Below are 72,089 nucleotides of genomic sequence, written 5' to 3' on the forward strand. Positions count from 1 at the left end.
CATTGTGAAGCAATCGTCTGAGAATATTATGCATTAGAAAATTGGACCATTTGTTGGTTAATGGTAGTTGTAAACTCTGTGAGGAGAAGTGTTTCCTAGTAAATAGCAAATTACAGAAATAGGCCAAGAGTCACAAAGCCAGTTTCAACAACAATCTTTTATTTGACTGTGAATAGTTCATATGCAACCTCCTGAGCAAATGTCTATCACTTTTAATACAGAACTATGCTTGTTTAACAAAATATTTTTATGTAATAAGTTGCACATTTTGAAAAATAAACTTCTTTAAAATTTTTCAGGAAAAGCTTGATAATTTCATAAAGCGAAAGGAAATATACAGATATCAGCAATAAACTTAAGATATTCTAAATACTATCATTTAAAAGGCACAAATGTACTCTGTAAGGTTTTTTTTTTACATCTTTATTGAAGTAGAATTGCTTTACAATGGTGCGTTAGTTTCTGCTTTATAACAAAGTGAATCAGTTATACATATACATATGTTCCCATACCTCTTCCTTCTTGCATCTGTATGATTTCTTGAAACTGTAATTTCCTTTTTCACGCCGCCATGTATTGTGACTGTTTTCCATGCCAATTATAAATATTGATTATGCTGTTTGCTACCCAGTATAGCATTCAGGTTATCCTCCACCCAGGTCCAACTATACAGCATTGGAGAGAGGTCTTATCTGAGTTTTGCTATTCAGATTCCCTGACTAAATTTTCTACATGTTCTTACATTTCCCTTTCATTAATTTTTAACGTAGAATGGATGTACCTAAGAATGTGCATGTCTTTAATGGATTAGGATTCAAATTTCAGTGAATCGGCCCTTCTTTGCTGGTTCCCTAATGAGGCTCTCAACAGTTTGTGACACTTTTGGAACAGATAAAAAGCCTCCCAGAGTTGAGATGTCCTAGTCTTGTAATCGCCAGCTTTGACAGCCCAATTCCAATAGCACTGGCACTGATAAGAATCTAATCATGATTATCCAGGGTTCTTTTTGCTTTTAACATTCCAGGATTATTATACATTGTTTTAATATAATCTTTTCTTGTTATAAACTTTTTATAGCAACACAGCTTTTACTGCATAAGAATACCTGCTAAAGACCATTTTGAACATGATGCACTGTCAGTTAATATTACTTAAAAATAAACTCACAGTTGACCTGAAAATAAATTTTGTATTTCCTATTCATTTTAATATCGAAAACAACCTATTTCATACTAGATGCCAGAGATTAAAGATTTTCCACAATTTTGTTTTTTATATGTTCCTGAAACCATAACTAAAATATATAGACATCATGTTTCTATGATTTCAGATAGTATATTGCAGCAGGTAACTTTCCAAATATATTTCAAGCCTACCATCTTCATATTAAGAATTATGAAATGAAAAGATCTCAAAGATTAAGTAGTCTATTCTGAGTTACATACTTCTCATGTATAACATGAAATAAATACCAATCCCTGAATTTATATACAAGTTCAAACAGAATGGCTCTTTGTGTAGCATAATCCTTGATTTTAACTTTGAAGTTAAGTTCATATAGGAAAATTACACATACTAAGTTAGTTAAATATTATTAATATAACATTCTGATTTTAAAATTAGAAAAAAGAGGGAAAAGTTTCAGAATGTCTCATCCTGAGGAAACTCCTCTTATTTGCTGGTGCTTTTCCATGAGGAATGTTAAGTGCCTGGGTGCAGCTATAGCTTGTAATTCAGTGGGACACACATGGTGCCCCCTGATGAAATCTTTCTCCCTTTGGGAACTAGAACCTACAACCCTGCAAAGACTAGGCTTTCAGGAACGGAAGCCACAAGTTCCCCAAAGTAGGTCCCTGGAAGTGACTTTAAGCAGAGCCATTCCTATTTCCACCCGTTGTTTCCCAGACCCATGTACCCTAATTCCTGGGGACTCAGCACCATACAATGGTCATGATTTTAGGTGGAACTCCTAAAGATAGCACACCATAAGTGTCAACCGGTGCAATCTTTCCAGCAGTATCACTATGCTCCACCGTACCAAAGGAGACATCTTCCATTACCGTGGTGTCATCTCAGATACAGAGTCTCTGTTGTGCCTTTGAGAGGCTGGCAACAAGCTTCAGTGTGAAGGGACAAGGGAAAGAAACCAGGGATGCTATTGCCAGGTGCCTCTTGCCTTGCTGTAAAGTGGACCCCTTGGTCTTCTCTTAGAAGGCTCTGCCTTTCCCCAGTTATTGGTCTGCTGCCCAGAAGCAGACACTGGGCTAGATCCTGATGGGGACACATTTTGTCTGGTAGACCAATGTCTCCACATTCACTTCAAGAAAAGGAGAGCACTAGCCTCTAACAGGAGGAGTAGGGCTCTGCTGGGGTCCTGTGGGTTCAGGGGAGTCTGGAATGCAACTTTTCATGTGTATCAGTGCATGTGGTCCCACCTCATCAGCCTGAGACCTACTTTTTCCCAGTCTGACCTGGAAGGTCTGCTTGGGTGAAGAGTTTGACCTATTTTGGATCTGTGCCTCTCCTTGGACTTAGTTCTTTGCCAGGTGACACATGCTTGTGCCATCTGAGTGCAGGAGGTGACAGTCATGTCTATGAAATGCACCTCTGACTTTTACAACTAGCCTTCAATTGCTGATTACAGGTTCTCATCTTTCATTATGTTTTTCCAAGTAATAATTTTCCCTACAATCCAATTAATTCCATTGTCCTTATAATAGCTGTCTGTCCTATGTTTCTCAAGCATCTGATGTATTCAATCTTTTAGTCCATTTCCTTCTACTGGTATGTTAACCCAGTTCATCCTCATGAAAATTCTAACAATTGTACTTCAACTTGTGCTTGGGACTATATGTGTCCCACATATTGCCTGTAGAGGGTTCCTCATTGCTGACCCTCCAACTGGTAGTTCAACTCCAGAATCCAATTTTAGTGTCTGCTTTCTTGGACCACGGTTGGTGTAACAGTTGAATGATGGTGTATTAGCTTGTCTTCACATGACATTTGCCTTCTTATAAGGTCACCAGTTATATTGCAGTAGGGCTCAACATAATGACCTCATCTTAATTGAATTACATCTGCTAAGGCCCTATTTGCAAATAAGGTCACATTTACAGCTACCTGGGGTTAGGACTTCAACATATCCTTTGGGAAAACACAATATTACCCATAACATGTGTCCTCCAGGAGGTAGATTCTAAGATAAGACTTTTTTAGGAGGGTCAGTGGGATTAACACATGGTCTAGGAAGGGGAGAATTCAGGGCTGCAGAGGAAGATTTTAAGTGGTGAGAAAGTCACAATAAAAACCTCAGCCAACTTGAGAGAAAACTCTAAATCTGGAATGAACTCATAGAGTTTTTCCATATTAGGACAAAAGGGCTGGAAAATTGTATCACCTACATGGACCAGTCACTGGATTCAGGCTACCCCAGAAAGTGACCTTAACCTTTGAATAAGTGGAACACTTAGCTGAGGGCTGTCAGCTGGCAGAATCTCCAATCCTCAGTCCTGAAGTGTCGAGGTGGGGAGAAGGCGTGTCGGCTTTCAATGACACCTGCAGCCTTTCACAAGGTGTCCACATTCTTCACATTTATCTCCCTTTTGAGGTGCTGAATTACCTCTAAATACACTAAAGACAAGTTAGAATAGTGATTGCCAGGCAATGACCAGAAGTCATGAGAGCACATACTTCAGTTGTTAACAAAATTTTATTTCATGCAGATTGCTGAATCATTGGTCTTTGGAAAAAAAAAAAAAAACAGATACACCAATTAACTAAGTAAATATTACACATAAACTATTTCAAAGACAAAGTGTGTGAAGGGAAAGTAAAAGGTTTTTTGTGGTAGTAAGAACTTTGCAGACCACTGCTCTAGGTGTCTTTAAACATACCCACTCACGTTTCTTCCTTCCCCTGATGGAAGACCAGCCTCTGCACAAGGGCCGAGGATACCATGCCCCTGTTTCTTTGTCAGCCCCTCCAGTTTCTGCATTTTTGCCTCTCTCCCTCTCACCTGGCTCATCCTCATGAGCACACATGTCTGTGCATGAGCATCTCCCTCTCACCTGTCTCATCCTCATGAGCACACATGTCTGTGCACAAGCATCTCCCTCTCACCTGGCTCATCCTCACGGGCACACATGTCTATGTACGAGCATTTCCCCAGCAAATGTCACTTGACCTGCCACCACCACCCACTACAACTCAAGTCCTCTGTTGCCCCTTCTTCCAAATTTTGCCCTTCCTATTTCTTCATTCTTAGCCTCTTTGTTGCTGCACTTCTCAGAGAGGTTTTCTACTCAATTCTTTCTATTTTCTTATTCCCTCTGTCTGTCAGTTCCACCCAGACTATTAACTGAAATGGCTTTTACTAAAGCCAATAGATATTCACATGTTGTCAAATTCAATAAATGTCAGTCTGCACTATTACATTTCTTCTTATTTACCCAATCTCAGGAATGTTGGACACAGTTTACCATCCTTCTTTCTTTAATCACTCTTCAAGGGTTTCATGATTTCACTTACTCCTACTTTTGCTTCCTATTGCTTCTCTCTGCCCTGGTTTATTTTTTTTCTTACTATTTTCCTGGTGACTTTTGAAACCAGTAGAATGTAGGAACCTCTTCCTTCTCACCCTCAGTCCTGACTTTATTTCTCTTTTTACATGGTATCTGATGGCTCTAACCACCACCCAGGCACTGACAATTCCAAAATGTACATCTCATACCCAGACAAAATTCAACTCTGTTTTTCATGTCTAGCTCTTCAGTAAACGTCTAAGACACAGCTTTGATTTTTAAAATTGGCATGTCTAAATTGAATTCTAATATTTACTCTCCTAAACACATCCATGTCATTAGCTCGTAAAAAAATCCTTTGCCCTCAGCATCTCTTGTCTCTGCCAATAGCACCAATCTCGAATCATTTGCTATAAACTTACTTCAATATTTGGAGTAATTTCTGAACAACCGCTTTTCTTCCCTTCAAAGAGTCCTGTGAATCATATATTCACAAGCCTCAAATCCATCAATTTCTCTCCAGTTTCACAGCCACCAACCTACCTCGAATTTTTTTCAAAAAATTGTTTCCAGTGCGTTTCCACACAGAAACTTCTTACATGCCCAAGGACGCACCGTGTGAGCTGGACCCAGAATCACTTACTTACCATTCTGTTTCCTCAGAAATGAGACTCCCTCTCTGCCTCGGGACCTGCACACGGGCTGCACCTTCAGTCTGGATGACCCCCTCTTTGCTCTTCTCCTGGTGGCTTCTTTGATACCTTCACGTCTCATCATAAACATCTCCGTAACAATGATGTCTTTTTACCACTCACCACCTGAATCCTACCCTGCTTTCTTCCCCAGAGTCCTGATTATGCATATTTGTTGTTTTCCTTTCTATTATAAATGTCCACAGCTAAACTTTTCTCAGAAAGCAGGAATTATATCTCCTCTGAATTCTTATACATTGAACAAGGGACTGGCAAATGGCAATTACTTGACATGTATTTGTTCAGTGAATACATAAAAGGATTCCTCTTCTCATTTCCACTTTCCGGAGTCACTTGGGATATTCTGGGTCACATCTTGACCCTTTTGTCATTTCACTTGACATGGAAGAAGCTGGAAAGCCCAGTCACAAGGTCTATTCACTGTTCACCATCCATAATCTCACCTGCATGTGTCACTGCATCCCATGAGGGACCAGGTTTGAGCAGGCAGATGAAGAGTTATGAGTCACAAAGAGAACAAAAGATTTCAGCTGTCCAATGCAGTTCAGGTGCTGGGGTCCTCAAAGAACAGGTGGCCTGGCCCAGGCTTTTGGGGGAGCCTCCGAGGCCATGATTAGTGAATGGCTCACATAATGTGTTAATCCTTTACATCTGAATGTCTTCAGTTTTTGTACATATATTATTGCTCTTAATCAGCCTTAGCTTGAAGTATAAGTAAGGTTGGTATTATATACATTTTATAAATAAAAGAAATACCTAAGAGTCAAAAAGATTCTTGCTTACCGTACCCCATGCCCTCGGTTTCTCATTTAATCCTCTTGCGCATCAAACACATTGGAGAGGGTTGATGTCTATTGAGAGTTCTGCAAACACTCCATTCACACTGACCCTTGGAGAACTTGTGCTGTTTAATATCAAGAATTGGACTGAGATTAAGGATGCTTCCTTTGTCCTTAGTTCTTCCTTTAATATACTGTGAGGCCAGAGATTGGGCCTCTAAAATATCCTTCATAAAAATAACGTAATGCACTGAGACCTGCCCTCTGAAGAGACTGCCTCTGCTCCACTCCATTACATCCTTGACAAACTGCTCAAGGTGATGAGAGGCACGTGATCTCAAAGGCAGACTGATGCGAGCACTCGGTCAGCCATAGATTCAGTGCCCACGTGTTCAAAGCATCACAGAGACAGTCAGTCTTTGCCAGAAATCTGAAAAAAAAAAAAAAGTTGCATGAACAGTATCATTCATGCACTCCTAAATGGAGGTAGGCATATAGAAAATCAGAAAAAAAGAAGAAATGAGAAAATGCTGCAACAGTACATCAGTGTAAGAAAAAAAAAGCGTGCATTTATCCCAATTGTCTTAATTATTGCAAATTATTCAACTAAAGGAAAGGAGCTTGTCAGATCCTTTCTAATTAAATTCATACATTTGTTCCTCTTCAAAAATGGCCACACACTCCATCTGCTAGTGCAGAATGCTTGGGTTTTGCAGCCAAGATTCTCATGTTAAGCTGTTCTACTGAGTCAAGGGGCACAGGGTCCCTGGACTCTTAAAGCAGCTCCCTGAAAAGTATTAAAAAAATTTCTGTGTGCACTTGAGTTATTTACCTACACTTTTATGGTAAGAAAATGGAACACTGCAGGAAAGGTAAATCATCAGAGGGTTCAAGTTGCAGGCACAGCAGTGACAGGCTGACGAGCATTTTTAGTGGTATGATAATTTGGTTGAAATGCAATGATTCTTTTCAACAGCTCATATTAAATCAGAGGGGTCATTAACTAGAGCCACCCCGAAAGTCTGAGACATTTCCAGTGCATTTTCCCTGGCACGCACGTTTAATCCACACTCTGGATTCCTGTGTTCCATGCTGCTGCACAAACCCGCAATGATCGCTTCTACTCCCTGAAGGATGGGAAGCTCAGCTTCTGTTATGTCACTTCATTATGACCCACTCCAACGGCCCGTGTAAGCCCTCATGCAGCCTTATTCCAGCTTCAGCTCAAGTGAAACCTCCTCTGTGAATCGCACAACAACCCCCCCCACAAGAATCATGTCATTCACTTCCCCTTTCGTGCTCATCGCTCTTGGACTCATTCAGTTTGCAAATATTGGGTTGATTTTTGTTCTCTCAAGGCAATCCTTTTGCAAGAGCTTAACTCTCTTATTCCTCTGGATTCCAGATACTTACTGCATTCATCATCCTTGCTTCCTTTAACAATGTACATTTCATGTGACTTTATTATTTGTTTCCATATAAAATTTGTATTGAGGTCTGATTTTTAAAATAAATATATACTATACAATATTCCATTAGGTAAACTTTAACCATTTGTTTATTATTATTATATTGTAAATAATAAAGTCCATAGTAAGTGCTCAATAATTTGGCTGGAAGATTATTTTTGCTCTTAGAAGATACCATTGGACAGTTTCAGGCAATTTTTCTCCATGAGTTATGTGTCATACTAGTCAATTCCACATATTAACAGGCAACACAACATCTCCTTGGTGTGCCTAAGTGGCACAGCCCACCTGAGTGAATTACACTGTCCTTCCCCACCCCCCTTAAAAGTTCAGTATCACATACAAATTTAGAAAAGAAAAGCTTCTTCCCTTGCATAAGTGCATTGCAATTTTATTTCATAATGTTTGGAGGAAGTGAAAAGTTGTCTCTGATTTATACCAGAAAGGTAATGGAGAACTATATGACAGCAACCAAACCTTCACCTGAAGCATGAGACACCTGAAGAGGAGGCTCTGGTCCTCCCCACATTCCTTTCTCTGTCTGAGCCCTGAGCAGACTCCCATGGGCAGGCATTTCCGGGCTCTTTTCTTATTATTTGACACCAACCTTGTCTGTAACTCAGTGTCAAAGAAAGAAGACTTCTCCGGAAGCCGTCTTTCTGGGTTCCACTTGCTGTCCCCTCTTCTGCCACCAAACGGTGTCTTTCTTAGGGTGGCCCCTCAGCTCTGCCCAGAACCCCCTAGAGACACTCCTCACACCTGGGGAGTAGTGAGTACAGGGATGAACCCGGTTTACCCGACTTAGAAGTACAGGCTCTCCTCACAAACAGGTTCTGAGCTGTTTCTTTGAGGTCACATGTTCTCTTTCTCAGCCAGAAGCCCTCTCAACATGCATTCTGTTAAATGAGGATGAAAAACACAACTTCAGGTCTAAGTGGAAAATGTTGTCTCTAGGAGGGTTCTCAGGCCAGCTACGTATTGTACATTGATTCACACTCATTTACGCCGTTGCTCTGCAGATCAGAATTCTCATCGCATTTCCCAGAAGAAGGCACTCGTGAAGCACGGTTGCCTCCTGTAGACATCTGACATCCCACCCACTCTGAGGAATTTCAAAGGACCTTACTCTCTTTTCTCCATTCAGCCCACTGCGTGGCAGAACCCAGAAACCTGAAGATTAGTGATGCACACAGACACGAGGCTCCTGGGGCCGCATTACCCTAATCCAGATGGAGACTGTTTCCTTCTGATCGGCCATTACCTGTTGGGGCCAACCAAACGCTAGGAGCTTGTTTTCCTCTGGTCTTGGGAGCCTGGAATGGGTAGTGAGCTGTTTACCCAAACTATGTAAAGAAACAAAGGAACAAAGCTTTGTGGTATCTAAGTCCATGTTTTATTTTTCAAAAGAAGGGAGATGTAAAAACAGCAACACATTTTACTCTGAGTGGAAATAGAGCCAAAAATGTCAAGGCCACCTGTCGTATACAAACTCACTGCTAATCAAGCAGCTGTGAGAGTGGCTTAGGATGGAATTTGCTAGAAAGACTTAAATTTTTGGTCAAAATCCTTTGCGGGTTGAAGCAAGCCTTTAGTTCTCAGTTGCAAAATCATTGTGCCTGTGTTGGTACCTAACCAAACATCCTCTTGAAGTCACACTTTCTGTTAAAAATTTTAGTGCATAATTACTATGAGAGAACTCTTGATAAGGTTTCTGGTCACTCATTTGGAGGAACAGGATAGAGAGAGAAACTAATAACTGTTGAATATCTATCATAGTCTAAGTAATCTGCTGGGTATTTATTTTATTGGATAAATTTAACATGTAACATTGTGTAAGTTTGAGGTGCATGGCATGATACATTTGTGTATTGTAATATGATTGATGCAGCAATGTTTATCATATTATGTATTTATAGTGCAATATTATTGTCTCTATTCATATAGACATATATTCACTGTGCATTTGATCTCTATGGGTTATTTGCTACTTGTTACAATATGTAATCTTGGAGGAATATCCTCCTTTCTCATGGCTGAATAATATTCATTGTATACTATGTACCACATCTTTTTTATCCATTCACCCAATGATGAGAATTTAGGTTGTTCCCATATTTTTGCTATTGTGAATAATGCTAGGTATTTATATACATCTATTATTGTAATGTTCAAAGTGACCCCAATGCTTCAGTATTATTCTCATTTGAAGGAGAATCTGAAGCTGAGAAATTTTAGTAACTCGCCGTGTTCACACAGTTGAACAGACACACCAGGATTCAACCTCGAGTCTGTCTGACTATAATATCATTTCTCCCAAACCACACACCATTCCAGAAGAAAACTGCATGCCATTTCTTTAAGCAGCAGACCTTCTCTTCTAAAATTTCAACTTGTTGCTTTGTAAATTTTCGAGACGTATTTTCCTATTATCACTGAGCCCCTTTTTATGGTTTGTCTTCCATAAAACAATAACTATTCTGTTTCCAAAAATGTAGCATGTTTATTTATCCCCTTAGCTGCTACTCAGTCCCCTATCCCAATTTCCTGAAATGCATCAGTTGGGCCAGTTTAGATGGCGCTGCAGTAACACATGCCCCTGCCTCCTCAGCCGCCCAAATTGCAACAGTCTAGCACAGAAATTTACTTCTCCTCCACATGCGTGGCTCCTGTTATCTGGGAGGGTGTCTGCCCCTCCCAGTCACCCAGAAACCCAGTCTGAAAGAGGAACCACTAGCTTGTAGCTGTGGGTGAGACTGTGGCCTCCTTCCTTGCTTCTGTGGCAAATAAGTGCTGCGGCCCTAGCTGCACACATCATTTCCCCTCTCAGCCTAGCGGCCGGAACCAGTCAAGGACTCCACCTCAGTGCAAGAAGGCAGTGCAGTGTACTCCTCCCATGTGCCTGGAAAGAGTGGAGAACAGATACTTGGGCATCCTAGGAATCTCCACCACAGTGCCCCTTACTAGCCTTCCCATTACTGGCCCTCTCCATGCATTCTTTAATCCCAATAGTAGCCTATTCTTAGAGTGTCAGGATCTCTGCGCTGGCAGTATGAGCAGCCTGTTCTCCATCTGATGTCCACAGTACTCTGTAAAACATTCCCCCTTGACAGTGCACATTCTCAGACCATAAGAAACATATACCACCCCTACCTCCTAAAGATGACATATTTTTTTTTTACCCAATATACCTGATACAGTGAAAAGGAATTCAAATCTTTTAAATACAACTTTTAATATTAGGGTGAACACGGAAAAATTTAAGAAAGAGTGGAGGCAGCAATTTTCCAGGTCCTGCGTGTGGTAATACCTACCACCTAAGGGGAGGTTGCCATGTTCCATGAGGGATGTCATTTTTGCTAATCCTTACAAAATCCTTGTGGGGTAGATGGTATTATTTCCTGTTTTTAATTGGGGAAACTAAGACCCAAGGAGGTAAGTTATGTGTTCAGTTAGTAATGAGTCAGTATTAGGGCTGAGTTCTACCTGATTCCAAAATACCTGATCCTATCATTATACCATTCGGCCTGTCTGGGGAAAAAGCAGGGATTTCACTAACAAAAATTGGGGTCATTTTATTAATAAATAGAGTACAGACAAGGATACTAAGCAGTTATTTACCTTGCCTTTGCCATAAAGGCATCTGGATGTCAGTGGTTTAAACATAGTGACATCTTAGGTAATGCAATGTCACTGAAATAGTGTCCAGTGATCTAAAGACTCAGCTTTCCTGAGAGATCTGGACAGTGGTTGAAAAGCCCTCCTCAGACCCTGGGCTTGGTGTCAGCAATGGCATCAGCATGGTCAGCATATTGTCAAGATAGAAACTTCTAAAAAAATTTATATCAGAATATAGTTGCTTTACAATGTTGTGTTAGTGTCAGGTGTACAGCAAAGTGAGTCAGTTATACAAATACATACATCCACTCTTTTTTAGATTCTTTCCCCACATAGGCCATTACAGAGTATTGAGAAGCATTCCCTGTGCTACACAGCAGGTCCTTATGAGTTATCTGTTGTATAAAGATATAAACGTCTGAGGACATTTCTTTACCTGGAAAGTCAACCTTTCAGGCTACACTAAACATACAAGAGAGCTCCCTTGATGACATATTCCACGTGAGAAAAGAGGTGAAGGCAGAGCACCAAGTCAAGCCCGAGCTGAGTCTATTGTACTTGAGCCCTAAGTGGTTTGAGCATCACCTGGCAAAGCCCCTGGTTTTTGACCAGTTTGCTGCCTTTACGGTTTTTGTGACGGAAGATGTGTCAGTGTAGAATTCCCTAAGGAAGCAGAGATATCACCAAGAGGGATCTTCTACTGCAAGCAAGGCTCAGGGTTACTTGGTTTTCTCGAGAGGTGTGAAAAAGTTCTAAAGCAATACTAAAACAACAATAAAACATTATTTCTAGTAGGTAAAACAAAATACATGTTTCCTTTCTGTCTGTCTGACCCACATTATGTCCTGTGTCCTTGTGTATCTCTCTTCTGTTCTGGTTAAAGTAGATAAACTTAGTATATTATGAGATGCCATGGAGATTAAGAGAAATAGATACTTGTGTCACTTTAATGGGAGGAAATGTGTTTCGCAAAATCATTACCAGCTTCACACATATGTGTAGTACTATTTTTTGCATTAATTTCTGGATTAAATGAAGACAGGTGGATTAATTGAAGGCAGGTAGATTCTCCTGTCAGCTTCCCCATTAAATGTGTTTGTATATGCTGTTTTGTTTTAAACATATATAGAAAATCTAGCCCCACACAAATATGTAGAGGAAAAAAGAAGAGTATTTTAATAGCCTTTTCAGATAATTGAGGATAACCTTCTTTAATATTATTTCAAAACTCAACAAGTGATAATTTAGTAAGGTTGATTACAAGGCAGAATCTGAAATCATACCAATGAGCTCTTTTACACAATCCGTTGGCCTCTCCTGCATTTTGAATGTGTCTTTACATTATTTTGGATTATTATGGCTACAAATTATCCAAATATCTAATGTTTTAAAGACAGCTCCAAGTTCATCATAGGCAACACATACTCTCAGTTCTTTTCCTTGAAGTGGCAGCCTTACTTTATTCATTTTCAAGATCCCTTTGTCCAACATTCACTCTCCATAATTACCATTTGTCTCTCAGTCATTCTTTCCAATTAAAATTGTGTTCCATGAAAAAAAAATGACCAGATCAACTTGAAGCTCAGTCACAGGAATGATTTTCCTTAAGGCAGCCATTGTATTTCAGCAAGTAAGAAAAGCTCAATGCATACTTCCTGTTTCATCAGATAGACTATTGAAAAGACATACCCTCAATGTTGAGATTTAATAAAGTAATAATAATGGTACATCAAGGGGATTCGTAAGTGAAACTGGCTTTATTATTTTTCTGTCCGGTGTGTGGAGGTGAAGAATAGAATGACCAGGAGTCCAGTTTGGTGCCACTGCCTTGATTCTAGTTAAGGCACCTGCAGTTTTACCCATTACTGTTTTTACAACATTAGGGCAAATGCCAACACAATTAAAAAGGCAAACTACATCTTAGTATTTTTGTGAAAATATCAATAATTTCTGCCTCTCAGGGCCCCTGAAAGTTTCTCAGGGGCCTGCCCTCCCCTGGGGGTTCGGGTACAGACACCATTTTGGGAATCCCTGCTATAAACACAATTTTTATTTTAGGTATAGTCAAGGAAATTAGATTATTCTTTAAATGATGTCATCTTTTTTCCCCCTAGGTTAAATTAGTAAGGTTTATTGCCATGGTAAGAGACAAAGTTGGCGAATTCTGAAAAATTAATTTCCCCAACATTTCTTTCTCAGCCTCAACTGGGTCTGCTGTTGATAATTATAAAATCACTTAAAATAGTTTGGGGTCAGAGAAGAGTGATGTAAAATCATAGGGCCTATTTTTTTTTCCTCGTGGAGGTGTTATTGTAAAAAGATGAACTTTTTAACTAAAAAAAATCCTGTAAATTAAACCATTATACAATGTTCTAATTCCTTTGACATAGCTCATTAAAACTGATAAAGAGGAACACTGACTAAAAAGGAGCACTTTCAAAAGCTGTAAAAATGGAAATGTAGGAGAAAAAGTGACTTATCAGTATATATTTGTTCTGGTAAATTATTATTTTTCAGATAAACAAGGGCAGCAATGTGTCCATTTAAACACAAACACACACAAAGTTTCTTGTACGTTTCTATCATGTACAAGTTGTGTGAAGATAGACAACTGAGTCTCAAATACTTTTATGTCAAGTGCCAAAAAGTACAGATGCAAATAAAGAAGTTGGGAAGATCAAGTTCAATAATATATGAAAAAAACATTTTAATACTGTTATACTGACATCACGTATTACTGCAGTCACCATAGATATGCCTGTGACTCAAGGGCTATTAAGTTAATAATTGCACAACGTGTGTCTTAAGTGGTTTTCCCAATCTCATTGGTAGTTCCCCCGATCCCGCCATGCCCTTGCCAAATTTTATTATAAGTAATGACTCACATTGTGAAGATCACTGGTAGGGACCATGGAGCAGATCAAAACCAAGGCCTTGGCAATCTTTGTACCAAAGTGACCTAACAAGACAGCAAGTGAGTAATATTCCTCCAAATTCAAACAGCAATGGTGCATTAATCGGGGGATGGTGGCAATTAAAATGTTGATATAAATTATTGAATATTTAAAAGAACATTTAATAATGGATTAATGTTCTACCAAATTCTAAGCATCCATCTCTTTCCATCTGTAGCATGTTAGAAATATTAGAGCATCAGAAAAAACTTCAGTTGACAGATCCTGCTTGAAGAAATTGTATTAACTTCAGCAGTTTCTAAAATGGTCTTGTTTTTCATAAACTGCTTCTTGTGTCTATGGGAGACAGGCAGAACTGCTATTATCTAACTTAGCACAAACACAGACAGAGGTAGGTATTGGAATGTCACCAGTCTTTCTAGGAACAACGCAAATAAAGGACATTCTAAATAGAGAAGAGTTTGTATCTGTCAAATTGGTCACTGAGCCAAAGTAGTTTGGAAAGGAACATGCAATGTATTTTATTATAGAATTACAAAACATTTACATATTTGCTGGATCTCCATCAGCAAGACTGGTGTGATATTTCAAGAATTTTTCCTTGCCCGATGTTTTAACAAGTGTGATCAGAATCACCTGGGTCTCACCTGCAGCACCTCTGACTCAGTAGGGTTGGGATGTAACTCAGAAAGAAAAAAGCATGTCTGCTGATTCTGATGCCACATATACATACACTCAGTACACAGCGCCTCCGTGCTTCTTTGGAAGATGATTCTTTGAGAGTTCCTTGGTGACCAGAGCTAAATGATTTGCCTTTAAGTGGAGAGAGGGTACATAAAATCCCAATTCATTATGACTGTCATATCACAAATTATTTGTGTACTGTCCATTAAATGTTTGTTGTAAAGCACATACCTTTGTGTTACCTCTAGGATGCTGGTAAATCTAGTGAAGTTCTAACTCGAAGGTTAACCTCATCTACTAGGGACGGAGTATTGCACAGTGGTTAGATTCACAGGTTCCAGAATCAAAATCTTGGATTAAAGTCTTACCTTCCCTCCTTTCTAGGTGGGAAAATTACTAAACTTTGTTGAGTTTTGGTTTTCTACTTCCGTAAATTGTGGATAGTAATATCACCTTCCTCGGTGGGTTGTGACGGGCATTCAATGAGATATTTACATACTGTGCCTGGCACTTAGGAAGTGGTCCACACATTTAAACCATTATTATTACTGTTTATATCTATAAAATTTTGTGAATCTTCACCCTAGAATTCATTCAAAACATTTTTTACTTTGCCTTTAGCAAATGCCAGACACTCTGGCTTCTGGGGATACAGCAGCTAATAGGAAATAAATGTACTTTCAGTGAGTTACACGTGTACAAGTGGGGAAAATAGGTAACAGAAAATAAGCAAATACATATACACTAAGATGTTAGAAGTAATAAATGCAATGAAGTGAACCAAAGCATAGTGAGGCAGGTAAAGAGAGGCCAGGGTTTCTATTTAAGAAAGTTGTTCAGGGCAATCGTCCCTGGGGAAGAAATACTTGAGCAGCAGATGAACTGACTATATTGGAATTCTTAAACTTTAGATGACTCCTTGGAAATGCCATGTGCCCAAGTGTTAGATTGCACCTCAGTCTCATTCACCAAATCAGCACATTCTAGGCAGCAAGATATCTCTTACACATGTGAGTAAGTGGTAATGAGCACCTATGCACAAGATTTGTCTCAGCAAGTTAAAAATATCTATACGCCCCACATTATTAAAATCCACATTAAACGGAAAGTTTTCTTGATGTGGAAGAATCCGTACAGTATGGGAGAGTACACATACAACAGACATAACCCTGTAGAAAACTGCATATCAAAAGGCACTCTGTGTGGATTTATTTAAATGCTCATAAGGCTTGTTAGCAAAAAATTGAAAATGAGATTTTGAAAATTCAGTTGGACAATAGTAAATGCAACATTTTAATTATTTTATTTATTTTCCTGAGACAATATGCACATCTTATTCTTTGAATCTTTCCAAATCTTTGGCAGCAAATACCCTGCAACATCGAAAGCAGATGGCCCACTGAAGTCCCATGTTAACCAAAAATATTGGAATATGGTAAAAGTTGAATTAATAAAATGATATGCAAATCTCCAACAAAAACTAGTACTTATGCCAAATTCAATAAATACTCAGTTGGAACTCTCCACTGGTAGATCCTGCCCAAGCCACAGTAAATCTAGTCTTTAAGGCTTCCGCAGGCCTCAGCAGGGAAGCCAGATGGAAGTTTTTATTTCATCTGTCCCTATTAAGTGTAGCATATTTCTATCCCTGCTATCATGTGACCACACTCTAAGCTTGAACTCTAGTGGGGACAGGTCTACAGTATTAATCCTATGTACTAATTTACCTGTGATGTGGTACGTAGAGCACTGTTTTGAACTGGCTTATTCTTTATTGCAGGGAGCTGTCCTGTACATTATGGGAGTTTAGTAGCATCCTTGGGTTCTACCCATGAGATACCAGTATCACCCCCTCTACCTCTAGTGGAGGCAATCAAAAATGTCTCCAGATATGGCCTGATATCTCTTGGGAGGTAAATGTTTCTGACTGAGAACAGCTGTAATAGAGCTCGTTTGCAGGAGCCTGAAGATTACAACATCCGTGGGGACTGGACCCATCAGACGCTGTGTTTACCATATGCCAATACCTTTAAAGGTCATTTAACTCAAATTAGGAAGGAACATTTACTAAAACATCTATGTGGCCTCCATTAACTACTTTATATATGGAAATTGAAATCAGAATTCCTATAAATGTTTGAAAGAAAAACTGATGAATCCCAATATTTCCCCCATTTATTTCTACATTAAGGTTGATATATATATATATATGTATATATATTTATATGTTTATTTATATATGTGGTATAAATAAATAATTAAAGGACTGAACCAAAAGAATAAATGTTCTGCTTTTTCTCTGCCTAGTACTCCTTGAGTCGAGCTTGTGTTCAACATCTTGCAAGTTGTATCTGGTCTCGTTGGCCCTAGAAGAAATGGACACGTTCCAGTTAGGTGAATAGTGAGGTGAATTTGCTGTTCACACAGCAAACTGATCCCTAAACCCATGAATGTACAAGAAGGAAGATACAATCCTGTCCCTGACGCCGGTGATGGAACTCTTTAATCAGTCATACCACACAAATCTCCTAGAAATAACTTTTTAATATATACCCAGCTAGAAGACTCAACTCTATTAGTAGAAATAAATTATTGCTGCAGGTTCTATATTTTCAAATGAGAAATATGCTCACATATTTAAATGTCTTTTAAAGGATTATGTTAATTAATATCAAAACCAGGTTGAAAACACAATGCTCATCAGTTAGAAAAAATTAAACTCTTAGGAGAGAGAGAGAGCTTCATCTATCTCGTAAACACAATTGCACTAAAAAGAAAAGACCTCGTGAACGTATGTGGCTTTTCTGCATAATCCTTTAGCTACACTGTCATTCCCAACAACTCGCAAATGCCAGGAGCACTTTACAGAATTAGTGTATTGATAATTGGTGGTGATTCAACCCCTATGTCAGTTGGTCTCTAGTGCTCTCAAAAATAAAGTTAGTGCGCTAGGGAAAATTAAAGTGTGCAATGGTGTGTTCTAAAGCTGGAAGCCTTGAGCATCACGATGCTAAGCTTTAGAATCGATGGGTGAGCATCATTAAAGATTTCTCCATGTTTATCCCCTTTCACCAAACTCTGACTTCAATTCAAACGTCCCAGGAATTTTTGTGTCGCATATGAATTGTTTTCTAAGTTATTTCATACCAAAAAGTCAAATTCATGACCCAGACTAAGACCCAAGTCTATACGTAGTAGCAGAAAGGAACTATGGATTCTCCTTTCCAACCCCTGCTCTATAAAACTTACATGAAGGCACCTGACAAGTGTAACAGGAATGGGATTTAGCGTGAGACAAGCTAGACTTGAGTTCTGTCTGTCAGGAGATTTGGGTATGAATTATTTGACTTTTATGACCTGGAAATGAATGTTTGCAATATTAAATATGACTTTATTAATACCAACATTAATAACAGTAATATATTTAATATCATTAATGAGAAGTGACCTACCAGAGCAAAAAATAATAATTCAGCAACTCTATGTCCTTCATAAGCAAGTGGTGTAGGCATTAAAAGAATAGGGGTAGGTATGAAATGTTCTGAAGCTTCCTTTGGATACTGTCTGGTAAAAACCACTGGTAATCCTGAGTTGGTTTTGTGTGTGCAAACTGATGACTGTTCTGATATGTCCTTGAAATGTGAATTTTATTTGAATTCAACTGTGGTAGCATCAAAGATTATGTCATATGAACAGACACATGCATCACCCATGCCCCAAATCTCAATTGCCACAGGGACACTGACCGGGCCTAGTCTCTATTCATAAGTAGACCTCTGTCGCGTGCTGCTGATTCGTATGTGCTATTACCTGAACACCCAACAGGAAACTCTGACTCCACGTGTGCAAAAGTGGATTAATCTTCCCTCCCTCACCATCTTTCTTTTCCATCTCAGATGTGGGTACCAGCAATGGGCCAAGTTGGAAACCTGAGTGTCCTACAGATGTCTTTCTCTACCACTCTCCACATTCCACCTGGCAATACTGCCCATGACATATCTCTAATTTATTCTACATACTATGACCTAGATGGTTTCTTCACCATCTCCCATGACTGCCTAATTGTTTTCCCAGACACAGTTTCACCAACCCTAGTCATTCTGTACACCGAATGCCCAGGTCCTCTTCCTCAAACACAAATCTGATCACACCAGTCTCTTCTGCAAACCCCTCTATTGGTTTCTTAATGTCTCCACAAGAATTTTCATCCCCCTCGGTGTGACAAACACGACCCTCACCATCTGATCTCTCCTAATGTTTCAGCTCCCCTTCTGCCACCCTACCATACGTGGAAGGCAGAGAGCTGTACAGTCTTGCCCTTCCATGACGATGCCATTCTCTCTCCTCATCCCAGGGCTTTGCAGTCTGTAACCTCTATTTAAGTGCTCTTACCTTCCGCCATGCTCTCTACCTGTTATGATTATAACTAGTATTAACTCTGCTACACATTATCATGCCATGCGTCTGCCATCTTCATTACCACACATTCAAATCATTTACTGCATGTACCCACTGGATAGGGGTGTCATCATCTACATTGAGCAGCTATGAATGGAAGGTTGAGAGAGGTTTTCTTCCCAAGTGTCCCATGATTTAAACACAAGTTTCTGACTACACAATCCTGGCTATTTCTGTCACACCAAGCTGCTTCTCTAAAAATCCAAAGAAATATAATTTCATCCAGGAAGTCTATCATGATGACTGTTATGGACTGAATGTCTGTGTTCCCCCTGATGCATGTATTGAAATCCTAGCCCCCAAGGTGATGGTATCAGGAGGCAGGGCCTTTGGGGGGTGATTAGATCCATGAGGGCAAAGCCTTCATGAATGGAGTTAGTGTCCTTATAAAAGACCCCAGAGAGATCCCTCGCCCTTTCCCCCATGTGGGGACCCAGCAGAAGTTGCCGTCTTTGAACCAGGGGGAGGACACTCAACAGACACTGAATGTGCTGACGCCCTGATCTTGGACTTCCAGCCTTAGAACTGTGAGAAATCAATGTGTGCTGTTTAAGCCCCTCAGTGTATGAAACTCTGCTGTAGCTGCCCAAACCAATTAAGACAACGACCTCCCTCTTCTATGGTCACAGAGGACTCCAGCACATGTTGTGCGACAACTTGCTTTGATCATTTGCCTATGTGTCCACTTATCCTACTATGAGATCCATGAGGGAAGGGTCTGTGCTGTAGTCATACGCCCACCCTCATCACGAGGAAGGAATGCTAATACTAGGAATTTGAAAATACTGAATGGTTTTGAATGAGTAAACACGGAGATAGAACAGAAAAGAAAGCTGGAACAGAGAATGAGTGATGGCCTACAATTTGAACATTTTGATAGCAAAATAGTGCCCTTTCCTGACCTAAAGACATGCATATGCCTGCATACTCGCACCATAATCAGAACATGTTTTTTTGGTAAGGCAATGAACTCTTGGTATTACAAAAAGAAGATGTACTGATTATATAATTTAATGATATATTAGGGAGACATTTGGGAGGATACAGTTGTTGAAAAGTCAGACAGCGTCTGTATTAGCTCTCTGATTTCTAAAGTAGCTTTAATTAAATCCTGTACATGCTGCTCCTGTTCTTAATAAAAGTTGCTCTGATTCTCCTCTTTCTGTGTTTAGAATTTTGTCCCAGACTGTGGAAATATACCCCTAAATGAAACATGTAGCCTAGGTAGATTAATCAGTGAGTCAGACCAGGGCTTATTTTGTTGTTCATATGATTCCTCTTGCCAAACTTGCATCCTTCCAATGTGATTTCTTTCTTCATCATTACCATGCTTACACACTTACCCACAGACGGACATCTTTCTCCCAGTGCCTCACTGAATTATACAATCCATCACACCGCTTTAAACATCGTCAACTGTACACACCTCTTCAAACTTTTCTTCTTGGTGACCAGAAACGTCAATTAAAGAGCTTCAGGAGTGCTTGTCTCAGGATTTATCTCCAGTAATTGTCCTTCTAAAATCAGAATTTGAAACGTTGAGTGTCAGATTTGCAAATGTCTCTGCCACCATGAGTTAGCTTATTACAATTAATACTTCAAATCAGAAAAGTTAACACACCACGTATCATACAAGGGCATCATTTACTCTGTAAGCCATCGCCTGTTTTAATAAAACGTCAGTGTGAAGTAAGGAATGCTGCATCTGGGAGCTTTAGGTTCATATTTAAATGCCATTTGTATCCACCTGTTATAACACTGATTTATATACTGAAGAAAACAAGGATGAATCTCTTCTGAAATGTTTTGAAGTTATATAACCTTTATATAAGTTATAAAGATCTTTAATAATGTGGATTTTTCCACTCTTGTTGCCATAATGCTTTTTAACAAGTATCTTGTTATTTGTAGAATTTCAGAATTATCCTTTGGAAGAAAAGGAGCTTCCTGTGCTTCTCCCTGTGACCTGTAGGTAATGATGTGTCATTGGGGCATCATGTTATAGCCAGAGTCAAAACTACTTTTCTTAAGGGAACCATCCTACACTGTTGGTGGGAATGTAAGTTGGTGCAGCCACTGTGGAAAACAGTATGGAGGTTTCTCAGAAAACCAAAAATAGAGTTGCCATATGATCCCGCAATCCCACTCCTGGGCATGTATCTGAACAAAAAGATAGATGCACCCCTATGTTCATAGCAGCACTATTCACAATAGCCAAGACATGGAATAAACCTAAATGTCCATTGACAGATGAATGGATAAAGAAGTTGTGGTACATATATATAATGGAATACTACTCAGCCATAAGAAAGAATGCAACCATGCCACTTACAGCAACATGGATGGACCTAAAGGCTGTCATGCTGAGTGAAGTAAGTCAGAAAGAGAAAGACAAATACCATGTGATATCACTTATGTGTGGAATCTAAAATATGACACAAATTAACCTGTCTATGAAACAGAAACAGAATCACAGACATAGAGAACAGACTGGTGGTTGCCAAGGGGGAGGGGTTTGGGGGAGGAATGGATTTGGAGTTTGGGATTAGCAGATGTAAACTTTTATATATAGAATGGATAAACAACAAGGTCCTACTGTATAGCACAGAGAACTATATTCAATATCCTATGATAAAACTATAAAGTAAAAGAATATAAAAAGAGAATGTGTACATATACATATAACTTTGCTGTGCATCAATAATTAACACAACATTGTAAATCAAATATACTTCTATAAAATTTTTTTTAAAAAAACTACTTTTCTTTAAGTGGCCTACATCCCTCCCAAGGACTATCTTCCAGCTCCTTACTATATTAATATTAAAGCTAATCCAAATACCACTCCCATCTCCATTTCTTTAGAAAGTCTAGGCACCCCCAGCCAGGAATCTTTGTTGCTAATGCTAATCTTAGCCACTGTGCCTTTCTGAATGTAAAGGTGCCCCTCAGAAGGCAAGGTTGGCAGCTCAATGTAGACAGGACTAGAAGAACAGAAGACCAGCAAATTTACATACGTGTGGGAATTATAAGGACCTCAGAAGTCCAATGAAAATAGGTGGAGGGCCCAGGCAGGCCTGTGAATGCTGCTTGAATGCTCACACTGTGATGAGCAATTTCTCCTAAGCATTAGCTGGAATGACTCTGGTTGACCCATGGGTCCTGTGATTCACCTTGGTGACTTCAGATCCAGGTGTTGGTGGAGGGAACGTAGCACAGGTACAAAGGAAGGAGGGACGGGTTGCCATTTGTGTTTAACTACATGAGGAACCCAGACATGTCTTTGGATCTTCTATTTTTCTTCCTGGCTGTTTTTAAGGGTTTGTCTATATTGAATAATATTCCCCAACTTATCCATGCTCTTTTGAAAAAGAGCCTTGGAGGAGGGGGAGTTCTTCCATGACAGTAACGATATCTTAACAGTATCTTTGAAGTTAAGGTAATGTCAGACTACCCAGGGCCTTGGGCAAATCTCTGTTCCTCTCTGGGCTTTCATTTTCTCATCTGGAAGACAGTAGTTGAAATTGAACTGTGTAATATCTAAGGTTCTTTACAACTTTAATTTTCTTTGGGGTAAATTTTCATAATCTGGTTTCATAGTCCTAGGTTTATAGCACCTGTTTTGGGAATACATAAGTGAGTGAAGGTGGAGACAGATAGTTTAATATATGTAAACATTTACATGTCAAGGTTATTCTAATTAACTGTATGAACACTTTTATGTAAAAAGATGTTCTGACTGGTCGCCATCAGCAAAGCGCATGTGAGGATAACGTAGGAACACCTCCCTCAAAGACCATGGAACCCAGTGGAGAATGAAATACAGTCATGTCAGTCACTGTGTTGCGAAGCAGCACCTGATACAAGGCATTTGAGTAGCCCATAGAATCAGGCAGGAGTGGCTGGGAAGGAAGGTTTTCTGTTTGAAAGTGCCAGTGAATTTTTCAGGCTGGAGGAAGCATGTGTGCTGGACCTTGAAAATGAGCAGGGGATACTTGTGGGAAATAGAATTACAACTTCACATGCTGAGTCATTTGTCTACGCCAAGTCAGGGAGGTAAAACAGAGGGGAAATGTGTGGGAGAAGACAGAGATATGTGTAGGAGCGGAGCATAGGTGTGGGAACAGGGGCAGTGGGAAAGCAGGGAGGGTCCGACTGAGAAAGTCTCAGCTCCAGGATCTGATGGGAGGAGGGTAGTTAGAGGGTTGTTATTGAAAATACGACTGATTTTTACAAATAGACAATCAGTTATTAGTATAATTTGATTAAATCAGAAGTAGAACGGGGGGCAAAAAAGTAGTTGAAAAGAGGCCTCCATGCTTCAGTCAGAAGGTTTTGTTCTTGTTTAAGTTATTCTGGCAATTATTTAGCAACCACGAGTTCACCCCCTTGTTTAAAACACCTCAACCACTAACGACCCCTCTTTTTTCTCTAAGAGTAAATATCTGAAGTTTATCTGGCTTTTAATCTGATTACACAAAATCTCAGGATTCTGATTTTTAAAAATGTGATAGTTAAAAGTAAACGTCTATTTTACTTGGGAAAAAAATAAAAGCATAGAAGAATGAATATTCATCAGATCATTAAAGACCCTGCTGTTTGGGCCCTGATGTTCCTATGTCAGTTCTGCCCTTCATCCAGCAAGAAGCCAAGAAGCAGCATTCTTTAGTATGTGTACACCCAACCATGCGCAATTTGATTTTTATGAGTGTGCAAGAGCTGAATTATGTGAATTATACTAATTGCATTAATCTTGCTTCTTCAACATTATTATTGATTAATAAACCACTCCGTTGCACTTCTAACTAATCTCTCTGTGCAGTCAAAAAATCACCATTATGCTTTTTTTTCTTTTAGGACTTAGGGACTAGTGATTGGTACTATAAAGACTTTGATCGAGTATTAGTTTTATAAATTTAAATCAAACGTAAAACTATCCTCATTTTTAAAATCCTGCAAGCCATTTTAAGGTCATCAATATATCAAATTTAAGATCATCAGTAATACCATTTGCAGCAACATGGATGGACCTGGAGATGATCATGCTAAGTGAATGAAGTAAGGCAGACAGAGAAAGACAAATACCATATGATGTCACTTATTTGTGGAATCTTACCAAAGGATACAAATGAACTTATTTACAAAACAGAAACAATATCACAGACTTTGAAAACAAACTTATGGTTACCAAAGAGGAAATGTGGTGGGGAGAGATAAATTGGGAGTTTGGGATTAACAAAAACACACTACTATATATAAAATAGATAACTAATAAGGACCTACTGTATAGCACAGGGAACTCTACTCAATATTCTGTAATAACCTATACGGGAAAAGAATCTGAAAAAGAATGTATATATGTATATGTATAACTGAATCACTTTGCCATACACCTGAAGCAAACACAACACTGTAAAAATCCACTACACTCCAATATAAAATAAGAATTAAATTAAAAAAATTTAATCGGAAAAATATATCAAATCCTAATTAAACATTAGGTACACAAATATATTGACAAAGCATTACACAAGTAAAACTAATACGTTGGATTTTATGTTTACACCCCTGGATACAAATATGGGTCTTAAAATGTGTTGGTAAATCCACAAAGTGCCTGTTTCCATGAATGCAGAATTCTTCACATCATCATGAGAGGAAGTTGCTTCGCCTCGTGTCCCCTTACATTTGTGAGGACTCTGACTGGACAGGAAGCAATGAGGGGCCCTTTGTGTCTAAAAACTCCCACGGTTTTCACCCCATGTCCCCTCAGATTGTGCGGTGACAGTGGTCACTGAGAATTGCTAAGTCGGGCCAGAGAAATAAAGGACGTGTGTGATTATAAAGAGAGAAAGAAGGGAGGATGAGAGGATCAAAGGATGCTCTTGGAGGCCATAAGTGATCCATTCATAGGGAGTTTCTCTGAACTGATTCAAGCCATGAGCTCCTATCACTCTCCTTTCTCAATCATTCCTCAGTAACCGCTGTGACAGTTTACACAGGAATCTAATTATAAAAGAAGCTCACTAGTTTAATGATAACTGTACATTAAAGACTGAATGTTGAAAATAAAAATATCGAAAGTCCTGCCCAAATCCTGCTTTTGGTTTAGCAAAATATTGACTATATTCAATCATTGTAAACAAAACCAACCATCCATGCCCTACATTGCTAAATGTTTCCCAAGCTTTCAAACTGTATTTTAACAGGATTTTTGTGTAATAATAGAGAGATAGTCGCTGCACAACTCTCACCTTCTCTTTTATTATTAAATTCCAGCTGCTTTTAAAATGACATGTATTGTCATTCAATCACCAAAAACATACATATATTAGTAATAATTATCCTAACCATTTTAATCACTTGATGCCATGAACAGTTTTAATATGTAAACACAATAATATAGATGTCACTTGACAACTCAACACAATAGGCAATATGCTTTTTATTGCAAACAACTCCTTTGAGATAGTGAGAAACCATATTTTTTCAGACAAGAGTAACATTTAAACAAAGCTTGCTTCAAACAAAGAAAAATTCCTAAAAATGTTCTAAAAAGTTAAGAAATAAAGGAGCTGGTCTTAAGTTGATATTGTATGGCAGATTTTCTGGCTGGGGGATTACTTAAGGCAATGAAAACAGTCAGAATGTTAGAAAATAATGTTGTTTTATATTCTCAATAGAGATATTTTTTTCTCATGTCCCTAAATTAGACAGCGTTTTTCTGCTTAAAAAATGGGGTTTCCAGAAGTAAAGGCATCAACCCTTCTCTTCAGAGTTGGACAGGGCTAGAACAGCATGGTTTCAGGAGAGGTGTCCCTGGGAAGTGGCAGAGCCCAGTAGGAGGCGGTGAACTAGACAGTGGACCAGTGGCACCGCGACAAAGAGGTCTACTCCTAGGTTTGGAGCAGATGTTGACTGAACAGACAAAGTAAATGCCTTGCACAATTTGGTGTGACAAATGGAGTGCTTAGAACCTCTGAGAGAAAAAAGAAAGTGTGCAAGGGAGGAAACACAGACAAGTAAAGAAGCGAAGGAGACCATCCTGAAAGCAAATTTGCAGATTTGCAGCAAGAGAAGCAGAACTCTAGTACTAACCAGAGATTGTCAATACAAAGACAATCTGTGAGTTTCTGGCAAATGCCTTTTGTGTTTATTCTCCAGTAATATTCAAACCTTCATGGTTTCCTAACTAATAAGTCTATTTCACGTGTCCTGGCCATTGCACATTTTCTTCCTGTTGTGTGTGCATCCCTCCAGCCTCTGTGCACGGCCAGAGCAACCACTGGAAATTCTAGGTGGGAATTCTCAAATCCCAGAGGCTTATCTAAATGACTGGATCCTGAAAATCTGTGTTGGATTCAAAATTTGAAATGAAAAGCAGTAAAATTATAATCAACCAATATTATGTCTGCAACACATACATTATGCCAGCTTTATTGTTTACTATAATTCCTAATTTCTAGAAAAAAATATTATATGTATACGAGTTCAGATGTTATATTTTCTTATTTCCATACTGGCTTGGCTAAATTATCTATAATTGCCAAGAAAGCAGAGCCAACAATAATGAATATCTTCAAAACAAAGTTATAAAATACCTCTAAAAATTAAAACAAATCATTCTTTTCGTGGATATGGATTCGTGGAGTGTTTTTTTTTTGTTGTTGTTGTTGTTGTTGTTGTTTTTGTACGCGGGCGTTGTGGCCTCTCCCATTGCAGAGCACAGGCTCCGGATGCGCAGGCTCAGCGGCCACAGCTCACGGGCCTAGCCACTCCGCGGCATGTGGGATCTTCCCGGACCGGGGCATGAACCCGTGTTCCCTGCATCGGCAGGCGGACTCTCAACCACTGCGCCACCTGGGAAGCCCCGTGGAGTGTATTTTATGAAATCAGTGTGCTGGGTGTGGGAAAGTGATCCACACAGAGACCCTGGGGATTTGGAAACACCACTCACCCCCTTGGGAACTGGTTCACAACTCACTCTTCAACAGACTGTTGAGGTGTCAACTCTTCTGAAAAGCTTTCCCTAATCCCCTCAATCACTCACTATTTCACTCCTTTCCTCTCCTATCTGCCACATTCTGCTCTAATTATTGTTTACAAGTATGTCTCCTCTCCCAGATTAAGATCTACATTTTATTCCTCTCTTTATCCCAAGAACGCTTTGGGATTAGAGTCTACATTTTATTCTTTTCATCCCAAGAACCTTTCAAAGTTTTGGAAATTTGATACAACTTAATAAATATTTGTCAAATGGAACTAAATCTATAGACAAAACCACCAAAACGAAAGCGTACCAAAGACAAAAGAAAAAACAAGCATTATAGAAAGAAGACGTAGCATTTCAAGACCTAAAAAAATGTAGCAACAAAACCAAAGCATAGATCTGATGTTTGATCTCCTGGCTAGAGAACGTTTGTCCTCACCACCAGTAACACTCCATTAAGGAAGAATCGGGGAGCTCTTTTTACCCAAAATTTGTGTATTGAGCACTTATTCTGTATTATGGACCGTATTGTTTGATGAGGACAGAGAAGCAAGTGTATATATTTTGCAGGTTCATAGCTAGCAGTAAAAATATAAATGAAAACATAACCCTTAGTATGTGACAAGTAGTACAGTAATGAAACATACACAGTAGTTTGGGAGAATCAAGAAATTATTTTTCTTAGAGAAGGTTCACGGAAACTTCACAGGGAAAGTAGGTTTAGTGCTATGTATGAAGAGTACATAGGACTCCACTAGCTTAGAACAGAGCCCTGGTCTCTGATGGGCAAGGTGGACAAAATATAAGCAAAGTTTAGGTGGGGTGGGAGATCTCAAATATTCCGGCATGGCTGAAATTAAGGAAAATTAGCAAACACAGGAGGTAAAAGTGGACATGTGGGTGGTCCCAGTAGGTCAGGTCTTAAATGCTAAGCTTGTACTTAATCCTATAGCAAACCATTAAATGTTCCATTTTTCATATGGCTGTGTGTGTGTGTGTGTGTGTGTGTGTGTGTGCACGCGCACGTGTATGTGAATTTATACATATGTCTCTCGTACAGGTACACAAATAGAACTACAGGATAACATACATGATGCACATATAAAACTGGAAATTAGAGTTTGTATGAAAAGGGCTTTTTTCTGAAACAAGATCGTTTTAATTCAGATCCTGGCTCTGTCCCTTAATGATTGGATTATCTTAGATGTGCTCCTTAAACATTTTATGCCTTTACTCATCTGAAATGGAGGGAATGGTAGTAAAGACCTCCTCAATTATGGGTCCTGATGAGACAGCTGGGCAGGAGTGGGCGGTCAGCTCGGTCTGGGGTCTTTCCAAAGACAGTGTGAGCCCTGTGGGCAGAAATGCTTTCTTATATTCACCTTTATGTCTTTCAAAGACCAAGGCGATCACAGGAATTCATCTGTGATCACAGTTAACATCTGTTCATTAAGTAGGTGTTAGATGTAAGAAAATACTAAGAATGTTTAGATTAATTTCAACCTTTCTGTCTGATCTGCCTTCTTCCACCTCCTTTATCACCTGGTCAAGCTGTTTGGCATTTCCTAGGATCATGTATTCTCTCGTGCCTCTGAATTTGGTCACTTTCTCTTCCCTGTTTGTGATGCTTGAGGTGATGTGCTATTTCTCTGAGGTCTCTTCTGCTAATTTCCGCCCCTCACCACAGTGTGCTGCCTTCATCCATGAGCATCTTCCCTCCCCATCCTTTGACTATAAGAATTGAGGGTGAAGAATATGTTCTCTGTGCAGGCTCCCCAAAACCTAGCACAGGACCTTGCACCAGTGTGTGTGTAATTGTTTGTCCTGACAGGGCAGTACTGAGATGCTATACGTCATCCAATTTCACCACTGCTGCACTTTGCTCTGTTCTTTCTAAGTTGATGACTATCGTGCTCCATGCTTAAAGTATTTAGTGTTTCTTGGCTGGCTCAGCATCTTGTGGAGAGTGGGCTCCTGCTGCCGTCACTTCCCTTTCTTGGACAGTCCCCACCTCAGGGCAACTTGTTTTTGATGTTTTTGATCTTTCCTCCCTGCCCATCCCTACTCACGTCCTTGACTCTCTCATGATTTTCTCTCTCAAACCAAAGGAACTCATAAGAGTTCTATTTCACAAGAACCAGTTTGCAGCATTTCAGGGAAAACCCTAGAAGGAACTGTACAACCAGAGAAGCTATTTTTGTCATGAAGGAAGACAAAATGAGTCAGAGCAGACCTAAATTAGTTTTTCTCTCTAGTACATCAAAAGGCAGGTGACTAGGTGTTCATGAATTTTTGTCTTAGAGCAAATCAAAAGAACAGATGACACTGTTTGAAAGACTTAAAAGACTTAGAACCATATCAGTATCTGCAGAAATTATTTTAATAAGAGGCATTTCCAAAGCAAACTCTGTTTTGTATTTTTTTTTTGAGGAAATTATCTTGAAGAACAACTCTGAGGAGTTTAGATAAATATTTTTATAGAGAATTCCCCAATGAACCATAAAAGTCTCTCACTGCTTTTTTTTTTTTTAAATCAAATTTGCTTGTTTTGACCTTCTTCAGAGAGATAGTTAGTGTTTAGAGGCAAATCCTTCCAGGTTCAGCCACTGTGTGGGTGACTCAGGTTGAGCTTAATTTGATGACCGGCATTTTTTTTCTTTTGATATTTCTAAATCTGTTTATTAAATTAGTTATGGGATTCCCCTTACGACTGCGGAAACAAGTACTGTGAAATAATGCCTAAGCAGTAAGAAAAATAAAAATAATTTCTGAATAGTAACTTGGAAGTTTGGGGGTATAATTATTTATTTTTTTTAGTTAGCCTTTTAAAATTTCAACCTGTTTTCTACCACTTTAAAGTTAGTCAAGGAATTACGGGGAAAAACATTAAGGAAAAAAGCCACAGCAACAACAATTACTGTGTAGCACCATCTAAACACCTGTAACTAGAGGTGTTGTGTTCTTTGGAAGACGTTTAAGGCATTGATGGTGAGCATTTTCTGTTAGTATCAGACAAGAAAATGGGCATTAAACAAACACCTATTAGGAGTTAAAAATATGTGGGGAGTCATTTATGCCCAAGAGATTTACATGTAACAACACATTGGGTTGAGATGGTCCTCGGGAGGAAGGGTGGGACAGACAGCCTGCACTTGAGAACATGTCAGTCAAGAGAAACTTCTACTTTTACCTCTGAAAGTCAGATGACCTCCCAGCTAGAGCTGTGCCTTACAATAAAATGACTGCAAAGAACATGGGCTTTGAGGTCAGACATAGTTATGACTTTAGTGTTATCACTTACTGAGAAGTTGTCATTTTCAGCAAATGACCGTCCATGCCTCTGTTACTTCAACAGCAAAATAAGAATACTGACTTTTCATTCTTGAGCCTCACACCATATCAGATACAAGGCAGTTTCCATTACTGGACTCTCGCATTACTATTACTAAATTTCCAATTACTTATCACTTCATTTAGGTGCTGAGATATCCTAGTTTTCTTCTTCTCTCTCTCTTTTTTCCAAGACAACAGGTACTTGAGAGCAAAGACCCAGTCTACCTGCCCTTGCATTTCCTGCAGCCCTTAGCAGAAAGAGTTGATGCATAATTAAGCATATGGATTTGTTTTACAGAACCAAGTACTATAAAGATAATCCAGAGAAAATCATAGAATCTACTCAGTTTCAGGAGATTTAGAACCACCTACTTTGGCAGTAAATCTGCTTCACAGCTTCCAGATTCCAGACAGTTCTGCATTGGTTACTCCCATTTAGATATCCCATGTGACAGTAGGATGCTTGGGGTCATTGGTATCTCCCCAAAGATTCTTTCAAATCACACAAAATTGCTGGTCCAAATATGGGTTCTCTTCTCCCTCAAACTTCAGTTTGACCCAGAGTTTCCTGTGCTGAGCAACAAGCACATATCATCCATTAATTTAAAATGGGATACACTCACTGCTGTATTTCTCTCTTTGGTTCCTTGTCTCTGAGCTCCTGGTTGTTCCTTTAATAAGACACTTATTTTTAATAACCTAGGTTAAACTGAAAAGCAAATGGGATCAGGTTTTATCTGTCCCTTTTGACAGATCTGGTTCAATATTATTCTTGATATTATGCCTCAAGTGTAAAAAAACAATTTGAATAATTTTACAAGCTTGGAGTTAAAGTTGTTTTCATGGTGGATTGATGACTTAGATCATGTACTTAGTCATAATCCAGTGGTTCTGCTGTTGCCACTGAAGCTTGCTCATCCCAGCTGGAGCAGACTAGGAGCCACGGTCCTGCTCTGGGACCCTGCATGCTTCCTTCCAAGAAAACCTCTGACGTGGGCCCAAACCCCTTTGGATCATCAGTAGCCAAACCCTGCAGCTGTACCAGACCTGAATCCGTGCAGGCCACCCGCACTGTGTTCTGAAATCCTCTACAGAAAGAAACAATCATGGAGGATTTACCTTGGTGAGAATATGAGAAAAGAAAAGAACAGGAGATGCAGTGTCCAAGGTCCAGGTCTGATTTCTGGCTCTGTCATCAGTTAGCTTGGTAATCCAAGGCAATTTGGCTAACTTTGACGAGTCTGTTTTTTACCCTGAAAATTAAGAGTACAGTTTGTTTCCTGACTAGCTTATTATGGAAAAAATAAACAAAAATGTCCAGAACGTTGCTTTTCATATGACAGTTACTAAATAATTTTTTCTTCTGCTGCTAAAAGCAAACTCAGTACCATTTTTTCATCTCTGGACAACTTAGATTTTTAAATAGCTATGTTTTAAACTGAAGTGAAAATTTTCCTAAGAGTTTCTTTTGGTCTTGGTTTAATCCTTCAGGCCAGATAGTATATAAGTCTTATTCTTTTTTTTACTTGAGCGTCCTTGACATATGAAATTATTTTTATGTTCTCCTCAGCCTGTTTTCCATCAAGCTAAGGGGTTGGAATTTCTTTAACTAATTCTTAAAATATATGGTTTAAAACCTCTCAATCTTGCAGTCACTCACATCTGCACAGCTTCTAGTTTTCTGAGATCCCTCTTACATGTGTGGAACTGGATTCATGAAGACATTTTGGCTAGAGGAAAAAGGCACTAATGCATGGGACACAGCCTTCCCACACCCCATGCAAAGTTTTTGGTACTCTGTGGGCTGATGAATGATGGATAAGCCACCAGAAAGGAGAAAAACAATGAATATACTGTGGCAAGTGTCATCAGTGTATTGCTATCATCAGTTAGATGAGTTCAAATCATCAGAATGCCTCTATTTATTCAGACCAGGGGTTACCAGAGGGAAAATCGGAAGTTTGAAAGAGACACAGGAGGTGTTGTCAACTGGATCTGCCCATTTCAAATTCTAGTGAGTTTTGAGCAAAATGAAAACTGTCCATGGAATGTCGGATATATTTAAAAACTGTGATAGTTAAATATCTGAATATTTTAAAGTAATAAACACATGCCTGTTGGTACAGTGTAACAGTTTTTAGGTTAGGCTGTACACATGCAATGGATGAAGCACTGTGTGTGTGAATAGATGTGAGCCTTGCTGTAGGCTCCGTGAGCACATAGGGCCCTACCTAAATCTGTGGGTACACCTTGGGAGCCAGCCTTAGGGAGGTGATCTGCCCTTCAGTGTTTCTCTAACTTGGTCTTCTTTCTTTTCACAAATGATAACATTTTATTATAGAAAAAGCATCCCAAATATAGGACTTCGTAAACACTGATAGGTGAGCAAGTGCAACTTTAAAAGTGGGAGAATGAAAGACAGCTCCTTGAAATAAGCACAGCCTTGGATTTATATTCAGCTTGTTTCCAATCGTATGTGTAACTTTGACAAGTTTCTAAAATATGTGAGCTTCATTTTGCATGTATGTGAAATGGGGATGATAACACTTGTCTCAAGAATCTTCAGGCATGTGTACATAACACCTCTTCCATGTAGCCTCTTCAGTTCTTGTGAACAAATCTAGGTGACGTCACCCATAGCCAGTCTTTAAGTGACAAGAGAACATATCATGTGAAGGCAGCAGACACTAAAAATGTGTCTTATTTTTGCTGCTCAAGAAAAATGTCAGGTTTGTACATTCTTTGGAAACAAACAAAAAACAAATCAGTGTATTTTAGTTTACAGTAATCCTTCCAAGCACTACTATGCAAGGCTCTGTTCTTAGTGTGGAGAATCCCAGAACAAAGAAGACAAAAACAGAGCTTACCTTCTCATCAGTGCAAACTGATCATACACAAGTAAACACACAAGGAGGGTGGTTTGATGTTGACAAATTTCATGCATAAATGCAACCTGGAGGTGGTATTTTAGATGAGGAGGCCAGAAGAGAGAAGATGACACTTGAGATGAGATCTATGGGGCAATGAACCTCTAGTCATGGTAAATACTGGAGATAGAATCATGATGATGATGGGACTCCCAGTTTATTGGACAAAACATCCAGGTTAAAAAAATGATAAAAATAATTGTAATATAGCGTCACTGGGAATGACTTTGACCCTTGCTTATGGCGGGCCCAACGGATCATTCATATCAAAGAGTAAGTATTCATGGTGGGCAGCAAGGATCAGCCACAACTAAATTAGAATATTTTAATGCTGTGAGTATAATGAGGAACTACAGCTGACTGTACCTGGGACAAAAGACCACGTCATGGTAGCTGAGAGCACAGACAGTGAGCCGGTGAAAAGGAATGAAGGCTGATTCACTGCGTGACTGCTGTGGACATGTTAGTTTTCTGCATGACTGTCTTTTCTCATTTTTAACATAGAGGTGTCATTTGGTTGCAAAGATTTACTAAGACTATATTCATAAAATACTTCACAACTTAAAATTTGTACATCATGATATGTATACATGTACACATATACATACATTCATATATTTACATCTATAGACACACTTTATGTAAAATATCATATATTTTTCATTAAGATGATGTAAACATCAAGTGAAATAAACACATATTCACATAGCAGGCCTGTGAATGGGATGGTTTTCACTAAAAGCAAAGGTGAGAAGCCCAATTGCCTAAATCCAATTGGAACACTTCATCTTAGGCATTTTGCTGGTTTACCTACTACTCCAAAGAAGATAATCCTTTGCTGCCTCAAGACTTGTGGTGATGAAGTTTTGCTCTTATATGACGTTGATAAAAAGCACAAGATTCTTTCTGATACTATGTGATGATCATATTTTTACGATAATCAAGGGCTATCATCATACATGTCCTTTTTCTTTTTTTTAAATAGTGAAGATCTCTGAAGTTAAAGAAAAAAATGGAATGTCTATGAAAAGTGATCATGCTTCCAAATTATATAAAAATTTCAAAAGCCTTTTATATTTCCCAGATGATTTTAGCCAAGCAAATTCAACATCAAGTCCACACGACGATAAATTTGTGTTTTGATTGCAAGCGTACATATGTTAAGGATAACCCCACATTTGGAGGCAAGTATAAAAGAAAAGAGCACAAGAGTAAATTTTAGGTCAGGCCCCTAAAATGTTTAGAAGATGGCAATTCCTAGGTAACAAACCATGCTCATGTGTTCTTGAAACTGCACAGTGAGATTTTAGTGTGTATATTTGGTTTCAGGTTGGCTTCAGATCAGTACTGGGTAAATATTGTGCATGAAGTTGAGGTTTTCTTAGACCTTAATCTTGAACCCTTCAGATCATTCTAACCTGAAAATAAGCCTCTTTAAACTAAAGGATCCTACAAAAGGATTTCAGACCAAAGCCGGTGGCATGATAACATGATTATAAATCACTGATCTAGCTGAATGACTGCAGACCATTAAGAAAGAAACTGCTATTGAATGGAATCAGCAAAACCCTTTAATTACTGATTAAAGATATAAGCAAGTGACAGGGGCTACAGTTTTAGTCTTGGGCCTCATCATTGCGTTTTCTTGTAATTGGTCGAGTTCTACCACAGATCTATATTTCAAATGGATTTTTAGTGAAAAAAATAAAAAGAAGAAAGAAAAGCTTTTCAATTATATAACCATGCTATACATACACACACATTGTTATATCTATTTATCTATCTATTGACAGAGAAAAAATGAGCATGTTTATAAAATACATAAATCCGAGAGAGCTTTGAATGGACTATAATAAAATAAAAACAGCCATTTTCTTTAGAAAGTGAAATTATAAGTGATTTTTTCATCTTTGTATGTTTTATGTTTTTCCTTTCATCATAAAGATATGTTGCTTTTATTATTTGAAGAAAAGTAAATCCTATTACCACTTTTTGCTACTAACTGCTTCAGACTTTTCTTATGTGCAGAAATTCTTCTGTGCCAAACATTTTAAAAACAATGTAACTGATACAACCCTTTTCTCACTATTGACAAGTGTCATATCATATTTGAGGTTAAACATGTATCATTGCATGTAATTCAGTGTCGATACGTGTTACTTTCTAAGAATTAATAATTTTGTAATTTTCCTGACTTTCTAATAAATGTCCAGTACTGCCCCAACCCTCCCTGACACCTCAGTTTATTTAAACAAAAGAAGAGTGTTGGAATCTAATAGGTAGGGAGTACTTGCACCGTGAGTTGTGTGAAGAGGATAAAGATAAAACTTTTTTTCTTTTACTTTTGGGGCTTCTGAAGTATCTTTAGAAGTAAGCAACTGCCTCTTACGTATAGGGAAATTGGTCTGGGTGGTATAAGTCTAGAACTAGGGACACCAGTTAGTAAACATTGGATTTTGTTCTACTCAGTGGCACACCTGTTTCTCTCTCGAGCTGGCATTTAACCCTTATGCCACTAGCTATTTTTCTTTTTGTGACCTGTGTCCCTGAGTCTGTGACAAGCTTCTTGAGAGAAAGGAGTATGTTTCCTGCTCCTGGGTCTTCTGCCCCCAGCGCAGAGCACAGTGATTCTCTCTGTCTCCTAGGAGAAGCCCAGAAGGTGTTCCTATAGGCACTGTTCAGTCTAGTATAATCCATTTTACACCCCCAAACATTGATTGTATGTATTTTCCCCTCCTTTAATCAGATAATACAGCAGAGACTATTTACAAATTTCCTAATTGTAAATCACAATTGTAGTCCTGGGTAAACCTAGGGTTTGGGGGTATATATCGCACTATTTGGATTGCTATGCTTTCTTTAAGATTTAACATGTAATTGAGATTCATTATGAGTTTGGCCAGTCACTACCTCCTTTTTACTACTATCGTATTACTCCCCAAGTTTGGTTTCGGTAAGAAGGTTACGCCATTGTCATAAATCACAGGAAGGCATGCTATCTCATTCTCTGTTCTCTGGAGCAGTTTCCATAAGATGGAATTATCTGTTTATTGTGAGATTTTTTTTTTCAATGAAATCTCCTCTATGGAAATCTAGCTTCTTGTTCTCTCTGTAGGTAAGTATTTAAGTTATGAACTCAATTTCTTTAATGTTGTATAATTATTCCTCTATTTCATCTCATCCATTTTAAGTTAACTCTTTTCTAGGAATTTGCCCATTTCCTCTAAACATTCAAAATGATTGACATGAAGTTTTTGACGGCATTTTCTTACCGTTTTAAAGACAGCTGGATATGTAGCTGAGTTCCCTTATTCATTATCAATATTATTTGTGTCTTATCTCTTTATTTCTTGGATGAATCATTCCAGAGGTTTGCTGATTATCTAAACAAACTTTTAAAAAATATTTGAGTAGTTTAAATACTTATAGATTTGTAGAAAAGTTGCAAATATAGTACAGAGAATTCCCATATCCCAGGTTCCTATATTTGTCACAAGTAAAAATCTAACATGGATACAGTATTATTAACTCAATTCCATACAGTATTCAGATTTTACTTTTATTTGTTAATAGTGCCCTGGTTATGTCCCAGGATTCTATCCAAGACACCACACTGTATTTAATCAACATCTCTTTAGCCTCCTATGGTCTGTAATAGTTTCTCAGACATTGCCTATTTTTCAGGATCTTGACAGTTTCGGGGCCCAGTAATTTGTAGAATAATCCTCCATTTGTATTGACCTGAGATTTTTCTCATGGTCAGCCTGAGGTTATGGGTTTTGGGGAAGAATCCCAGAGAGGAGAAGTGCCCTTCATACCACGAAACATCAAAAGTCCTGTTATCAACATGACATCCTGTAGGTATTCCCCTTGACGACCTGGGTGATGGAGTGTTTGCCAAATTTTTTCACTATAAAGTTTCTTTGTGTATCTCCCTTTCATACTCTCTTCTTCGAAGCAAGTTACTAAGTATAGAACACACAGGGGTGGAGAATGCGCAGTGAGGAAGGGAATTAACTCACCTTATCCACATACGTTATTTGGAATTCTCCTGTAAAGATTTGTCTCTTCTCCTATAATAATTTATTTATAAAGTTCTTTATTTATACCACTGTGGACTCAGGACATGTGTTTTATACCCTTGATTTTAATCCAATACTACATTTTTTATCTTGTTTCTCCAATTGTTCTTCTTTTGGCCTTTGGGGGCCCCTTGGGTCCTTTTAATAAACCTCATTCTTTGTTTTCATTTTCTGAGCCCTCCCTTCCTTTGGGGGAATAGGAGATGATTCAGGTACATTATTATTTTTATGACCCAGATATAGGATCAGCTATTTCTCCAAGGAGCCTGTGGGGCTTTTATTAGTTCTGATTTTCTGTGTGTAATTAACTTTTAATTTAATTGCTTTGCTTTCAGAGAATGTACTCCGTACTATACTGTTTGGTTTTTATTTTTGAAATTTGTTAAGTCTTTCTTTATGGCCTAGCATCTGGCAACTTTTTGTAAATGTTTTACATGTGCTCTGGAACAGCGGTAGATAATTGCTGGGTATAATATTTTATAAATATCTAATAAATCAAGTTTATTGATGTTTATTTTCCATTTGTATGTAACATTTAAACTTTTGGATGCCCTTAATTAATTCAGAGAGAGGGGAGAGAGAGATGTGTTGAAATCTTCCAGTATAATGCTGGGCATGGTATTTGTGTTGCAATTCTATCATATTTTCATTTTTGCTCATTTGAGGCCACTTAAACAGTGCATCTAAAATGGGTCTGTCACATACTATGGAAGGCCCAATGCGAAAGAAAAGTGTAGGACCCTGGTCATGGGCAGAGTGGTTAATATCTTCTTCCCACAGGCCTGCCGCCCTGACCCAAGAATAATGCCCAGTGCACTGCAAACTCACACTGGTACAGGTCAGGTACTTGGATTGGGGGTGAGCAAGAGACGCCATCAAGTCACCTGCCAAATGCACCGTGGTGCTGTCCTGTCACTCTGCTCTAAGACATCATGGGACCCATGCCCATCTTTCACATGTGCATATACTTCTCAGTGCAGAGGGAAATGGCAGAATGTGGGCACCCCCGATTGATGTGACCAAGGAAGCAGAGAACGAGGAGGCCACGTAGGGACCAGGGCTCCTGGGGGCAGGTGTGAGGATCAGAAACTTGTCTCTGGGAGGTGGAGAGGTGGTACAAGGCATGACCACATGTGAGCTGAAGCTCCAAGCCACTGGCATGTGTTCCACGTTTCACTGAATTTCAGTTATAAAAATAATTTCAAGATGAATAGTATTAAAAATTTAAAGATGGCTAATGCAAATCACGAAAACCAAGATGCAGGGTCCTCCTGAGTGCAGGACTCTGTATGACCACGTTGGGGCACACCCAGGAAGCTGGCCCTGCATGCGTGTTCGTTCTGTATTTCTTGTTGAATTTTTAAAAATTAATTTTGTAATGAATTTGTTTATCCATAAAATACTTTTTATCTTAACATTTACTAAGCCTTTATTCATTATTATTTGCTCAATATATCGTCATTTTATTATCAATGTTTTGTTTAAGTTGTGCCCCTTGCAAATAGTACATAACTTCATTTAGTAATATATTTATTTATTAATCTATGTTTCTCATATTAGTGTTTTCCCCATTTACATTTATTTATTTTGGGATTTTCTTTTTTTTGACTAGGGTATAGTTGCTTTACAATGTTGTTAGTTTCTGTTGTACAAAAAAGTGAATCAGCTATATGTACTCATATATCCCTTCCCTCTTGGACCTCCTTCCTACCCCCCCATCCCACCCATCTAGATCATCACAGAGATTTACATTTATTTTGATTTGAATATTTCACTTCACCCCTTTAACTTTGTACTATCTACTGTCTTGATTTTTCAATACATTATTTTCATTTTCCCCTTTGATTGTTTTAAAAAAATAATTTACAATTCCAGTACTCCTTTAACTGATAAAATGCAAAACATCTATTTCTATGCATTTTGTTACTGTCAGTTTTAACATGCATAATTATTCAGTTCTGAAGTTTATGTCTTAAGTCCCATCCTAAAGAACAAAATAGCTTTAGAATCTGTTATGCCGATTCTTTCTTCCACTGACCCTGAATTTCTGCACACATGCTATTATCATCGATTAAGTGTTTTGATAGTAATTCCTCAGTTTATGTATATTAAAATACCTTTATTTTGCCTTTATCCACAAAATCATTTTTGGCATACATAATTGAGAACTGGCATTTATTTTTATCTCATCTTTTTGAAAACATATTGTCCACCGTCTTCCAACTTCCATTATTAGGTTGAAGGGTGTAAATTTTTTTCCTTTGTAAGAAAGCTGTCTTTTTCCTATTTAAAATTTCTCCTTCACTTGAGTTCTCTGGTTTCACTACAATTGGTCTAAACGTGGTTTTCTTTGTTTTAATTCTGTTTGTCACATGTTGTTCTTACTGCAGATTCTGTGGCTCTAACTGTAGACTCGTGCATTTCATTAGTCTTAAAGAAGTCCCTTTTATTAGCTCTTCAAGTATTGCCTTTCCCCTACCCTCCGTAGTCTCGCCTTGTGGAGTACCCATTAGATGTTGGATAGACTTTCTCATCCTACCCCTTTATCTCTTGAATTTTTCTTCAAATTTTCTGACTCTGGTGACTTTAGGCTGCATTCTGGGTGAGTTTTGTGGATTTATCTGAGAATACGCATTTTCTCTTTATTTAATCAACTGTTAAATAATTAATTGGGTTATTATGTCTCATATATCAAACACACACATTTATATACTTACAGATAGATACACCTATACCTATCTATATCTACCCATCTAAATAGATATATCTCTACCTCTACCTATATCTATATATCTAGACTATATATAAATGTTTTATTTGTTATTTTTCAAAGCTGTGTTGTCATTTAGGAGAGTTTCTTGTTGTCTTCTCAGTTCACCAATGTAAAAATATACATACCTGTTATGCATAACACTAAATAGTATGTATCTTGTAATCCCAATACCAGGAAGTCTAAATGCTCGCATTTCCAACTGAATCTCATGCACATGGTGGCTCTTTTGTATGTTTGCTGATCTTTGATTGCAGTCTCTCATATTTGGTTTATTGTAACACGTGGAAAAAGACAGAATCCCGAGTCTGAGGATGTTTTTCAGGGGGGACTTACGTTGGGTTCTATTTAGATCTTGGGTTACCATTGACATGGGACCATTTTGTTCTGAAACACTGGAGAATGATGAAGCCATTGGACACAGTGAACAGGTTTGATCAGGTAGGAATACAGACTTTCCTTTGATAGTGGGAAGTGACCTACAAGTAGTTTGAAAAGTGTAATGTGAGTACTGGTGAAGTTCAGAACTTCAGAAAGAAAGGCTGAAGAATGGTTTTTGTAGAAATAAAAAAGCTGAAGCCCTAAGTGTGTATGAGATCATGAAAGGACTGAAAAAAAATGTAATTTTAAAGCTTTTCTATACAGTAAGTTTTCAAATTATGATATATTTAATGGAAGGAAATTGAAAGAAGTAAAGATTATTTACTATATATATATATATATATATATATATATCTTTTGCTCATAATGTGTGTATAAACACACACACACACATACAATGGAATACTACTCACCATAAAAAAGAATGAAACTTTGTCATTTGCAAATAGCAAATGGATGAACTTGGAAGGCATTATGCTAAGTGAAATAAGTCAGACAGAGGAAGACAAATACTATATGATATCACTTATATATGGGATCTAAAACATACAATAAACTAGTGAATATGACAAAAAAAGAAGCAGTCACACAGATACAGAGAACAAACTAGTGGTTACCAGTGGGGAGGGGGGAGGGGCAATTAAGGAATGAGGGAGGGGGAGGTACAAACTATTGGGTGTAAGACGGGCTCAGGGATGTATGGCACAACAGAGGAATAGAACCAATATCTTGTAATAACTGAAAATGGAAAGTAACCATGAAAATTGTATAATATTTTTAAATTTAAAAATTATATATATATATATATACACACACACACACATACAGTCCTTGGTGTAAGTTCAAATATAATATGGCAAAGTGAGAGAAGAGTACTTAGCTTCAAGCTTCAGCTCTGTAACAGAATAACCATCTGCAGAGTGGTTGCTAGTTGTCATTCTTCCCTAGGAGCAGAACTGGCTTTTATCTGGGATGGCAAAATGCACAGCAAAAGCCTGCATTCTCGTCCTCCTTGCAAGTCTGTGTGGCCACTATCTGTAAGCAGAAATAGTCACTAGTGTATATTCCAGAAAATACCTTTTAAAGTGTGTTGACTCAGGGACTTCCCTGATGGCGCAGTGGTTAAGAATCCACCTGCCAATGCAGGGGACACGGGTTTGATTCCTGGTCTGGGAAGATCCCACATGCCGTGGAGCAACTAAGCCCTTGCACCACAACTACTGAGCCCACACGCCTCAACTAATGAAACCCATGCGCCTTGAGCCCGTGCTCCGCAACAAGAGAAGCCACTGCAATGAGAAGCCCGCGCACCGCAACGAAGAGTAGCCCCCGCTCCCCGCAACTAGAGAAAAGCCCGCGCGCAGCAACGAAGACCCAATGCAACCAAAAAAAAAAAAAAAGTGTGACTCAACTAGGAAGTAAATGTTCTTGTTCTTCCTTTCTTTCCCCTTTTTCCTGCCAGAAACTAATATCCATGACCTGTAGTAGCATCTCTGAACATTTAAGATGGAAGCAAATGATGTCAGCAGGAAAACAAAGACATCCGAGGCTCTGATAACTTCCTGGATCCACCACACAGACAGTGGCTGTCCGATTCCAGAAAAACAATCAAATACACCCCTACCTGACACACTACGGAACCTTTATCAGGAAAGTTGTGACTAAACTAAGTTGAAAATAGTATCTGCCTCACAGGGGTGGGATGAGATACAAGATGATAGAGATGAGTTTGTAAGACCCTAAAGGGCTGAAGATGAGTTACTGTGTGTGCAATTTAATAACCCAGGAAACATTTCCATATTGCTTATTTTCCAAATGCACAACATCTTGTTCATGTAATGTTTAGGAATTTTTTAAATCATCACCCTATTCAAAACGTGTGTGTTAAACTCTAGCCATTATTTATGTATTAGGGATGATAAATTTTATTTCACATCTTGGTGCCAAATGTCCAATTCTATGGGTTAGAAGGAGAAAAAGAGGAAGGAAACAGACTTAAAGGTGGCCATGTCGTAAAATTTAGCATTTTTGCTCTTCATCCCAATGTTGTCGCCCCTCCACTGCTTTACTGAGAGTGTCAATACAGTAGGTGAGGTGTGACATCCTGTGACAGCCAGTGTGGTTTCCCTAGTCTGGGTTCCTGAACCATAACTCTCTTCTTCCTTGTTACACACTGAACCTCTTAGATACAACTGTTACCCCTAAAATATTCCATTTTTGACATAAATGAGTCATTTTTGAATCCTAAGAAGTGGAACAAGTTAATCAATGCTGCATTGGCTTTACTGCCTTTTGTTTCCCCATCAGCAGCTACATGGCCCTTTGGAAACAATGGCAGGATCCTTGACAGTAATTGGCAGGGAGCAATGTGTATAGTCTAAGCATCCAGGCTTGCAATGAGGTCTCCAGAAAGGTTACCTGCATCTGTAAGGACTCTAAGAGAGTATGGGGGATCATATACGTAACATCACTGGAAAGGAATGCGAAGAATACTTTCAAAATTCTCATGAAGCAATAGCATACATCAGCTCAGGTGAAGACACCCCAGGGAAATGTACTTGAAAAGCCTGAATGTAGAGTGAGTGTTAGATTGTAATTAGGCTTGTCTAAGCATTTCTGTAATTTCATCCAATTATAACTTTTAAAACAGGAATGATCTTGGTTTGCAATCTTTATAACAATCAGCTTCTGACCAGAAACCTTTCTAAGAGCTAATGAGGGAAAGGCCCTTAAGATTGGAAGATAGATACACAGTAGCAGCATTGAAAGTTCGCACAACTTGAAAAGAATCGAACACCCCAGGAAAATTATTTTCTTCTAGGTAACATTTTCAATTAAATTCAAAAACTATTTACCATCTCTGTGTTTTCTGGGAGGCAAATTGTATTAGGTATGGTCCCTGCCCTGGAGCAGACTTCATTCTATTGAAAGGCAGGTGATGGGCTATTCATAAGTTATGTCTAAAAACCAAAGTGAGGGTGAGAAACATTCTGAATCAGGAGCTCGGGGTGATTCCACTAGTGAGGACAGTGTGCAGACGAGTGCTAGTGAGCAATGGTACGGAGACCGTGAAATGATATAATACCAATGGGACCAATGAATATATTGGTTTCCAAGACTGTGACTCTGGAAACCAGGATGGGCTCACAGCAGAAAGGAGGGGGTGGGGAAGTCACAAGACGGGGCTCCATGTCTCCAACTCCCACCGGAAATGAAGCAGTTCTTTTAAACCTTATAATATTGTCTACATATTTTTTTGTGTGAAAATACTTTAAATTATTTGAAAGGCACTAAATTTGACTACAGAGCAGGAGTAACAGTGTGGTCTGTGGGTCTCTGAGGTGCCTGAAGAGTCTGTCAGGGGACCATGAGGTCAAAACTATTTTCACAGCACCAAGACATTTCCACCTTTTTAAATTTGCTGATGTTCATCCTGACGATACAAAAGCAGTGATGGGTAAACTGCCAATGCCTTACCGTGAATCAAGGCAGTAGTACCCAACCATGCATCCCAATACTTAAAGACTATTTTGATGATACTCATGAATCAACATTGTAAAATGTTGTTTCTGGCTATTATACAATGAAACATGCCAACATTTGGGAGATTTGCACAACTCAGTGAGGTAATATTTTATTTTCTAAATGACCAATGCATGATGTTACAAAATTATGATAGGTAAATGATCCATTCAAAGTGCAAACTAGACCAAGACGATTTAAAGTAAGCATACTAAAACTTAACTGATATGCTTTTGGATTTCACATTGAAAGTAAACTTTTAAGAAACTACTGCTTCTTGAATTTTGGTTTGCATTTAAGTGGAATAGTCACAAACATCTGAAGGGCTATTAAAATATTCCTCCTTTTTCCAACTACATATTTGTGGGAAACAGGATTTTCTGTGTATATTTTAAACAAATCAACATATGACAATGGATAGAATCAACAAACATATATGATTATCCAGCTTTCATTTATGAAGTCAGATGTTAGAGATTTGCCAAAATGGAAAATAACATCACTCTTCTAATAAAAATTTTGGGGGTTTGGAAATTACAGATTTTTTTTACAAGAAATACTATGTTCATATATGATGGGCATATTGCTGTTATTTTTACATGAATTATCAAATAGATAATTCAAAAATTTAAGTTTAATTTCTAAGTATCTATAAATATAACACACACAAATAAAATAATATTTGGTGTCCTCAGCAGTCTTTAAGAGTATAAATGAATACTGAGACAAAAGTATATGAGAAACCCTGATGTATCAGGAAAGTAATTAGAGACAGATATGTAAAGATACACTAGCTCCAGACTGTGGAAGTATGGAATGTCACTGCAAAGAGCTGGCCTTTTATCAGGAGCAATACATGAAGATATTATAGCCAAAGAGTAATGCTTTCTTAATTACACTGGACTTAGAATACAGCATTGATTAGGATAGGAAGTGACAGAAGGTGGGAAGACCAATTAGAAGACCAGCTATAATAAGGCTCTTCCAGTGAGACCTTAGAATAGAAACTAAGAGAGTGTCATTTGAGAATTTGCAGGAATATGAGTCAGTGGCTGATTAGATATGGAAGGAGAGATTGTGCAACATTGGGATTCTTGGCGCAATGACTTGGAGGAGAGACTCTGAAGGTGTTCCCTGAGACTCCAAGAGAAAAAGACACAGGTAGAGGAGAGATTGAGGTTTCAATTCATGGCGCGCTGAATTTTTGTTTCCGGAGACTCACGCGGTAGACTGGATATGGTGGGAGGAGGCTCCCCGAGGTAGTTGGGCAGTCTGGAATTCAACTTGAGAAAAATATCCAAGCTGGAGGTGTACGGTTGATTCTATCAAGATGGAAGGGGTCGTAGAAGCCTTGGGAACGGAAATGGACACCAGCGAAAATAACACACGTAGAGATGAAAAGCAGATATGTGGTATTTCCAGGCAGTGGGGCAGCGGTCAGGAAGAATAGGAAGAGTGAGAAAAGAAATCATCAGAGGCAGGAGAATATAAAAAAATCCCATAGCAACAAATCGGGACAGAAAGTTGTTGCAAAGAGTAGACTTTGCGGGACTTTTCATTAGTATCATTTACATAATTGCTAAATAAATGGCAAATAGATTTTCTTTTCCTCTTCTTGTGACACAAGAAAAGAGATTCTCACAGCTGTATAAATGGATATTTTTTACTTAAGTGTAGCTGATATTAACTTTCATATATTCTTTTGCTGAGTTGTATTTCTAAGATTTGCATGGTATTCAGATACTTAAGCAATTTCAAATCCAGTATTCAAGTAAGCCAATTACTTGTCTACTGCTGCTGGAAGAGGCAAGGAAACAGATTATTTCACAGAAATCTGACATGGATTTCACTGGGGTAAAATCAAGGTATTGGATGGTGCATTGACTTCTGGAGGCTGTAGGGAGAATCCATTCCTTCGTTTTACTAGATTCTAGGGGCGACCTGCCTTCCTTGGCTCAAGGCCCCTTCCAGCTTCAAAGTCAAACATGGCCAATCGAGTCTTCTTAAGTACATCATTTGACACTGAGTGTTCTGTCACCCTGTTCTACATTTCAAGACCTTTGTGATTACACTAAACCCACTGGAATAATTCAGTGTAATCTCCCTACTTTAAGATCTAGTGATTAGCAGACTGAATTCTATCTGCTACCATAATTTCCCTTTGCCATGTAAGTTAACATAGTCACATATTCCAGGATGTGACTGGACATCTTTGGGGACTGTTCTGCTAAACTCATGTGTGCTTACTGACTCATTAACTATTTCGTAAGTATTTATAAAACTTAAGAAACCAAATCATTAACATAGCTCTATTGAGTTCCTTTTCTTTAACCGAAAAAAGTACAGAAATTTTTATGTCTTTTATTTGGGAAGAATTTTATGAATAAAAAATGCATTTTATAAAATGGCAAAATAATTTCCTTCTTAAGTTACATTAATCAAAGCGTGCCAACATCTTGCAAATCATACTTGTGACAAAAAATTATCTTTGGAAGACAAAAGTTTCTGAAAAGCTGTTGATGGCAGTGGTTCCTCTGGTGTAGGAAAGAGATACCCTTTTTGTGTTATATGATCTATTGTACTGCTGAATGTTATTATTTAAAACATAAATATATGTAATTTTCATCATGAAACTGATTTATTCTTTGCTTGATTTAATACAATATGGTTTTCTATTTTACAAAGCACTTTTGATATACTGTATGATTTGCTTCCCATATCGGTTTTTATGGGTTATTATCATTTTGTTGTTGAAAAATTTTGAAATATATTTCAGAGATTTGAAGTAATTTGCCCAATGTAGCATGTCCACTAAAATATTAACAATAGAATTTAAACACATATCTTTTCACCAGAGAGCTTTCTCTTTCTACCGTGCCATTTTACTATTAAAATATGTAATTTGGAGTTAATAGTTAAAAGATAATGTCAAGTCTCCTGATGGCTTATTTTATTATATTGCCTAAGAGGCCCTACAGTCATGGAAATTGACTCTATTCACTGGAGGTCCACAATTAAAGCTGATTTCTGAAAACTGTGCATTCCAAGTCATCCTGACAGCTGATGCAAGCAGATGGGTTTCTGCCTGTTAAAAGGTGGTGTCTATTGTTAGAAGCAGCACAGGTACCTCATATGGAGCAACTGGGAAAAACTAATGCACCTCCAACCCCACCCATCCTTTTGAGGGAAAAATATCATTCTGGTAAAGAAGTTACTCATTTGCAAAGACAGGTGAAGGGAATGTATTTTTGTTCCTGTCACGTTAAATACAATGTTTGAAACTTGGGCATTTGAGAGAAACGTCTCACCTTTGGAAATATTCTGAAGCAATACCAGTGCGTATGTTTTCTTCCTACCTGGAAAACATCTGCTTAGTTGTTTGGTGAAACTATATTCATATGGTCTAAAAACAAATGTTACAATACATATTTATTTATTTATTCATTTATTTCTAATTCCATAAAATATTTGAGGGGCATAAGTGAAATAGGAAAAACATACAGGACATCAAGGCAAAAACAATTACTGAATAAAGTTGTCAATAAATAACCTATCATAAATTAGCTGTGATCCCTTTTCTTCAATTATAAATCTAATCTGGGCCATGTCAATTCTGTCTCTCCTTTTCTCTTTTTGTTTGTTTGTTTGTTTAACTAGACCTAGATAGCTGCTTGGGTTTCTGGAACAGAGCCCTGGACCATGTCTTATTCTCCTTTATGGTGGAAAACTGGAATAACACTCAGGAAATTTAGGAACCTCCTTGTCAAATTCTTTTTCAACATTTCAATCATGTTCAATTCAAGTCCTTGATTTCAGTATCTTAACTCCCTTCAATATATTTATGATGATCAACATTTTCCCCACTTGGAAAGGCATGGAAATGAGTTGCCACATCTGTAATCATTGAGCAAATGCCATAAATGTGCATGAATGTGCTCCTAGCTCTTATTAGGGCTGTACACAAAGGTAGGGGGTGGGAGTCGATACCTTAGAAAGACTTAATATGTTTGCGTTTGACAATAAGTCATGACTCTATCCCCGGACTTCTGTAAGCGTGTTATTATTCCACAGCACCTCATTTCTATTTATGTGAAACAGAAATATGGGATATCTGAAGAGTCAGCCAACGTTTTCTGTGAATGGCCAGAAGTAAGCATTTTAGGGTTTATGGGTCTGTCGCAACTACTCAGTGCAGGAAAGTTGCATAGACAATACGTAATGAAGGAGTGTGGTTGTGTGCCAATAAAAGTTTATTTCCAAATACAGGTGGTGGGTTGGATTTGGCCCATGGGCTGTAATTTGCTGACTACTGGGTTATGCACTGAGTACCATAAGCCATTTTACCTTGCAGTGAAACATAACAGAAACTCATTTGTCTAAAAGCATATTGAATAACACTAAATAAGACATTACAACTAGGTGCCAGGAGGCTGGAATGCAATGTGATACCGGGCGGGGGGCTTGGAGAATAAGTAGCTTCTGTTCCTAGTTTTGAAAAATAAATCCAGAATGCAAATGATTAGCTCTATAACTTTATCTAGATTTTCTGATCTCCAGATAATCATTCTAAATCATCCTTGTAAGAGTCGAGATCTGCTCTACCTACCTCACTAGAAGCTAAGACATCTCTGGGTCTCCATTTCTCATTACATCAATCAGGGTCCCAACAGGAAACAAATAACATCCATTGGTCAACGAGGAGAGTTTACTGAAGGTATTACTCAAAGGGGTACATTCAGGGCCAGGAAAAGCAACATGAATAAGGAACTAACTTAGGGACTACAGTAGTGGAAAGACATGACCATCTCTGGACCAGAAGAAGAACCTGAAAAGCTATTGAAGGAATTCCGAGCTAGGAGGGGAGGGGAGGGTGAGAAAAAGGGAGGGAGGGAGCCGGAGCCTGAGCTACAGGAAAAGGCTGCCTGACACAGCTCCCACCAACCTGTGACAGGACAAGGTGGGAGCTGGGGAGATAAATGCCATGATTTCTACATTTTGCTTAGATTGGGAAATATGGGGGGAGGAACAATTTTGTTACAGTGTGTGAAAAGAATTTAATCAAGAGATTAGTTTTTTAAACTAATTTTTTTGAGTTTGGAGTGCCTTTCTTTAGTCAATATCATGGAGGTGTTAAATGAGCAGTGAGATACCAGATGAGGAGCTCAGCCTCGAAGTCAGGAATAAAATAAAACTGAGCACCGTGAGCATATTGGTGATCTGTATTGTCAAAGGACAATAAGAGCCCAACTGGGCACAGAGAGTGGAGAGAGAATTGAAGGGTCAGACCAAGAAAGAGCTCTGGGGTACTCCCACATTTAGGTCTACCAGAAAAAGAAAAGACAGTGAAGACTTATGAGAAGTGGCCAGTCAGGTGGGGAGAAGACCAGCAGAGTTTGGTATCATCAATTCCAAGAAAGAAAATTGTTTCAATTAGGCGAGGAGGGTCAAATGTGTTGGAACACCCCTGCAAGGCCAATTACAATGTTGGCAGGTCATGAATATTAAATTTAATCTCTCCTATGCAGTGTGATAGGAATGGAAGTCACATTATAAGATCATTGAGAGGTAAAAATTTGGAGAGAGGGCATCTGAATATATTTTAGGGAATTTCTTCTGTGAATCAGAAGCAGCAAAATTATAAAGTAGCTTACGGGAATGTAGGATTCATCTGAAGTACAGAATTAATTTTATGTTAAGGCGAAACAGTGGAAAGAGAGAAGTGATGAGTAGGGAGTGATGGTTTTTCATAAGAAGGGGAAATAAAGGTTTAAATACTTATTGGCTTTTAGAAGAGCAGAGATGCATCTCCCTTTGTAACAGTAGAAGAATGTATATTCTTAGAGAAGAATTAATAGAGAAGAAATATATGTGAGGAGGGTTGTGGATTTTGAGATGATAAATTCACTTCTGATTGCTTCTATTTTCCCCCAAAAAAGGATGAGGTGATGTCATCAACTGAGACAGACTGGAATAAGCTGAGTGAAGATCTGAGAATACAGGGAATTTGGCAAAATTTTAATAGAATCACACACAAGATTAGGGAAGTAAATTTACCAAGATTAGGGAAGTGAACTTACTGAGGAACGTAACAGGATCTCTCAGATCTGAGGTGGACTCGTTTCCTATCTGTGCTTGGTGTGGCTGCAGGGCAACCTTCAGCAGCTTCAGAACACATTCAAGAGGACTGGGGGAAGTGGACACGTCTGCCAGGGCCTGGCTGTGGATGATCCAGGGGACAAAGCAAGTAGGAGGTGAAGTGAAGGGAGGAAGGTGATGGAGAGTGAAACAGTGGAGAGTCAGGGCTGGGGAGCCTTCATGAGGGTCAGTTTCAGTGGGGATCTGGAGAAAATGACATGGAAGGACAGAAGATGGAGGTCAGGGAAAGCAATACTTGTGATGGATTTTTGGAGGAGGTGCAAACATTAGTCATCAGAAGGTCTGGAGTATGAACATGGAAATGAGTTGATTGTAGCTTGGAAACAATGATTGAACAGAGAGGTGCCAGATAAATTATTATTTTTGTGAACATGATTATGTGTAGACCCTGTTGGAAAAGAATGAGATATTTATACTGCAGTCCTGTACTCATTTGTGTGGTGGTAAGAACTGCATCTAAAACCACAAACTAAGTCAAATGCATGACATAAAAGGGGAAAAAATGTGATGGGGGAGGGACCTGACGGTTTTTGACCTCCTTTTCTTTTCCAGACATGCTGTGATGTGTGGAATATGTTGTAATTATTTACTCTTCTCTACATGATGGGGAATATTAAGTAGTGTTTTTGACGTCTTCAAAGTATTAAAACAAATAGCAAAATATATTATCAGAGCCAGCATTCCAATTTGATTGAAATTTAAGCAATTTTGAATTTCCCCTCCTGTCCGGTGCCTTCATGGAATCGTATTGTGCCAGGGGTGGAGTGATCTTAGTGCCACATAATCTGCTCTTCTTTCTTGTCCCATATTTACTGTTGGGAAACCAAGGTCTAGAGAAACATGGAGAGTTGCCCAGAGTTTTCCACCGAGTAGGCAGCAGAGCCAGGTCGTCAGCAGTGTACCCTGGTCAGAAACTGTCACAACCATTACTCTGAAGGCAGGCAATGGTCCCAACTCCCAGTACCTTTGCTGGGCCCGAACAGCCAGGACTAGAACCAGAAACTTAAGCATAAATGTTCATTGCAGCTCTATTTACAATAGCCCGGAGATGGAAACAACCTAAGTGTCCATCATCAGATGAATGGATAAAGAAGATGTGGCACATATATACAATGGAATATTACTCAGCCATAAAAAGAAACAAAATTGAGCTATTTGTAATGAGGTGGATGGACCTAGAGTCTGTCATACAGAGTGAAGTAAGTCAGGGTGAGAAAGACAAATACTGTATGCTAACACATATATATGGAATTTAAGAAAAAAATTGACATGAAGAACCTAGGGGTAAGACAGGAATAAAGACAGAGACCTACTAGAGAATGGACTTGAGGATATGGGGAGGGGAAAGGGTAAACCGTGACAAGGCGAGAGAGAGTCATGGACACATATACACTAACAAACGTAAGGTAGATAGCTAGTGGGAAGCAGCCGCGTGGCACAGGGAGATCAGCCTGGTGCTTTGTGACCACCTAGAGGGGTAGGATAGGGAGGGTGGAAGGGAGGGAGACACAAGAGGGAAGAGATATGGGAACATATGTATATGTATAGCTGATTCACTTTGTTATAAAGCAGAAACTAACACACTATTGTAAAGCAATTATACTCCAATAAAGATGTAAAAAAAATTTTAAAAAGCAAAAACTATAAGAATACAAGTAAAATGGGCAAAAACTCAAAAAAAATAAAAAGTGGTTGTGTCATCACCATGAGGATATCAAGTATCATTTGCTATACTTCATGTAGGAAAATCAGTTGACCAAGGTTTTTCCAGGTTATGAGCAATGATTTTCAACCTAACTAAACCTCATCACCAGTAGGACTTTACAAATAAGCACAGACTGTTTTCCCTAGGTACAGCTTTTCAAGAAGTTCAAGCCCTGCATTACATAACTGAGTATAAGACTTTTCCAAAAGGATCTCTAAAAGGGTTTTATTTATTTTTCCAGTTTTGAAATGAATCAGTGAACAAAAACTGTGGTTAAGGCAATACATTTTAACTTATTAGGAGCTGTCAGATGAGAATTATTTCGTTGAAAAAATCTACAGTATACCACTTAATATAGAAGTTTAATTACAGAGCAGCCTGAAGTTGCCAATAGCAATTCTTTAATTTCCTGAGGGTTTAACTGTATGCCTAAGTTAGATTTGAACTGTACAGCCTCTAGTTTGTTATGTGGTAATATAAGGATGTATTGTGACAGAAAAAAAAAGCTGAATTTCAATTATTTAATTATAAGGTCAAAGGTTTCTATCTTAGATTCTGAAGAAATGTATTGACATCTAAGCATGCTAAATATTTTATGTTTTAAATGAAACAAGTAATTCATCAAGTTAATTTACCTCACTGTATGCACTTGCTAATTCTATGCACGTAGTATACTAAATAGATCTGTGTGTTCTTATCCAGATACCATTTAAAATTAGAAGCATATGCTAAAACATTTATCACATGTCTTCAGGACAACTGAATGCCTCTCTGTATATAAAAGATAACTTGCAGGAAAGTGTTTTCTTCTTGTTATATAAACATAGATGTTAAAAATAACCAGAGTTAATAGCTATACAGAAAAATCCTAGCACTATGCAAACAGGCATATCCAAATACTGACAAGACAAACACTTTCCTCAGACCAAGGATACAGATATTTCTCGGAAAGCTTTAAAATATCTGGAAGGCAGTGTTCTTGTGTTATCATTCCTTTCATAAAATTACTTGTTGGCTCTCTAAGAGACCACCTAATTAAAGATCTAAGATTGGGCTTCCCTGGTGGCGCAGAGGTTGAGAGTCCGCCTGCCGATGCAGGGGACACGGGTTCATGCCCCGGTCCGGGAAGATCCCACGTGCTGTGGAGCAGCTGGGCCCGTGAGCCATGGCTGCTGAGCCTGTGCGTTCGGAGCCTGTGCTCCGCAACGGGAGAGGCCGCAACAGTGAGAGGCCCGCGTACCACAAAAAAAAAAAAAAAAAAGAAAAAAAATCTAAGATATTCATTCAAAATGAAAGCCTAACTCTGCAGAGCCGAAAGCACTGAGCGGACAGTATTACAAGATATTTGCAAGATCTTAGGATAGCTTAGAAAATGGAAAACAGAGGAACAAGAGAAGTGAATCATTTCATAGGGCAAGTTCCTTGTGAAGGAAGTGGATGCTTTTCTGTTATAAATCTTGTGTAGAGAAGGCTCACCCTGTAAGTTCTTTCCCTGCACCAAGCATGGTGACATACATTGATTACTGATTAGTTGACCCACTACAGCTTTGAAATTTACTGTTTTCCCTGTTCTACAGATGGGGAGGCTAAGTCAGTGAACACATTCCAGCGGCAGGATTAGAACCTGTGTTTCTAGGTTCCTCAGTTCACTGCTCCTCCTATCACACTTCGGTGAAAGTCATATTCTTTTAGTGTCTCCATCAAAATTATGATAATTGCTCAGTAAAAGGTAACAGCTAGAATAAAGGTCTTCATTCAAATGCACTGTGGCGAGTATGAACGTGCCTACTGACTCAGAGCATGCGCAGATGCAAGACGTAGAATCTGCCACCCCAAGCCCTCACCACCGCCCCATTACCATCCCTCCAAACAAGCAATATACAGTCATGAAACAGGGCAAGGGCAGCCACAGCAAAGACACATCTGGGATTTGGAAAATGGAAGAACAGTAGCAGGAATCGGGTCATGGTGGTGACGGTGTCTGGAGGGAGCCCCTGCCCTGGGTGTGCCTTGACTGCCCTGCCCTGGGTGTGGGGAAACCCTTGACTAGGCATGGATTGTATTTACTGAGCAGAACGATCTTTCTGTTTCTCTACTGCCCCCAGCATCCCTCTCTGGGGGACGCTCCCCTACCTAATCTCCTTACTGGAATTACCTTTGTGGGTATAGAGGAGAATACTTTCCTTGGAAGTAAATGGATGTCATAGGTCAGTTCATACTGGTGCTAGTGTAGGTGCTGAGATGCTGGCTTGATGCTGCAGCAGTCAATCACAGGCTCCCGGTTTCTTTAGGAAAAGGCTAATAGCTCCCCTATCTCCTTTAAATTTTAACGCGAATTTATTTTGTCTGCTCTTAGAAATGAATCATATCAAGTTCATCGACAAAAACGTCATATCTTTTATAATAACTATTCTATTATAAATATTTTAATCTATGTAATGCTCATGATTAAAAATAAGTAGCCCAAAATTTGAATAACAAACAATTCCCTTCCACTCTCTACCCTACCCTCCTTTTCCCCTCCCTAAATAGAGCCAACTTCAACTCTTTTAGCTCTTTCTTCTGTTGTTTTCATTACATCTCCAGAAAACATTGCTGTCATTTTTATTTACCACCTGTAGACATTGTCTCTTTACTTCCTTCCAAGAAGAGAGTTGACTTGGTTACTTTTCCCATACTCCCCTCTGCCATCTGCCACCATAGTTATATTTATTTATTTCTATCTACTCTGTGTCAGTCACTGTCCAAGGACCATCCTTCCTCTGAAGCGTCCAAGAGAGGATCCTTCCTGGCGTCTCCCAGCAATCTCGACATTCCTCGCCTTACAGCTGTAGCACTCCAGTCTCTGCCCCCATTACCATATGACCTTCTTCTCCCAGTGCTTCTGTCTCTGTGTCTCTTCTCTTCTGATAAAGACACCAGTCATATTGGATTAACACCCACCCTACTCAATATGACCTCATCTTAACTCATTACATCTGCAACAACCCTATTTCCAAATAAGGTCACATTCTGAGGTACTGGAGTTAGGACTTCAACATAACTTTCAAGAGAATGCAATCCAAACCATAACACCCTCTTTCCCTCTTCTATTTTATTGTAATTCTTCTCATCTTTCTGTCTCTTCCTCTCTTCCTTCTACATTGTCAGATTTTTCTTCACTTTATTTCCCAAAATGCCAGTTATATTTTTATTCTGGCAATCACATGCTTAATTGATAACAACTCTTTCTCAGTCTAAAACTGTTGCTTTCTGTTCCTCTCCTGATTTTTTCCCTTGAAACTGTCCAGATATTCTATTTAGAATAATATCCATTTTGCTTCTTCTTTTCCTAAATTATTAGTTTTTCTGTTTGTTATCTTTTATCCTTTTCTATTCTTGGAAGTTCCTCTTTAAATCTTGGGTGATTGTTAGGTGACCCTTCATGATTAAGTACAAGACCTGGGAAAGTGGTTTTAACCAATCTATACCGATGGGTGAAGTTTATTACATGAGTTGTATTTCCATGCAGACTGACACGCACTTCCCACTCTTTTCATCCTATGTCTTTAAAATTTTTACAATTTTGTTATCACTATACTATGATCTCAGAACAGACAAAATATAATAGGAATATTGATGGATTTGGTGTGTGGATTCCATCTACAATATTTGCTATATATTTATGAGGATTCTGAAAAAATGACAGAGAAAGAGACACCCTAGTTCAAGCATAGAATTTAATTTAAACTTCACTATTCCTTGCTTATTCCAAACAACAACAAAAACAACAAGACCCCAGAACCTTGAATCTGTAGACTCTGATAATTTTATAAAGCTTTACAATGACATCTATTTTGCCTTCCTAATTTTCATATATTATCATGTGCTAATCAATTCAGTGTTTGACACAACAAAATGATTTGAGAAACGCAACTACAGAATTACCATTTTATTCATAAGAGATTCTGGTTAATGAGGTTCACTCATATGAGCCAAGTTGATTTTGTCCATCAAGCAAGATGATTGCTTGAACAGAGAGATCCTCTTCATACATTTAAAGAGAAATGTTATCACATGAAGATTATGATTAGCTTGTTTCTGCATTTTTACTCAGGTCATGTGGTTACTGATCCTCACATGCTTCCCCTCTGATGACAGAGAGAAGTAAAGCAGGTCATCATGTTTCCATCTGTCAGATCTTCTGTAGACCAAGGAGGTGGGGTTCGTTTTTGCTCCTAACAATGAAGTACTATTTGTAGGGCTAAGTATGTCTGGTTTCACAAATGACTTGCCAAGGCTGCCTTATTAATTATATGAATATTACTCACATTTGTTACTTTAAAACGTTCTCTGCTCTTCTCTTGAAACTAGAAAAAGAAAGAGAAAACATATGAAAAAGTATCTGACTCCAGTCCTGGCAATTAAAGAAATAGAGTTCAAATAAATGGCTGCCTTGGTAAAAAGTTTAAAAGTATTTATATACATGTAAATTACTTCTTTTCAGACATGGCTTTCTGACTGCTTAGTAGTATCATTATCATAAAGAAATCCAATATTTCCCCTAGAGCTGGGATTGAATGAGATCAACCTGGAAAACAAAATTTGATCATTAAACAATATACAGAGGTTATCATTTCTACCAGGCAAGTCTATAAATGCCCTTAAAAAGGGGTCCTTTGTGCCAGCAGAAAATCAACTCTTAAAAACTGTGTTCTCCGTGGCAGGCAGTGAGGTGTCCAGTTTCTGTAAACCTGAAGCTTGCACTAGACAGACTTAGGGACGAGCTGGGCACTCGGGCAGCACACGATTGTCACTCTCTCTGGGTTCTCACAAGGAACCCACAGTCAATACGGTCAGCCCTCTGTATCCACAGGTTCTGCACCTATGGAGTCAACCAACTGGGATCAAAAATATTAAAAAAAAAATTGCAGAAAGTTTCAAAAAGCAAAACTTGAATTTGCCATACACTGGCAAATATTTACATGGCATTGACATTGTATTTACAACTATTTACACAGCATTTTCATTTTATTAGTTATTATAAGTAATCTAGAGATGATTTAAGTATACAGGAGGATGTGTGTAGGTTATATGCAAATATCTCACCATTTTATGTAAAGGCCTTGAACATCTGGATTTTGGTATCCATGAGGGCCCTGGTACCAGTACCCTGAGGATACAAAGAGACGAGTGTATGAGAGTGACATAGCTGGCATTGCTAGTGAGATTTATCCACTGTCCAGACTTTGTGTCCAAGTCTGTCAGATTCAGAAGACTTCAGTCTTACCACAATACAAGCTGACCTATAAACATGCAACGTGTCTAAACTCAGACCGTTTACCACCCAGGGGTTTATACATAAGATCATACAACTTTCAGACACTCAAGGCATATCAGTTGAACAATGAGAATATTAAGTGAGTAATATTTTATGTCTTCATGGGATCTATCTGAAGATTATGCCCAGACTTTACATAATATCTTGAAGTATGAAAATGTCATGTCTTAGACTGAGGGATGAAAGTGACTTAAGGCAGAAGAGACTTTCATACGCATCTTTAAATTTAGAATGATTCCAGGATGAGCTGCTCTCATGAACAAATATGTTTATGACATACAGACATTCACATTTAGAGACAATCCAACGGAATGTGTCCTAAAGTTGTACAGGACTAAACATATAAAATATGAGTTGATCATCTCAACTGCTTACTAATTACAGAAAAGAACATCAAACAATAATAGAATAAAACATTTGTGATTCAAATTGCAGGTTATTGAAAAGATAATTTCATATACATTACTGGAATGTAAATTGTAACAATTACTAGAGGAAAGTTAGGTTAAAAAATGTTAAAATGAGGATATATTCTCATGATGTATTAGTATTAGAGATTATTGTGTAAACATTAAAATTATATTGATTTAGTAATGTAACTTTTTATATTAATTAAAAGGGCAGCACAGATATAGATGTAGAGTATCTCAATTTGTATAAATAATATTTAGAATAAATTAGAAAGAGGTATAACATACCACTTGATGGTGGGTTGTGGGTAATTTTATGTCTTTATTAGTCTTTCACAAACTTTCATTCATTCTGTGTTATCAGCAATATCAGCTATAGCATGATAAGAAAAAAATTTAAACTGTCACTTCCTATTAGACAACCTGTATTACCTAATGTTTCTTCTCTGCGTAATACTTTTCTTCTGACTTTTGATCTGTTTGAAATTGTACTTATTCTTCAAAGTACAACTGAAAGGTAGCCACTTCAAAATGTATTTATAACACAGAGTGTAAATAAGTAAATTAATATCTCCAAAGTTACTTAATTAAGTCTTCCCTGATTTCTTCAGTGCCAAGCAGAATTAATAACATTTTTATTTGTTTTCCAATCACTGTGTGTTTATACTTTCCTGTATTCCTTACAGCAGCTCAACCACAGGGCAGCCAATGCTGAAAATATTGTCTCTTCCGCTCAACTCCAAATCCTCAGGAGAAGGTTTTATAAAATACTTATTACTCTCTTCTCCAGATAATCTCTTACAGTGACTTACAATGACTTACACAGAGGAGATATTTCAATAAACTTTTTGCTAAATTGAAATCTTTCACTCTTTTTACCAACCACTAAAAACCTTAGTTATGTGTCAAGATCAAGTGAACAAGGTGAAAAGATTAAAAATTGAGTTGCCAAATGGTCTACATTTCTTTTGAAGGTGATTTTTTTAGTTTTTTTTCAAGGAGACCTAACTGTATCGGATCTAGTCACTAACATGTTCCATTTCCAGAAATGAGATAAAACAGTGTGTATGTGTATTTAGTTCTATATAGTTATGTATATTTAATTTTATTTCCCATTTCCCCCATAAAATCTAAACTATGTTGAGAAGTTAACCACTGCCCTCCACATCTAATTATGCATGTAAAAGTTGATGTTCAATGAGCAAAATCTCCTATTATAGTCTTTTTATATTTCTTAAAGGAACACACTGGAGACATAAAGTCCCCAAGATTATTTGCAATGAGAAAAAAGAGAGATTTCTTTCACAAAGACACATTCAGGTTTTAAGATCATATGTATTTATAATGGTTTTTAATGTACTTCTGTATTACCTTGTTGGAAGCACATGCAAACCTGTGAAGTAGGTGATTTTATTCTTAACTACTCATTAAAGCAGGGGAAACAGTTGATGGGAAGCTATTTAACAAGGACTGTTTTACTTTTGGCAAATAGCATCATCCAGTTGAAATAAGGTAAGCTGAAAAAGGCTCTTTATTGTAAGGATAGAGGAATGCGCCAAAGAAGAACGTCTCTATTCTTTGTCTCCATTTCTTGGCCCCCATTCCTGGGCTCTCCCTACATCTCCTGATGGGATTCTGTCTAGGATTCTGTCTCTCTGCCCTGTGTGGAAGTAAGAGGGGGATGTGGCGATCACAGGTCCGAGACTTACCTGCTACAGGCTCATCCAGAAGAGACAGTTTTTTCAGCCCAAATTCCAGGCAAGACGGTCTCCTTATTGTCCCATCATATCTCAAGTCCACCTCCCACACTTCAGTCCATTTGGCCACAAATATGTGTCACAACTGAGACCTGACTTCGTGGCTGGCACATCAGTGACCATGTGAATGAAGACAGGAAAGCCACCCCTGGTGGGACAGCATCCAGGAAGAATTCCATCCCCTACGAGGGCAGTTGGATGGCTCAGCTATAGTCATCCAGGTTAAAGTAACAGAACCTGGAGCAAATAGGAGGACCACTCTCAACTTCCTAACTGGAGGATTCTTGGTGAAAGGAGGGGGCAAGTTTTGACATGAATCAAGTTTAGAAGTTTAGATTGATATCTCTGGCTCAATATTCTGTTTTCTGAAGTGAGGATGAGTTTGTGTTTAAAATGAGCCTAGGAGTGTTTTCATTCAGAGACTGAACACAGCACAAAAGTGTCAGCCCTTCAGTTCTTGACTGAAAGGAGAGTATGGAAGGTAGAAGATTTTTTTTGTACATATGACAAAGGGTCACGATAACTTTAACAGCAGCAACACCATTCTCAATTCACATACTCTGTGCTATGTCATCTTATTAGTAACTAAAACCATGATTCTCCGTTCTCTGTTTTCCAGACAAGGATTGTGGGTATAATGGTTAAGAGAGTTGTCTCAAAACATGGAGCTAATAAAAGAAAGGGTAGGATGTATCACCATGGTTGTCACTCCAGCAGACCCAAATGGTCATGTATCTGATGTTTCCCTTGCGGAGATCCGGGCTGTCCCAGCTGCAGGCCCATTCCCACTGCCTGTTACCCACCAAGAGCAGTGGTGACTTCTGGCTGACAGTGTAAGACACAGTTTGCTGAAATAGGCATTGGTGTGAGGAGAAATCCAGAAAATGTCCCTTTGAGATTAAGAGTCATACAACAGTCGAGCAACTGGGCTGGGCGCTGATTATCCCTGTATTGTGTTCATTGGTAAAATAGATATTTGTCCACCTAACCTCTTGTCATGGCTGGTTTCCCTGTTCTTGACCTAAATCTTGCTTGAGATAAGTGCTCTCATGTTCAGGCCTTGTGGGCATTCAGACCCTGGAAAGGTGAGCGTTACGAAGACCAGGTGCTGACTGAGAGTAGAGAGACTAACTCTGAGAAATGAACTCAGCCTGCGGTAGGAGGGATGCAAGCAAGTTTAGGAGAAGAGCAGAAGGAAGCTGAAGAATGAGAACGAAAGGAATTTTTTTCTCAAAACAGGAAATTTTCTAATGGGATATCCAGGAAGACCAAACCAGCAAGATCTGAGTATTGCTGGATGAGGTGTTTTAGCTTCATTCTAGAATATGGAGACTTGGGTGTTAAGGGGTCTTTGAGAAGGACTTGAAAATATAGCCAGGTGAGTCAGAACTCAGAAGAAACCTAAGCAGAGGAGGGAGCTGCAGGTATACAGATTTTAACTTAATCACACTGTTCTCAATATTTCTGAAAATAGAATCTTCAAGTCGTGCTATACATTTAAAATTGATTCATTAGGTCATAATCACGAGACATTTCTTGGGTACTTAGATCAGAAACTGAGCATGTGCTGTGATCTCTTTAAAATTAGTAGGCAGAAGATATGACAGCTTCAAACATACAAATAACATCTAGGTTGTGCATCCTTATTCTCTGCTCTGATTCTACTTATTTAATTAGGGCTGAAGAAAATGTCATTTACAGAACTACAGTGTGTCAGATTGACAATTGACTTTATGACAATGCGCCTCTAAGTGAAGCTACCGCGAAAAGACCACTGCCGACGGTCTGCGTGTGAAAATAACGATTGTAACCGACTGTCACCCCGTGCTCTTGCCTCGCTGGGAATTAACGGGCAGTCTGTGGAAAGGCAGCCCATATGTTCAAAGGTCATGATTCTGTGACTTAGGCTTGAATTCATCACAGGGATAAGGTAAGACCCACTCGCCAGGAAAAGGTCAGCTTCAGAAAGAGCATCAGAACCCGTGTGCCGGCTGGTCTCTGGTGACTTTACTAGGCGCTGCACGTCCTTTACAGCTGCCTTTGAAGCCCCGTGTCTAGTGCACTTTCTGCTTCTGACAGTAGCAGCCCCACCGTCCCAGCGACACCACTCTAATTAGGATAAAACTTCGCCCACCGAGAGGACCTGGCTCTGGCACATCACAGTCCCACAGGAAGCAGACGTGGCACTGCCATTTTCATAAAGGAAGAGAACATTTTTTTCCAATAGATAATCATTAGCAGTCGAAGAAGGGTTAGTGGAGAGGCTGCTCTATGGATAGAGTTAATCCAAATGCAACAGGAAATATTAAGAAAAGCACATGCATTCTCACTGAAGCGGTCGCCCAGCATGAAGTGCCTGGATGAGGCAGTTATCCTCTTTCAGAAATATTTTGAAGCACCAAATAAAACAACCTTATTTTAACCTGGTCTTAGATTAAAATAGCTTTTCCAGTGGGTTGTGCCTTTGAGACAGGCTACATTTCAGCATCGCACAAGAAATTTGCAGAGATTCAAGTGGCATATTAGAGATAAAGAATCAAGTCTGTAGTTGTTTAGACTGTAGCCCTTAAATAGTGGGGGTCATTTATTCTTGTAATTGATAATGGAATTAAAGCTTTTTTGTCTGTTAATATATAGCACTGACTTATAATTGATTTGATACAGAGATACTGACAGAGTCATGTAAAAAAACTCAGTGTTTGAAATAGAAATTTAAAACACATACCATTAGAGCATCTCTGTAAAGAAACAAAACAATTTTTAAAAAACCTCCCAACTTCTCAACCTCTAGTGTAAGCACTAACCTACTAAATCCCCTCCCCTGATGTTGCAAACACATGATCTATCCCCATTTGGAAAATTCAGAATTCAAATGTGAGTTTGGAAGTTTAATTCTTACTGCAATAAGCATGCTTTTAATTTACACTAAATGAATAGTTTATTTCACTCCTTCTATATACTAAATTTTATTAATCTTTTCATAATTTCAATTTTCAAGATTTTATTTAGGTGAAGAGAAATTTTGGAAGTTGTGATCAATCGGAAGATATTGAAATTTCCTTAGGGAATCACCTTGTTTATTTGCTCTATACACATACGTCTGTCATGAATTATGCGCTCATCTACAAGCCACTCAAATCATAGAAGCCATAGTTTAAAAAGGATTCCTGGGGTGTTGTTTTGTATTTCTTTGGTGGTGGGGAAACAGATCTAATATTAATTCACCTTTTGAAAACTTGCTCACTCATAATAAATTATATCCAAATAATTATATTTCATGTTTGTATGGAAAAGTTGTTTGTATTAATAAATCAGTTATGAATAACTCTCTTGAATATTTATACCAGTTCAGTAGCTGTTCTGGTTTACATGTCAGAGTATGTTCACATTTAAAGTAAGCTTATTAAAGTTACACAGAAGATGAAATAATTCCTTGGCCACTTTTAGTTTTTTTATATCTATTTACTCTTTATTTGTTAATAAATATTTATATAAACACACCAATTTTCCTTAATATCATCTTTTATTTTCTATTAATATTTCACTTACATATCAAATATTTTAATCTAATTTCCCAATTACAGTCTTTGGAAAAGTCTAACACAGACGAAAATTTCCTCTAAGAATTCTGTACCTAGAAGTCTCTACATTTAAAATGGCAATAACCAAACAATGAACTTGTTCTGTATTATGCTTAAATATTAGATGTTAATCATTGAGTCTGTCTCTTTTTAGAACAATTGACCATCTTTTCAAGACTTCTTTCCGAGGAAATGCATAGTGAAAGTCTTAGAAATATGTGTATTTTTAAGAACAAAAGAGTTCAGAAGTAACATTAAAAATTGTTGAAGATAGGAATTACAAAGCACTAAATAGAAAATAAAAATTGAATGTGATTTCAGGTAAAAGTACAAAGTTGCGAAAACTAGTCACGAATAAAAATGCCACTTTGCCTTTCCTAGTATCTAGTACGTTTAACGCTGAATTTTTAACTGGAACATGCCATTAAGATAGTCTCTAATCGTGTTATATCTCTTTATGATAACATGTAGACTTTAATTAAGATCAAGTTAGGGATATGACATTTTTTCAACTAAGCGAAAGCAAGAGTATTTGGTTTCTTCCCATAACATTAGGGGGCGACCTCCCCAAGGGGACAGCCTGCCCAGCAGCCCCAGTGAGACTCAAATCTCAGAAAAGCAGCCTCTGCAACACATTGCCAATAAAACAATTGTCTTATGGTTTTCCCTGATCTCATTCTGTTTCACAAGTTGAATATGGATAAGCCTGGTCAGTGTTGAAACTAGAGGTCAAGGTTGCTTCGGGAACTGCTTGAAGCCACTGATCAGTGCATTTGTCAGCCAGATACCTCTTCCCTTGAAGCAGAGGATGAGGGCAGAGGAAACAGGATATCAAACCAGCCGACTTGATTGGGGTTTTGTGAGCTTCACATATATGTGTATGCTCCATATATATATATACACACACACATACGAGAGACAGAGAAAGAGAATATGTGTGTGTGTGTGTGATCGATTTGGATTTCTATTTGTTGTCATTACATCACACACACACACACACACACATGCATCATTTCATAATGAGGTCTATTGGACTTTGGAGTTCTGCTACTCTGGCTAAATTCCAAGGTATGTGATTATATTTCCCTTGTTGGAATCCCTTCCCTACTGTTAATTTAAGATGAAATGGCAGTCTTCAGTTTTACGTACCACCTCCCTCAGGTGACTGAAATAAAGATTGCCTGGTAGCAATCCTGGAATGAGTGAATGAAGGGCGTGAACCAGGCATCATTATATTGATATTTTCCTGATAAAATGAAACAAAAATCTATATATTTTATATCACAGCATGAAACTGTGCACATAATGTAGCAAGTGTAAGGTGTGAACCATACTATGTTGATGTTCATATCAATATCGTTTAACTACTCTTACTTTACAAAATTGACGACATTATTTCGCTGCAGAGCAAGGAGGATAAAAAGGAAAGAAAGGTTAGGTGGGTAAATGTAGAAGCATTGAGTATTCATGGTGGATGTTGAAAATATTTGCATCAAGCTGCAACTATTATTCAAGTCTTGTGTCATGACTAAACAATTAACTCACAAGCTTCACTGGAAAACTGCTTGACTTTGACTTAAACTACAGTATCCGGCTAATGGTCTCTGTTTTCACCAGCGAGTCTGGCTTTAGGGGTGTTTGCCTAAAACGAACACATTTTTTAAAAACCATGGAAATGCCACTTATTTTACATATATACATATAATTTATATGACTGATGCTTATGGTTGTTATTACTTCCAACAACTCTGTGAGGCAGGTTTTAATTGGTTCAACTGCACAGGTGTAAAAGTTGAGTCTCAGAGGTATGTATGTCAGAATACAGGACATGCTAATTACATACACTGGTGCTGAGATTGGAACACAAATTTTTCTAACCCAAAATCCATTGATACAAACATATGGGCATCTAGGATAATCCTAAATGCTAAAGAAAATCTCACATTCTGGGTGGACTTGTGTCTCCCATATTCATTGTCAATATTCTGCTGCCACCAGTCACCCTATGGGTTGTATCGATACCATCTTTGTACTGATTGATTTCGTTTTTACTGGGATTCAAGCAGAAGGACTCATCACAGAGACTCAGTTAAGGGGACCAAGTGTACGAGAGGAAAAAGAGCGACAGCCTGATGCTCTGGGGCAAATAGAACAAACAAATGAAAACAATCTATGCCTGAAAAACTGAGACTCGGTTCTTGTCCTGATGTGGGCACCAACCAACTCTCCAGTCTGGGGCATGTCACAGAGCCTTCATCTTCTCGTGAGATGCAAGACACAAGGGCAGACTTTCCCTTCTAGCTTTCCAATTTCTCAAACCTATGTTAGTCAACAATCTGAAGAATGACATTAATAAAGTGATTTAAAAATTTGAGAGACCACAGTCTAAATCTTGGTGCAGCTACGTATTAGCTATGAGACTTTGGACAAGTTATATAATCCTTTTAAGCACTGGTTTGTTCACATAGGAAGTTAGTACTAACTACTCTATGGATTTACTGAAAGGATTAGAGACAGGGTAGAGAGTCTACTGGTCAAAGTGTCTATGGACAGAAGACAGAAAATTACTGCGGTGGTGATTGGTAATTGCTTATTTGATTCAGTTGTTCATCTAAAGAGTTGAGTGCTACCCCTGAATGTGCCCCCAGATCTCCCTTTATTACTCATCCTCGTCTTCATAAGAACTTGGAATTCATAACACACGCCTGTCTTTCTGTGTTATCCTTTCAGCAATTTAACAAAGTGAGGACTGGCCTTTCCTGTGGTCAAAAATCAAGCTGATAATAATCTTTCAAAATCAGCTCTAGCTCTCTAAGGAAAAAGCTGTTTTAACTGAAAGAATCTCCTTTTAAAGTGCAGGTTTCCAGAGAGCGGCCACCTTAATTTTTAGTTTCGCTTTCCTCAGAACCAATTAATGGCAACCAGGTTGTGCATTTGGTGAGAGGGAATGAAGGTTTAAAGGTTTAAAGAAAGGATGGAGTGAGAACCTCAAAGGGAAGAGAAAGAAGAAGCATGGACTTCTGTAGCTCCTCTTGTCTGTAGTGTAGGTCTCTTCCATCCTATTTGTCTTGTGTGTGAACCCATGTCCAAGACCAGGTGGAAGAGGCCTCAGCTTTGGAGATTTGGCTCCAAGTTGTGATTCTGCCAGGAACCCATTCCTTGACCTTGGACATAACCTTGAACTTCTGGGACACAGTTTATTTTGTTAAGATTGGTGTCATCTCTGACTTACTTAACTAAAAGTTTCAAATGTGGCTCAAATGAGATGAAATATATGGAAATATTTTGCACATAGAACTCCTTATGCAATGGGGAGTTATTATTTCCAATATTTTAAAATACATTCTGTACTTTTTTCCAGCTTCTTGTATTATCCAGTTTCTTCCAGTAGTACTACTTCTTTTGGAGGGCCATAAGATTAGATTTAATTGTCTTTAGAATTAGGCATATTTCTTATGTAAAATTAATAAGATTGTATGGAAATGCAAATTTATGTAAATATCATGCAAATGAAAATTCAATGCATCATGATGAGCTCTCTATAGAATACAGAAAACAGGCATGGCTCCATTTACAGGAGCAAACATAAGCTCGAACATACAAAGTCTATGGCATAATTAATCATATGCAATATTATAACTGTGGTAAGCCAAATTTCCAGTAAATAAAAAATGAATTATGAAGCATATATACTTTTAATTTGATAAACTGTCTTAGGGTTTGTGATGCATGTGATCACCCCAGCAGTTGCCAGGGAGTTGGGTGTGATTCTCTTGTTCCCTCTTAGGTGGTATTGGAATTAGGACACAGTGGGGGCAGAATAAGTGGCAGAAATAAAGACTAAAAGGGTTCTCAAGTAAACATACGAAGTCTTTGAGTTATGGTCTCTAGTTTGTTTTTATTTGTAGTCTAGTACAATGTCTGTATCATAATAGGTTTTCCATTAGCACTTGCTGGTATTTAGTATTCTATAATAAATCATCCTGGACATATTTATTTATTCAGTAGAGGTTTAATAATTACTTAATATGCACAAAATGGGGCACAAAATGCAAAGGAAAGGTCTTTGCTCCCATGAAGCTCTTGGATAACTGGGAAGATAAGACAAGAAGAAAATTCATTAAAATTCATGATAGAAAACCAGAATAGGTTCATGATGGCTTTGGGGAGGTGATAGTGTTGGATTGAGGTATTGAAAGATAAATAAAATTTTTAACCATCATATATGTTTAGGATTTTGTTAAGACTTCTTTTCAGAAATAATTAATTTTCAGACTAACTTGATATCAAGGGGCCTTCATAAAATTTCTACAGGCTTGACTTCCTCTTTAAAAAGAGGTTTTATTATTCAATATACTCTATGTGGTCTCTAGGTATTCCATTTATTAGACAAATAATTTTTAATACTTATTATATTGAGGCACTGGGTGTTAAGAATATAAAAGTTAACAAGGTACAGTTAATCCCTGGCCTCGTGGAGCATTTAGATTAGTGGAGGAAATAGATATTAAATAATTGAATATATATGTGAGATATATATATATATATATATATATATATATATATATATATATATAATGATGGTAATGTGAATGCTATGAAGGAAAAGAGTAAGACCCTGGAATATTCTTGAAATGGGAAGTTTATTATATGATGGGTGTAACGATTAGGAGGTCACCAAAAATGAATAAAGCAATAAAGGAATAAAGCAATAAATACAGCAGAAAGAGGGATAGTTTAGGATTCTCGTGAAGGGACAGGATGCTGACAGGTGCCGTGTCACAGTGATGGTCTTGCAGACCTGGATACTCTGCACACTGAGGATTCTGAAGAGTTCACGGTCAGCATATAGTACGGTTAATTTTATCTGGGATATTTCACAACACGCTCAGAAGAAAACGAAGGTGATTAAGACTAGACTAGTGACAATAGAGGTTGAGATAAATGGACATGTGTGAGCAAAACTTAAATAGAAATCATTGAACTTGGTGGCTGTTCAGGTATGTTAACAGAGAGGAAACTATGAAGGATGACTTCCTATATGTTGTTGGGAATAGTTAGGTGTGTAAGAATACCCTTCACTAAGAAGAGGGGCACTAGAGACTGAGCATTGTTTTATGGGGTGACATTAAATTGTGATTTTTTTCCACGTGGAGATATTATGGATGGCTGGACATATATGTTTGGAACTCAGAACAAAGTTCTATAAATAGCACATAAATGTGCTAGCCATGAACTTATTTGTGGTAATCACTTAGAGTGAAAGAAAAAGGCATGGGAAGAGAACGGACACATTGTGAAGTAGTGCATAGTGAGAAGTAGGTATAGAGCAAGAGACACCCACAGAATGAGGAGTAAAAGGAGAGCAGTAAAGGAAAGAGAGAAAAACTGGGAGAAGCCCTGAAAATAGGAAAACTATGAAATATAAAGCGACAGAGTAACTCAAGAAGGGAGTGCGGCATCCACGGTGTGGAATGAACTGAGAGAAGCTGGTAGCATAGCTGTCTCCTAAGTAAGTCAGTCTTGTCCGTTTCTCCCTCTCCCACCCCAAAAGGAATAGAGAAAGGGGGGAGGAACACAGCCAAACAAGCAGAGGTGAGCACACCTCAGCACTCTGCTAGATGTATGGTGTTGGGCCAATGCCCTGTCCACTCGGAGCCTCTTGGTCACCACTGTATAACAAGGTTACCCATGCATTGCCATAGAACATTGGGTTTATAACGTGTGACAATGTGTGCAAAGTTCATGGCAATATCGAAGTTACACTGCCCTAACCCAAACTCTCCCCTTTGCTCCTACTTTCTCTCCCAACAATGAATACAGACCTGGGCTTTCATTTCCTCTTTTCTCCATCTCCAGGAAATGTTCAAAACATGTTGGAATACATAGATTATACTAACTTCTCTTAACTGGTGTGTATGCATAGGCACACACACAGGTATAATTTACAAAGCCCCAAATTCCAAAATGGAGACATTTTACCTACCTGAGGGCAAGTGCTTTTAGCTTAATGCTACAGAATTTTAAACTATGAACCAAAAAATGAACAAAACAAAAAATATAGCCAGTGGATTTGTAAATATTTGTTTAATTACCAGAGTCAAAGAGGAAATCAAAGAACTAAAGAATTAGAAGATAATAAACACTGAGTAAAAATGTGAACTCTTAAAACACTTTGCATATATCTAACCAAATAGATACTAAAAATTGAACCAAACAGCCAGCCTGAAAGTGAGACAAAACCAAAACAAAAGAGAAGGGCTGTCTTCATCCTGAGAGGGGGCCCCCCATATCTCTGGTTCTCGCCCCAGGAGCGTGATGATACGCTTTGTGACACTCAGAAGTCGGATGTGGCCATTGCCTTTCTTTAACCAAATGATGTGTGTCATCGCACATTCGAAGCTCTAAAGGCCAGGTTCTATCGGTTATCCTGTCTCTTCCCTGTGGGGCAGCCACGGCAGTAATCCACGATGCTTTCTGGGGTCAGGACAACTCAGAGAAGTGCTCCCTTCACCTTGCTGTGGGCAGAAAGCATGAGCAAGAGGTGGGTTCGATGCTTTAAGCCACTGAGATTTTGCCTTGCTTGTTACCTCAGAATCCCTATATCCTGACGGCCATGCCACTCAAATAAATACAAATACTGAAAAGTCCTAAAAATAACAGCAGGAATTAGTAAAATAGAATGACCCATGTCACAGAAAAAGACGAATAAATAGGGCTTCCCTGGTGGCGCAGTGGTTGAGAGTCCACCTGCAATGCGGGGAACGCGTGTTCGTGCCCTGGTCCGGGAAGATCCCACATGCCGCGGAGTGGCTGGGCCCGTGAGCCATGGCCGCTGAGCCTGTGCATCTGGAGCCTGTGCATCTGGAGCCTGTGCTCCGCAACGGGAGAGGCCACAACAGTGAGAGGCCCGCGTACCGCATTAAAAACAAACAAACAAAACAAAAAAAAACGATAAATAAATAAAAGACCTCTGATAAATTTCTGATTTATTAAATTTTTAAAAATTGAGAAAGAATACACAAAATTTAGCAACAAGGGTAAACCACAATTCTAGAGGAGATACACTTTAAGAAAGTTTTATGAATGTTATACATTATATAAAACTTTATGTTAATAAGTGTGAAAATATACTGAAAAATATTTTTAGGACAATGTAAATAATCAAAAACAATTGTATAAAAAAGTATATGGTTCATATGTTTTAAGAACTCTATAGAGTTTTCAAGGAATACATACTTTCTAAAGTATTTCAAGCTTCAAAGCATAGAAAACGATCAATATTTTTTTAAAAACCTATATAACATAGGTATCTACAGCGGCATTAATGCAAACACACACACATCAGAATTTCAAGGTCACAGGGTTGCTCCAATACTGCCAAAATATTAATGCCTATTTCCTAAATAATGTGTAAAATTCATCTAAGTAATAGGTTAAAAGAGAAACTACATCCACTCTTTTTGAGTGGCAATAAAATTAATTTTAAAATGTAAAATATTTTTCCTGATTAAAAGGAGATGTCAGTAAATTTGATATGGAAGAGGAATATCTTAATATAAGTGGAATATATCTCACACTGGAGTATCCTAATTAATGCAAAACCCAGTGGAATTCCTATTAAAATGAGGTACAAAGCAATCAGTCTCTTCATCACTACTATAATTCAACACTGTTCTTGAACTTCCAGCCAATGCATTAGGCAAGAAACATAAATACCGAGTATAAAGAATGGGAAGAATACCGTTACCCTCAAAAGGTATCGTAATGTAAATAGAAAGTAGAGTAGTATCAAATGAGGAATTGTTCAAATTTTTAAACATTAATAAAAGGGAAAGAGTGACATTCAAATTTCATCTTTTAAAGATTAGATATGTTACATGTATAGCTTCCAGAGCAAGAAATTGTATTGAGTTTGCATCCAGTGAGTGCGAGTTAATGAAAACAACCCAAAAGAACATGTCTGTTAATTATATTTCTTATAAAAATAATAAAGTATTATTTAATAAGAATATTAGAATTTGTCAAAGTATGCTGTTACAAGGAGTGAGCTCTTAATAAGGGCTGAGTCCTAGTTCTAAAGCCGTGCCCAACACAATTTATCCCCAGACGTTTTTTTTCCTGTTCAAGACTTAAAGATACGTCAGAAAATTGCAATCTCTTTGATTAAAGTGTTTTGTAAGAGTTACTGTCACTCTGTCCACACTCGCTAACTAATGTTGTTTTCAAACTCTACAGGAGATGAAAGTCAAGTCCTTTGCTATTTTAAAGCATGTCCCTACCAGCCTATCTGACAAACAACATGTTTTCTCTGCAGTAACTGAGCAATAACCCCCTCACCTCCACCACCACCTCCTCCTCCCAATTTTGAGATCTGTTGCTTTTTTTTACTATGGAGCCGTAAACCAGATGGCGTAGCAAGATTGAGCATCACCTATTGCATTTGTACTCCCAAAGCTAAGTATGAGAGTAAGAGTATAATTTGATAAATATTTTCAATTCTATGAAATCCTTTATCGCATTTATTATTGCTAATTTGTTGGGTGTTGTCATCTGGACCAGAAGTATTCCTTTTAAGTGACTCTATTAAAGAAACTCTCCGTGAGATCAGGATCAAAAAGAATTTCGCTTCTGAGCGACTTGTTTGCTCTTATCATATGGAGAGTTAACTCATGTAATTGTCATGTTTGATCTCTGCTTTGGCTACTAGGGAACTTGCACTCCATCCAGTACACAGTTTTATGATAAGAGTCTCTGTGTACTGGATTTACCCTGGCTGCAAGCAATTCTACCCTCTTACTTCTCTCATACCTAATTCCATCTTTACTTTTCATTGTCTTTTATTGAGTTTTTTGGCATATGTATGTTATCTAACTTATTTTTACAATGAACTAAGCACTATGCATATACAAATATTGGTTAAATTTCACAAGTTTGCATTGCACATTATTTTGTATTTTCTCCCTACTTTCTTCCCTCCCCATTCTCTATGTCTTTCGCCT

The sequence above is a fragment of the Aethalodelphis obliquidens genome, unplaced genomic scaffold (assembly GCF_003676395.1).
Source record: "Aethalodelphis obliquidens isolate GAN/ISIS:26980383/991018 unplaced genomic scaffold, ASM367639v1 scaffold12, whole genome shotgun sequence".
NCBI classification, from domain to species: Eukaryota; Metazoa; Chordata; class Mammalia; order Artiodactyla; family Delphinidae; genus Aethalodelphis; species Aethalodelphis obliquidens.